Source organism: Bactrocera oleae, chromosome Y (assembly GCF_042242935.1).
Source record: "Bactrocera oleae isolate idBacOlea1 chromosome Y, idBacOlea1, whole genome shotgun sequence".
NCBI lineage: Eukaryota > Metazoa > Arthropoda > Insecta > Diptera > Tephritidae > Bactrocera > Bactrocera oleae.
The window spans coordinates 4751761-4812708 of NC_091542.1; the positions used below are offsets into that span (position 1 = coordinate 4751761).

A 60948-nucleotide genomic window follows, 5' to 3' on the forward strand; every position below is an offset into this window, starting at 1 on the left:
TTACCTGGAAACCTAATACTTGTATGTTGCGTATCTTGATGATATTCTATTTCACCGTTTCCAAGATTCAGTAATTGCTTAGAAAATTCTTGTACTTTTGGATCATTTTAGAGTTGTGCTCGCATGTTTTTTCTCAGTTTTAGTGTTTCAACATTTCTCCATAAAATTAATTGTTTATGACATGCATTAATTTCATCTGCAAAAAAATAGCGAAGAATAATTGGCAACGTTTGGCAAAAATCACCAGATAGTAGTAAAATAGTACCACCGAAAAGAATGCTTATGAACCATAGTCCATTCATTCCAAATTGTGATCGAAGTCTTTCGTAACACTGCTGCCATCCGTTTCTTTTTTTGATGTTACACATTGTATTTCGATTGTTATAAATATCTAATGGTAGCTTGAAAGCAAAATGGGCTGTTCGCCCACCATCCAACAAAGTAGCAGCTATGCCTGATGATGCAACTGAATGCAATTTTTTTTTGTGACTGTAGTTTAACAAGAATAATATATATCAAATATGTTTTACCGGTCCCCCCTGGTGCATCTAAATAGATGAAAAGAAGAATTTGGATTACATGTAAATGTTATAAACAAATCTGGACGACCGTAATGACGTACTTAAGTCATTGCATCCTGTATGTATTCTTGCATATTTCGTGGGCTACCTATGTAGCGGGAAGGTAAAATAACAGCACTGCCGATTTCATTGGTGCTTAACTTGGTTGAACCGAATGAATCGCATATGTTCACTTTCAATCTTAGTAAACATATCCACAACGTATTGATGATACAATTGACGATATCGAATGATATAATTGTCCTGTTTGTGTCTAATCATTAATCGATACGCATAGCAGTTCATAGAACTAACTTTTTATTTAATTCATTACATTTGAATGGATCACACTGTTTAATGTTGATATGATATCCATCTTGTCCTTGCCAGAATATCAATGATACTGGAGTGCATCGTACGAACGATGTAAATCTGAAATTATACTCACTGAATTATCTCGGCGTGTAATTTTCATGGATCTGTTGTCAACTGGATCACCGACCATAATAATAGCAACTTCATCAAGGGTTGGTGCATAGAATCTTCGGGCGTGTTCTCCCGAAGGTACTTTGTCCGTTTGGATGACATTTTGATAATTGTCACTTTTTAATTGTGGTGACACTCTTTTAAACAATTGAACTAAAATAATTCTAATGACAATACAATTGCTCTCTCTTCTGCTTGTTCAATGAAATAACACTGGCATCGAGTTGTTACACGTTCTTCATTATTGCCCATAAAATAGATCTGAAGAAATTTTCTTTCTTCATTTGGCATTGGGAAAAATTAACCATACTTATGGTATTCCTGGCCTTGAATTATGAATGTTGTATCAAAATTACGACCATCAGATGACAAATCACAAGCGATGTCATTTGGAAGCAAGAATTAAATTTTCTTATCTTACGCAAAAATAATTGTAATTCATTTGAAATGCAAGAAAGAAGGGATTTCAAAGGTTCAGGTGGAGTAGGGAGTGGTGACAATACAACTTTTCCTGATGAGCAACATATGCCGGTCTTCTATTGCGAAATTTTAACGCCTGAAAATAATTGCATATTTTGTCCATCGCACCAAAAGTAAGTTTGGAATCAGCCGAGTAATTGATGCCTGGTTCATAATTAAATGTAGGACGAACAAATGATCCACGTGTTACAGCACGGTTGGTCCGATGGTTTTCTCGGTTTTGTTCTCTAAAGGAATCTATGTGTTGTTGTGCTTGTGATTCTCGGGCACGAATTTCAGCTGTGCGAATTCTTTGAGCTGCATTTCTTTCTGCTGGATATTAAGGTTAGATTTTTTGAGTGGCACTTTCCTAAACAGAATAATTGAAGTTTTTATGTAAAGAATAACGTTAAAGGTGCCTTCTATTCCATACTTATGGAACTGACGATTAATAAAAATAATCAACGTTGATTATCAGTTTATTATCAAATATTGAGGCCATTAATTTAAGTAATGAATATCCTATCATTTAGATTGGACCAAGCACATGGATATCCCAACTTTAATAAGTTGACTCGTTTTTGAGCCCATTCGGAACATTCACACAGACACTGAAGTTTTATATATTTAGATTTTTTATAATATATATTTAAATGTGTTTATAATCCTGTAAATTAGAATTAAAAACAAAATATTCGAAGTAACGTACGCAACGAAGACAACATGAATAATGATTTGTAAGAAACGACGTTATAACTTAAATAAAATACGAACGACGCCGTCGGACGAATTTTCGCCGAGTGTTGCCGCCGTGTAAAACACAGTACGAACGATTTTCGTCGCAGCTAATGTATATTCTGTGCTCAAAAATATCACAATAAATGACGAAACAAAACATAAACAATCTTAATATTGCCAACGCAGACATTTTCTTCATTTTTTTTCAAAATCCCTAAGATTTAACATAAAATAATCTTTCTTTGAAATGGTGATGCCGTTTTCGCCCCGTCTCGATAAAATTAGAAATAGCTCTATCTCAAAACCGTCATGGTGGGCAAAATTCGCCGCCGTCGCGTATTGTGTTCATATACAATCGTGTGTTCTTGTCACTACGAGCCTGGCTCCGGGGTAGACCACCCTCACCTTAGCTATTGCGGCCTTATATAGCTGGATCAATCTCTTTTCATCGTACGCTATCATCTTTATCTGACCCTGATACCATCCTGCATCCGCACATGACGGGGGTGGATCTGGATTGCTTACTAGCACCTTCAACGCCCCATTCGTCAGTGCGGCTTGCACCCACTTCCAGCACCCCAATAATAACGCGGTTCCGCGCCACATCAGCAAAAGAGCTTGCAGGCGTCACGCCCTTAGTCTTCGGTCTCTTAGCTGACGGCTTAGCCTCTTCAGCTGACCTTTGTCTCTTAGCTGCCACTGACGGCACTTCCAGCTTTAGGTAAGATAGTTATGGATTCCAGAAGCTCTTTTGTGAGTTCCTCATCGGTAGGTATGCAGCGCGTCGTTCTCTGCATACTTTGCCTTCGCTGGGTCCTCAATCTTAAAAGTAGGTAATTCTCTGGTTGAAGCACTACCCGCAGCATCACCTTTGGGATCTCCCTCTTTCCCCTGTTTAGCAGGGCTACAGGGGTTGGTGTGGACTGCCTCCATTGCTGTTGCTTTCCTGGCGCCAGTTTAGGCTTCTGCTCCTTTAGTGTTTGCGTTTGCTCCAGGACCACACTTCGGCTTGTTTTTAAAATTATTTTCTAACTGGCTCTTATTTTGGACCCACTAGTGTAGGAGAAAGTATGTCCGGTTGCGCATAGCCTCCGCTACGCAAGTAAGACCAACTTATTACGGAAGGCGTAAGGTTGTAGAACGCCAACAACGAAATCGATCTATCGTTGTTCGATTTCGCTCTGGTGTAGTTGTCTTTGTGTTCAAAGCATTAGGCTATAATTAGTGACCGACAAGTCGTCTTCTTATAAGATAGGTCGTATCAACTGATACGGTCAACGGTTTTGCATCGGTTACGACGACAGCATACGTCAATAATGATGGAATACAAGATTACGCCAACCGCCAACTTGTGACGTAATTTTTTGAGTTAAGAAGAAGATACATAGAACAGCATATAGATTGTAAACACTTTTGTTAATTCAAGAAATATACTTAATTTATTAGTTTCTGGTAAAAAAGTTTTAGTGAAAATAATAGAATAATGATGCGGGAAAATATTTGTTAATTTTTTTATAAATACCTATATCTATTGGAACATAATTGCCATTTAAGTGAGTAACTAAATGGCATTAAAAATAGTATCAAAGGATTTTGGATAATTACAACAAATTACGAATTATATTTCTATTATGGTGAATGAATCAGATGAATCCCGAAGACTCTCGTTGAATATCAATATACACCATTAATTTGAGGATATCATGTATTTCATACAGAGTTATGTACACTCATGGTGCCACTACTCCACTTACTTCGTGAAAAATTCGGTACAGATATAAATAACGACCGGAAAATTGTCACTACTAAATCAGGAACAACGGTTTAAGGTTAAATTTTAAATGTGTAATTAAAATAGTTAAAAGATTTTAATATCGGTTATATTCTCGATTATGTCTGAGCTGGGACTTTCAATATTCGTTTATTTGTTCTATAAGCAACTTATACGTTGTAATCGATATAGTTATAGATACAAAAAGGTTCCATTATTCTCTGTACATTGCGGTCATCTAATTTTCACAACCCTGAAAACAGCAACTGCATTATTTTAAATTTTCAGTAAAGGCTAAGCAATTTTGCTTTGTTCGTAATTGATAACTAACGGCTGCTCCCTGTCATGTCCTTCGCCAATAACGACACATGATTTTATACGAATTTGAGATATACACTTTATAACCTCCAATTCTAACATTATATGGAATATATATATTACTAGAAGACCTGTCCACGGCTTGCTGTGGCTCAGATATAAATTAATTATATTTGAGTAAGCTGCTTACGTAGTACGATTACTAAGCCAGGCATTATTTAAATAGCTTTTAGTATGCCTGGGAAGATACTTTATATCAGTTCATTTTTAGTTTGAACGACAGTACAGAAATTACCTGGAAACCTAATACTTGTATGTTGCGTATCTTGATGATATTCTATTTCACCATTTCCAAGAACCAGTAATTTCTTAGAAAATTCTTGTGCTTTTGGATCATTTTAGAGTTGTGCTCGCATGTTTTTTGTCAGTTTTAGTGTTTCAACATTTCTCCATAAAATTAATTGTTTATGACATGCATTAATTTCATCTGCAAAAGAATAGCGAAGAATAATTGGCAACGTTTGGCAAAAATCACCAGATAGTAGTAAAATAGTACCACCGAAAAGAATGCTTATGAACCATAGTACACTCATTCCAAATTATGATCGAAGTCTTTCGTAACACTGCCGCCATTTCGTTTCTTTTTTTGATGTTACACATTGTATTTCGATTGTTATAAATATCTAATGGTAGCTTGAAAGCAAAATGGGCTGTTCGCCCACCATCCAACAAAGTAGCAGCTATGCCTGATGATGCAACTGAATGCAATTTTTTTTTGTGACTGTAGTTTAACAAGAATAATATATATCAAATATGTTTTACCGGTCCCCCCTGGTGCATCTAAATAGATGAAAAGAAGAATTTGGATTACATGTAAATGTTATAAACAAATCTGGACGACCGTAATGACGTACTTAAGTCATTGCATCCTGTATGTATTCTTGCATATTTCGTGGGCTACCTATGTAGCGGGAAGGTAAAATAACAGCACTGCCGATTTCATTGGTGCTTAACTTGGTTGAACCGAATGAATCGCATATGTTCACTTTCAATCTTAGTAAACATATCCACAACGTATTGATGATACAATTGACGATATCGAATGATATAATTGTCCTGTTTGTGTCTAATCATTAATCGATACGCATAGCAGTTCATAGAACTAACTTTTTATTTAATTCATTACATTTGAATGGATCACACTGTTTAATGTTGATATGATATCCATCTTGTCCTTGCCAGAATATCAATGATACTGGAGTGCATCGTACGAACGATGTAAATCTGAAATTATACTCACTGAATTATCTCGGCGTGTAATTTTCATGGATCTGTTGTCAACTGGATCACCGACCATAATAATAGCAACTTCATCAAGGGTTGGTGCATAGAATCTTCGGGCGTGTTCTCCCGAAGGTACTTTGTCCGTTTGGATGACATTTTGATAATTGTCACTTTTTAATTGTGGTGACACTCTTTTAAACAATTGAACTAAAATAATTCTAATGACAATACAATTGCTCTCTCTTCTGCTTGTTCAATGAAATAACACTGGCATCGAGTTGTTACACGTTCTTCATTATTGCCCATAAAATAGATCTGAAGAAATTTTCTTTCTTCATTTGGCATTGGGAAAAATTAACCATACTTATGGTATTCCTGGCCTTGAATTATGAATGTTGTATCAAAATTACGACCATCAGATGACAAATCACAAGCGATGTCATTTGGAAGCAAGAATTAAATTTTCTTATCTTACGCAAAAATAATTGTAATTCATTTGAAATGCAAGAAAGAAGGGATTTCAAAGGTTCAGGTGGAGTAGGGAGTGGTGACAATACAACTTTTCCTGATGAGCAACATATGCCGGTCTTCTATTGCGAAATTTTAACGCCTGAAAATAATTGCATATTTTGTCCATCGCACCAAAAGTAAGTTTGGAATCAGCCGAGTAATTGATGCCTGGTTCATAATTAAATGTAGGACGAACAAATGATCCACGTGTTACAGCACGGTTGGTCCGATGGTTTTCTCGGTTTTGTTCTCTAAAGGAATCTATGTGTTGTTGTGCTTGTGATTCTCGGGCACGAATTTCAGCTGTGCGAATTCTTTGAGCTGCATTTCTTTCTGCTGGATATTAAGGTTAGATTTTTTGAGTGGCACTTTCCTAAACAGAATAATTGAAGTTTTTATGTAAAGAATAACGTTAAAGGTGCCTTCTATTCCATACTTATGGAACTGACGATTAATAAAAATAATCAACGTTGATTATCAGTTTATTATCAAATATTGAGGCCATTAATTTAAGTAATGAATATCCTATCATTTAGATTGCACCAAGCACATGGATATCCCAACTTTAATAAGTTGACTCGTTTTTGAGCCCATTCGGAACATTCACACAGACACTGAAGTTTTATATATTTAGATTTTTTATAATATATATTTAAATGTGTTTATAATCCTGTAAATTAGAATTAAAAACAAAATATTCGAAGTAACGTACGCAACGAAGACAACATGAATAATGATTTGTAAGAAACGACGTTATAACTTAAGTAAAATACGAACGACGCCGTCGGACGAATTTTCGCCGAGTGTTGCCGCCGTGTAAAACACAGTACGAACGATTTTCGTCGCAGCTAATGTATATTCTGTGCTCAAAAATATCACAATAAATGACGAAACAAAACATAAACAATCTTAATATTGCCAACGCAGACATTTTCTTCATTTTTTTTCAAAATCCCTAAGATTTAACATAAAATAATCTTTCTTTGAAATGGTGATGCCGTTTTCGCCCCGTCTCGATAAAATTAGAAATAGCTCTATCTCAAAACCGTCATGGTGGGCAAAATTCGCCGCCGTCGCGTATTGTGTTCATATACAATCGTGTGTTCTTGTCACTACGAGCCTGGCTCCGGGGTAGACCACCCTCACCTTAGCTATTGCGGCCTTATATAGCTGGATCAATCTCTTTTCATCGTACGCTATCATCTTTATCTGACCCTGATACCATCCTGCATCCGCACATGACGGGGGTGGATCTGGATTGCTTACTAGCACCTTCAACGCCCCATTCGTCAGTGCGGCTTGCACCCACTTCCAGCACCCCAATAATAACGCGGTTCCGCGCCACATCAGCAAAAGAGCTTGCAGGCGTCACGCGCTTAGTCTTCGGTCTCTTAGCTGACGGCTTAGCCTCTTCAGCTGACCTTTGTCTCTTAGCTGCCACTGACGGCACTTCCAGCTTTAGGTAAGATAGTTATGGATTCCAGAAGCTCTTTTGTGAGTTCCTCATCGGTAGGTATGCAGCGCGTCGTTCTCTGCATACTTTGCCTTCGTTGGGTCCTCAATCTTAAAAGTAGGTAATTCTCTGGTTGAAGCACTACCCGCAGCATCACCTTTGGGATCTCCCTCTTTCCCCTGTTTAGCAGGGCTACAGGGGTTGGTGTGGACTGCCTCCATTGCTGTTGCTTTCCTGCCGCCAGTTTAGGCTTCTGCTCCTTTAGTGTTTGCGTTTGCTCCAGGACCACACTTCGGCTTGTTTTTAAAATTATTTTCTAACTGGCTCTTATTTTGGACCCACTAGTGTAGGAGAAAGTATGTCCGGTTGCGCATAGCCTCCGCTACGCAAGTAAGACCAACTTATTACGGAAGGCGTAAGGTTGTAGAACGCCAACAACGAAATCGATCTATCGTTGTTCGATTTCGCTCTGGTGTAGTTGTCTTTGTGTTCAAAGCATTAGGCTATAATTAGTGACCGACAAGTCGTCTTCTTATAAGATAGGTCGTATCAACTGATACGGTCAACGGTTTTGCATCGGTTACGACGACAGCATACGTCAATAATGATGGAATACAAGATTACGCCAACCGCCAACTTGTGACGTAATTTTTTGAGTTAAGAAGAAGATACATAGAACAGCATATAGATTGTAAACACTTTTGTTAATTCAAGAAATATACTTAATTTATTAGTTTCTGGTAAAAAAGTTTTAGTGAAAATAATAGAATAATGATGCGGGAAAATATTTGTTAATTTTTTTATAAATACCTATATCTATTGGAACATAATTGCCATTTAAGTGAGTAACTAAATGGCATTAAAAATAGTATCAAAGGATTTTGGATAATTACAACAAATTACGAATTATATTTCTATTATGGTGAATGAATCAGATGAATCCCGAAGACTCTCGTTGAATATCAATATACACCATTAATTTGAGGATATCATGTATTTCATACAGAGTTATGTACACTCATGGTGCCACTACTCCACTTACTTCGTGAAAAATTCGGTACAGATATAAATAACGACCGGAAAATTGTCACTACTAAATCAGGAACAACGGTTTAAGGTTAAATTTTAAATGTGTAATTAAAATAGTTAAAAGATTTTAATATCGGTTATATTCTCGATTATGTCTGAGCTGGGACTTTCAATATTCGTTTATTTGTTCTATAAGCAACTTATACGTTGTAATCGATATAGTTATAGATACAAAAAGGTTCCATTATTCTCTGTACATTGCGGTCATCTAATTTTCACAACCCTGAAAACAGCAACTGCATTATTTTAAATTTTCAGTAAAGGCTAAGCAATTTTGCTTTGTTCGTAATTGATAACTAACGGCTGCTCCCTGTCATGTCCTTCGCCAATAACGACACATGATTTTATACGAATTTGAGATATACACTTTATAACCTCCAATTCTAACATTATATGGAATATATATATTACTAGAAGACCCGTCCACGGCTTGCTGTGGCTCAGATATAAATTAATTATATTTGAGTAAGCTGCTTACGTAGTACGATTACTAAGCCAGGCATTATTTAAATAGCTTTTAGTATGCCTGGGAAGATACTTTATATCAGTTCATTTTTAGTTTGAACGACAGTACAGAAATTACCTGGAAACCTAATACTTGTATGTTGCGTATCTTGATGATATTCTATTTCACCGTTTCCAAGAACCAGTAATTTCTTAGAAAATTCTTGTGCTTTTGGATCATTTTAGAGTTGTGCTCGCATGTTTTTTGTCAGTTTTAGTGTTTCAACATTTCTCCATAAAATTAATTGTTTATGACATGCATTAATTTCATCTGCAAAAGAATAGCGAAGAATAATTGGCAACGTTTGGCAAAAATCACCAGATAGTAGTAAAATAGTACCACCGAAAAGAATGCTTATGAACCATAGTACACTCATTCCAAATTATGATCGAAGTCTTTCGTAACACTGCTGCCATCCGTTTCTTTTTTTGATGTTACACATTGTATTTCGATTGTTATAAATATCTAATGGTAGCTTGAAAGCAAAATGGGCTGTTCGCCCACCATCCAACAAAGTAGCAGCTATGCCTGATGATGCAACTGAATGCAATTTTTTTTTGTGACTGTAGTTTAACAAGAATAATATATATCAAATATGTTTTACCGGTCCCCCCTGGTGCATCTAAATAGATGAAAAGAAGAATTTGGATTACATGTAAATGTTATAAACAAATCTGGACGACCGTAATGACGTACTTAAGTCATTGCATCCTGTATGTATTCTTGCATATTTCGTGGGCTACCTATGTAGCGGGAAGGTAAAATAACAGCACTGCCGATTTCATTGGTGCTTAACTTGGTTGAACCGAATGAATCGCATATGTTCACTTTCAATCTTAGTAAACATATCCACAACGTATTGATGATACAATTGACGATATCGAATGATATAATTGTCCTGTTTGTGTCTAATCATTAATCGATACGCATAGCAGTTCATAGAACTAACTTTTTATTTAATTCATTACATTTGAATGGATCACACTGTTTAATGTTGATATGATATCCATCTTGTCCTTGCCAGAATATCAATGATACTGGAGTGCATCGTACGAACGATGTAAATCTGAAATTATACTCACTGAATTATCTCGGCGTGTAATTTTCATGGATCTGTTGTCAACTGGATCACCGACCATAATAATAGCAACTTCATCAAGGGTTGGTGCATAGAATCTTCGGGCGTGTTCTCCCGAAGGTACTTTGTCCGTTTGGATGACATTTTGATAATTGTCACTTTTTAATTGTGGTGACACTCTTTTAAACAATTGAACTAAAATAATTCTAATGACAATACAATTGCTCTCTCTTCTGCTTGTTCAATGAAATAACACTGGCATCGAGTTGTTAAACGTTCTTCATTATTGCCCATAAAATAGATCTGAAGAAATTTTCTTTCTTCATTTGGCATTGGGAAAAATTAACCATACTTATGGTATTCCTGGCCTTGAATTATGAATGTTGTATCAAAATTACGACCATCAGATGACAAATCACAAGCGATGTCATTTGGAAGCAAGAATTAAATTTTCTTATCTTACGCAAAAATAATTGTAATTCATTTGAAATGCAAGAAAGAAGGGATTTCAAAGGTTCAGGTGGAGTAGGGAGTGGTGACAATACAACTTTTCCTGATGAGCAACATATGCCGGTCTTCTATTGCGAAATTTTAACGCCTGAAAATAATTGCATATTTTGTCCATCGCACCAAAAGTAAGTTTGGAATCAGCCGAGTAATTGATGCCAGGTTCATAATTAAATGTAGGACGAACAAATGATCCACGTGTTACAGCACGGTTGGTCCGATGGTTTTCTCGGTTTTGTTCTCTAAAGGAATCTATGTGTTGTTGTGCTTGTGATTCTCGGGCACGAATTTCAGCTGTGCGAATTCTTTGAGCTGCATTTCTTTCTGCTGGATATTAAGGTTAGATTTTTTGAGTGGCACTTTCCTAAACAGAATAATTGAAGTTTTTATGTAAAGAATAACGTTAAAGGTGCCTTCTATTCCATACTTATGGAACTGACGATTAATAAAAATAATCAACGTTGATTATCAGTTTATTATCAAATATTGAGGCCATTAATTTAAGTAATGAATATCCTATCATTTAGATTGGACCAAGCACATGGATATCCCAACTTTAATAAGTTGACTCGTTTTTGAGCCCATTCGGAACATTCACACAGACACTGAAGTTTTATATATTTAGATTTTTTATAATATATATTTAAATGTGTTTATAATCCTGTAAATTAGAATTAAAAACAAAATATTCGAAGTAACGTACGCAACGAAGACAACATGAATAATGATTTGTAAGAAACGACGTTATAACTTAAGTAAAATACGAACGACGCCGTCGGACGAATTTTCGCCGAGTGTTGCCGCCGTGTAAAACACAGTACGAACGATTTTCGTCGCAGCTAATGTATATTCTGTGCTCAAAAATATCACAATAAATGACGAAACAAAACATAAACAATCTTAATATTGCCAACGCAGACATTTTCTTCATTTTTTTTCAAAATCCCTAAGATTTAACATAAAATAATCTTTCTTTGAAATGGTGATGCCGTTTTCGCCCCGTCTCGATAAAATTAGAAATAGCTCTATCTCAAAACCGTCATGGTGGGCAAAATTCGCCGCCGTCGCGTATTGTGTTCATATACAATCGTGTGTTCTTGTCACTACGAGCCTGGCTCCGGGGTAGACCACCCTCACCTTAGCTATTGCGGCCTTATATAGCTGGATCAATCTCTTTTCATCGTACGCTATCATCTTTATCTGACCCTGATACCATCCTGCATCCGCACATGACGGGGGTGGATCTGGATTGCTTACTAGCACCTTCAACGCCCCATTCGTCAGTGCGGCTTGCACCCACTTCCAGCACCCCAATAATAACGCGGTTCCGCGCCACATCAGCAAAAGAGCTTGCAGGCGTCACGCCCTTAGTCTTCGGTCTCTTAGCTGACGGCTTAGCCTCTTCAGCTGACCTTTGTCTCTTAGCTGCCACTGACGGCACTTCCAGCTTTAGGTAAGATAGTTATGGATTCCAGAAGCTCTTTTGTGAGTTCCTCATCGGTAGGTATGCAGCGCGTCGTTCTCTGCATACTTTGCCTTCGCTGGGTCCTCAATCTTAAAAGTAGGTAATTCTCTGGTTGAAGCACTACCCGCAGCATCACCTTTGGGATCTCCCTCTTTCCCCTGTTTAGCAGGGCTACAGGGGTTGGTGTGGACTGCCTCCATTGCTGTTGCTTTCCTGGCGCCAGTTTAGGCTTCTGCTCCTTTAGTGTTTGCGTTTGCTCCAGGACCACACTTCGGCTTGTTTTTAAAATTATTTTCTAACTGGCTCTTATTTTGGACCCACTAGTGTAGGAGAAAGTATGTCCGGTTGCGCATAGCCTCCGCTACGCAAGTAAGACCAACTTATTACGGAAGGCGTAAGGTTGTAGAACGCCAACAACGAAATCGATCTATCGTTGTTCGATTTCGCTCTGGTGTAGTTGTCTTTGTGTTCAAAGCATTAGGCTATAATTAGTGACCGACAAGTCGTCTTCTTATAAGATAGGTCGTATCAACTGATACGGTCAACGGTTTTGCATCGGTTACGACGACAGCATACGTCAATAATGATGGAATACAAGATTACGCCAACCGCCAACTTGTGACGTAATTTTTTGAGTTAAGAAGAAGATACATAGAACAGCATATAGATTGTAAACACTTTTGTTAATTCAAGAAATATACTTAATTTATTAGTTTCTGGTAAAAAAGTTTTAGTGAAAATAATAGAATAATGATGCGGGAAAATATTTGTTAATTTTTTTATAAATACCTATATCTATTGGAACATAATTGCCATTTAAGTGAGTAACTAAATGGCATTAAAAATAGTATCAAAGGATTTTGGATAATTACAACAAATTACGAATTATATTTCTATTATGGTGAATGAATCAGATGAATCCCGAAGACTCTCGTTGAATATCAATATACACCATTAATTTGAGGATATCATGTATTTCATACAGAGTTATGTACACTCATGGTGCCACTACTCCACTTACTTCGTGAAAAATTCGGTACAGATATAAATAACGACCGGAAAATTGTCACTACTAAATCAGGAACAACGGTTTAAGGTTAAATTTTAAATGTGTAATTAAAATAGTTAAAAGATTTTAATATCGGTTATATTCTCGATTATGTCTGAGCTGGGACTTTCAATATTCGTTTATTTGTTCTATAAGCAACTTATACGTTGTAATCGATATAGTTATAGATACAAAAAGGTTCCATTATTCTCTGTACATTGCGGTCATCTAATTTTCACAACCCTGAAAACAGCAACTGCATTATTTTAAATTTTCAGTAAAGGCTAAGCAATTTTGCTTTGTTCGTAATTGATAACTAACGGCTGCTCCCTGTCATGTCCTTCGCCAATAACGACACATGATTTTATACGAATTTGAGATATACACTTTATAACCTCCAATTCTAACATTATATGGAATATATATATTACTAGAAGACCCGTCCACGGCTTGCTGTGGCTCAGATATAAATTAATTATATTTGAGTAAGCTGCTTACGTAGTACGATTACTAAGCCAGGCATTATTTAAATAGCTTTTAGTATGCCTGGGAAGATACTTTATATCAGTTCATTTTTAGTTTGAACGACAGTACAGAAATTACCTGGAAACCTAATACTTGTATGTTGCGTATCTTGATGATATTCTATTTCACCGTTTCCAAGAACCAGTAATTTCTTAGAAAATTCTTGTGCTTTTGGATCATTTTAGAGTTGTGCTCGCATGTTTTTTGTCAGTTTTAGTGTTTCAACATTTCTCCATAAAATTAATTGTTTATGACATGCATTAATTTCATCTGCAAAAGAATAGCGAAGAATAATTGGCAACGTTTGGCAAAAATCACCAGATAGTAGTAAAATAGTACCACCGAAAAGAATGCTTATGAACCATAGTACACTCATTCCAAATTATGATCGAAGTCTTTCGTAACACTGCCGCCATTTCGTTTCTTTTTTTGATGTTACACATTGTATTTCGATTGTTATAAATATCTAATGGTAGCTTGAAAGCAAAATGGGCTGTTCGCCCACCATCCAACAAAGTAGCAGCTATGCCTGATGATGCAACTGAATGCAATTTTTTTTTGTGACTGTAGTTTAACAAGATTAATATATATCAAATATGTTTTACCGGTCCCCCCTGGTGCATCTAAATAGATGAAAAGAAGAATTTGGATTACATGTAAATGTTATAAACAAATCTGTACGACCGTAATGACGTACTTAAGTCATTGCATCCTGTATGTATTCTTGCATATTTCGTGGGCTACCTATGTAGCGGGAAGGTAAAATAACAGCACTGCCGATTTCATTGGTGCTTAACTTGGTAGAACCGAATGAATCGCAAATGTTTGTTTTCAATCTTAGTAAACATATCCACAACGTATTGATGATACAATTGACGATATCGAAGAATATAATTGTCCTGTTTGTGTCTAATCATTAATCGATACGCATAGCAGTTCATAGAACTAACTTTTTATTTAATTCATTACATTTGAATGGATCACACTGTTTAATGTTGATATGATGTCCATCTTGTCCATGCCAGAATATCAATGGTACTGGAGTGCATCGTACGAACGGTGTAAATCTGAAATTATACTCACTGAATTATCTCGGCGTGTAATTTTCATGGATCTGTTGTCAACTGGATAACCGACCATAATAATAGCAACTTCATCAAGGGTTGGTGCATAGAATCTTCCGGCGTGTTCTCCTGAAGGTACTTCGTCCGTTTGGATGACAATTTGATAATTGTCACTTTATAATTGTGGTGACACTCTTTTAAACAATTGAACTAAAATAATTCTAATGACAATACAATTGCTCTCTCTTCTGCTTGTTAAATGAAATAACACTGGCATCGAGTTGTTACACGTTCTTAATTATTGCCCATAAAATAGATCTGAAGAAATTTTCGTTCTTCATTTGGCATTCGGAAAAATTAACCATACTTATGGTATTCCTGGCCTTGAATTATGAATGTTGTCTCAAAATTACGACCGTCAGATGACAAATCACAAGCGACGTCATTTGGAAGCAAGAATTAAATTTTCTTATCTTACGCAAAAATAATTGTGATTCATTTGAAATGCAATAAGGAAGGGATTTCAAAGATTCAGGTGGAGTAGGGAGTGGTGACAATACAACTTTTCCTGATGAGCAATACATGCCGGTCTTCTATTGCGAAATTTTAACGCCTGACAATAATTGCAACTAATATATATTCTGCGCTCAAAAATATCACAATTAATGACGAAACAAACCATAAACAATCTTAATATTGCCAACGCAGACATTTTCTTCATTTTTTTTTTCAAAATCCTTAAGATTTTACACAAAATAATCTTTCTTTGAAATGGTGATGCCGTTTTTGACGCCGCGGTCGGCGATAAAATAAGAATAGCTCTATCTCAAAATCGTCATGGTGGGCAAAATTCGCCGCCGTATCGTACTGTGTTCATATACAATCGTGTGTTCTTGTCACTACGAGCCTGGCTCCGGGGTAGACCACCCTCACCTTAGCTATTAAGGCCTTATATAGCTGGATCAATCTCTTTTCATCGTACGCTATCATCTTTATCTGACCCTGATACCATCCTGCATCCGTACATGACGAGTGTGGATCTAGATTGCTTAGTAGCACCTTCAACGCTACATTCGTCAGTGCGGCTTGCACCCATTTCCAGCACCCCAATAATAACGCGGTTCCGGGCCACATCAGCAAAAGAGTTTGCAGGCGTCACACCCTTAGTCTTCGGTCTCTTAGCTGACGGCTTAGCCTCTTCAGCTGACCTTTGTCGCTTAGCTGCCACTGACGGCGCTTCTAGCTTTAGATAAGATAGCTCCCGCGCAATCAATGGATTCCTGAAGCTCTTTTGTGAGTTCCTCATCAGTAGATATGCAGCGCGTCGTTCTCTGCATACTTTGCCTTCGCTGGGTCCTCAATCTTAAAAGTAGGTAATTCTCTCATCTCCCTCTTTCCCCTGTTTAGCAGGGATACAGGGGTTGGTATGGACTGCCTCCGTTGCTGTTGCTTTCCTGGCGCCAGTTTAGGCTTCTGCTCCTTTAGTGTTTGCGTTTGCTCCAGGACCACGCCTCGGCTTGTTTTTATAATTATTTTCTAACTGGCTCTTATTTTGGACCCACTAGTGTAGGAGAAAGTATGTAACGCCACCAACGAAATCGATCTATCGTTGTTCGATTTCGCTTTGGTGTAGTTGTCTTTGTGTTCAAAGCATTAGGCTATAATTAGTGACCGACAAGTCGTCTTCTTATAAGATAGGTCGTATCAACTGATACGGTCAACAGTTTTGCATCGGTTACGACGACAGCATACGTCAAGAGTGATGGAATACAAGATTACGCCAACCGCCATCTTGTGGCGTAATTTTTTGAGTTAAGAAGAAGATACATAGAACGGCATATAGATTGTAAACACTTTTGTTGATTCAAGAAATATACTTAATTAATTAGTTTCTAGTAAAAAAGTTTTAGTGAAATTAATAGAATAATGGTGCGGGGATATATTTTGTTAATTTTTTTATAAATACCTATATCTATAGGAACATAATTGCCAATTAAGTGAGTAACTAAAAGGCATTAAAAATAGTATCAAAGGATTTTGGATAATTACAACAAATTACGATTTATGTTTCTATCATGGTGAATGAATCAGATGAATCCCGAAGCTCTCGTTGAATATCAATATACACCACTAATTTGAGGATATCATGTATTTCATACAAAGTTATATACACTCATGGTGCCACTACTTCACTTACTTCGTGAAAAATTCGGTATAGATATGGATAACGACTGGAAAATTGTCACTACTAAATCAGGAACAACAGTTTAACGTTAAATTTTAAATGTGTAATCAAAATAGTTAAAAGATTTTAAATGTCGGTTATGTTCCCGATTATGTCAGAGCTTAGGACTTTCAATATTCGTTTATTTGTTTTATACGCAATTTATACGTTATAATCGATATAGTTATAGATACAAAAAGGTTCCATTTTTCTCTGTACATTGCGTTCCTCTAATTTTCACAACCCTGAATTATTTTAAATTTTCAGTAAAGGCTAAGCAATTGTGCTTTGTTCGTAATTGATAACTAACGGCTGCTCCCTGTCGTGTCCTCCGACAATAACGACACATGATTTTATACGAATTTGAGATACTTTATAACCTCCAATTCTAACATTATATGGAATATATATAATACTAGAAGACCCGGCCACGGCTTGCTGTGGCTAAGATATAAATTAATTATATTTGAGTAAGCTGTTTATGTAGTACGATTACTAAGCCTGTCATTATTTAAATAGCTTTTAGTATGCCTGGGAAGATACTTTATATCAGTTCATTTTTAGTTTGAACGACAGTACAGAAATTACCTGGCAACCTAATACTTGTATGTTGCGTATCTTGATGATATTCTATTTCACCGTTTCCAAGATTCAGTAATTGCTTAGAAAATTCTTGTGCTTTTGGATCATTTTAGAGTTGTACTCGCATGTTTTTTGTCAGTTTTAGTGTTTCAACATTTCTCCATAAAATTGATTGTTTATGACATGCATTAATTTCATCTGCAAGACAATAGCAAGGAATAATTGGCAACGTTTGCCAAAAATCACCAGATAGTAGTAAAATAGTACCACCGAAAAGAATGCTTATGAGCCATAGTACACTCATTCTAAATTATGATCGAAGTCTTTCGTAACACTGCCGCCATTTCGTTTCTTTTTTTGGTGTTACACATTGTATTTCGATTGTTATAAATATCTAATGGTAGCTTGAAAGCAAAATGGGCTGTCCGCCCACGATCCATCAAAGTAGCAGCTATGCCTGATGATGCAACTGAATGCAATTTTTTGTTGTGACCGTAGTTTAACAAGAATAATATATATCAAATATGTTTTACCGATCCCACCTGGTGCATCTAAATAGATGAAAAGAAGAATTTGGATTACATGTAAATGTTATAAACAAATCTGTACGACCGTAATGACGTACTTAAGTCATTGCATCCTGTATGTATTCTTGCATATTTCGTGGGCTACCTATGTAGCGGGAAGGTAAAATAACAGCACTGCCGATTTCATTGGTGCTTAACTTGGTTGAACCGAATGAATCGCAAATGTTCGCTTTCAATCTTAGTAAACATATCCACAACGTATTGATGATACAATTGACGATATCGAAGGATATAATTGTCCTGATTGTGTCTAATCATTAGTCGACACGCATAGCAGTTCATACAACTAACTTTTTATTTAATTCGTTACATTTGACTGGATCACACTGTAATATCAATGGTACTCGAGTGCATCGGACGAACGGTGTAAATCTGAAATTATACTCACTGAATTATCTCGGCGTGTAATTTTCATGGATCTGTTGTCAACTGGATTACCGACCATAATAATAGCAACTTCATCAAGGGTTGGAGCATAGAATCTTCCGGCGTGTTCTCCCGAAGGTACTTTGTCCGTTTGGATTACAATTTGATAATTGTCACTTTTTAATTGTGTTGACACTCTTTTAAACAATTGAACTAAAATAATTCTAATGACAAGACAATTGCTCTCTCTTCTGCTTGTTCAATGAAATAACACTGGCATCGAGTTGTTACACTTCTTCATTATTGCCCATAAAATAGATCTGAAGAAATTTTCGTTCGTCATTTGGCATTGGGTAAAATTAACCATACTTATCATATTCCTGGCCTTGAATTATGAATGTTGTCTTAAAATTACGACCATCAGATGACAAATCACAAACCACGTCTTTTGGAAGCAAGAATTAAATTTTCTTGTCTTGCGCAAAAATAATTGTGATTCATTTGAAATACAAGAAAGAAGGGATTTCTATTGCGAAATTTTAACGCCTGACAATAATTGCATATTTTGTCCATCGCATTAAAAGTAAGTTTTGAATCAGCCGAGTAATTGATGCCTGGTTCATAATTAAATGTAAGACGAACAAATGATCCACGTGTTACAGCACGGTTGGTCCGATGGTTTTCTCGGTTTTTTTCTCTAAGGGAATCTATGTGTTGTTGTGCTTGTGATTCTCGGGCACGAATTTCAGCTGTGGGAATTCTTCGAGCCGCATTTCTTTCTGCTCTGTTCAATTGATTGATGAGCTCTTTCAACACGTGTTCATCGACTATTTCTGCTACGGATGTTAAGGTTAGATTTTTTGAGTGGCACTTTCCTAAACAGTGTAAAAGAAGTTTTCTCTGTAAAGAATAACGTTTAAGGTGCCTTCTGTTCCAAACTTATGGAACTGACGATTAATAAAAATAATCAACGTTGATTATCAGTTTATTATCAAATATTGAGGCCATTAATTTAAGTAATGAATATCCTATCATTTAGGTATGACCAAGCACATGGATATCCCAACTCTAAAAAGTTGACTCGTTTGGGAGCTCATTCGGAACATTCACACAGACACTGAAGATTTATATATATAGATTTTTTATAATATATATTTGAATGTGTTCATAATCCTGTAAATTAAAATTAAAAACAAAATATTCGAAGTAACGTACGCAACGAAGACAACATGAATAATGATTTGAAAGAAACGACGTTATAGCTTAAATACAATACGGACGACGCCGTCGGACGAATTTTCGCCGAATGTTGCCACCGTGTAAAACACAGTACGAACGATTTTCGTCGCAGCTAATGTATATTCTGTGATCAAAAATATCACAATAAATGACGAAACAAAACATAAACAATTTTAATATTGCCAACGCAGACATTTTCTTCATTTTTTTTCAAAATCATTAAGATTTAACATAAAATAATCTTTCTTTGATATGGTGATGCCGTTTTTGACGCCGCGGTCGGCGATGTACGATGAATATTCGTCTTGGCCCGTATTGTGTTTAAGCTTTAAGTGGCATAGGCAAAATAAGACATGTATAGAGTGTGGTCTAAGAAAATATATGAAACTAAAGTGTGGCGCCATCTATGAGTTGCAAATGACATTAATGTACAAGTATAGAGTGTAGTCTAAGAAAATATATGACATTAAAGTGGGGCGCCATCTACAAGTATTAATTGCAAGTGACACAAATTTTACGTTCTTTTTAAAGAAATTCGCTTATGGCGCCATCTGTTACAGACTTATGGAACCAAGATTATGATCAGTTTATTATTAATTTTTAATTATTATGACCATTAATTTAAATAATAACTATCCTATCATTTAAGTTGGATCAAATTACATATATATGCTAACTTTCAAGAATATCAGTTGCCTCGTTTTTGAGTTTATTCGGAACAAACACACGGACACTGAATTTGTATATATTAAGCTATAATATTATATAAAAGAAATTTTTTTCTAAAATATGATAACAAATTTACTAAACCAACTATAATGTGAACTTACTTTCTCTAAAAGTTATTTTGTGTATTTTTGTATTCACATTGGAGTAGTTTTAGTAAGGATCCTATATTACTCAAAGTGAATGAAACTTTCCAGCGGTGGTGGGATTTTTGAAATCCTCACAATAGTTTTTGATTTTGTTCTTTACCAACATACTTACAAATTTTTCCTCTTTATAATAGTAGTGTAGATTCGGTTAACTTGGTGTACACTATCAAATAAGCCGTACTTACCGTCCTCTCAAACCCATTCTATCAAACTATCCTAGAGTTTCTCTAAATTTATTAATTCTTCATTTATATCAATACTTATGGCTCACAATAAAGTTCTTGCAGTTCTTCTGATAATTTTATTTGATTCTCCAGTTTTATGTGCGGGATGTAATTATAACTGAAAGACATTTTTTGTAAATTTTGTTTATATTTTTGAAGCGAAATTGCTTATGGGAGTTGTCTAGACAACGACAAAACAATTTGGCGGGGGGTCATGCCGCTAAGGGAAATGTGCCCTACACAAATTTTTTTGTCATTGTAAATGCTTTATGGTGTTACATTTTACGTTTGCAAACATTTTGTGCATACTTTGTTATCGCGTTAGGTTTATTTCTGGTAGAGAATTTCTTGATTTCGGTGCCGGGCTCAAAGCCCCTGATACAAGCCATGCTATAATAGTTGATTTCGAAAAAAGTGAAATTTGATTAGTTGAATTGAATTAGTATTATTAAATACTTACATCAAAATGAAATATTGCCGTCAAAGTCGGTACATTTAAATGTGGTGAGTAATTTTAAAAATTAGTAAATTAGTGCGATAGAATTTAATTAAGTAACCACATTTCCGAACACACGATGCTGTTTCAATATAGTCTATGGCTGTGAATGACGATGACATTAAAATATGCAAAATTAAATGTGTTTTTTTAATCTTTCTGAGACATTTTCTTAATATTTCCGTGAGAACCTTCTACAGAGTATAAGAAAACTACAAAAAAAAAATATAGCCGAACGGTCTAGCCGTTCTTAAGTTATGGCGTGACAACGGGAAACGGGTTTATTTTTTATATATATAGATTATGAACAAATCATACTACATACCAAGCGTCTATCCCAGGAGCGTTAAACAAATTTTCAAGCTTCATGGACCTCATTATTAGTCACTTACTCTGACCGCCTGACCAACTACCGTTCATCTCAGCGCATACCACGACGAGACGCTCACGTATAGGTGCTATAACTTCGACAATATTTCGATTTTCGTTCTAAAATTTTTACAGTGTATTCTTAATATATTGTACATATAGAACTTTCGAAACAAAGTCGATTTTTCCAAACGAAGTTACTAGACTACTATCTTAAAGGACAATAAGGAATTATGATATCAAATTGCAGCTGTACTTGCGTGTTTCAATAATTGGTGTTCCAATAAGAATTATACGATTTTTTTCAAACAAAAAAATATACTAAATGTTAAGGAAATTCAAACGTTGTTAAGCTAGTGCATAGCTATTATCGCGGACTTTGAGCGCGGCCACCAAATCATGAAATTCCGTAACGCCAATAAGGCCAACACTGCTCTAAACATATGAACATACATATTGTACATATGTGCGTATGACATTGCCGAACAAATAATGTATCAGTCTTTCGACATATTGACTCTTTAACATGAAAGCAAAAAACGTAAGTTTGGGGCATTGGTTGTTCGTATCCACGAAGACTTCGCATGAAGCAATTAGTGTATATATTTACATACATATGTTGCATGTAGACAAATATACCAACATTTTGACTTTTTTCATATTTGTTTACATACACGAATAATTATATACTTATATCCCGGATGGAGTGGTCTATTCTGTCAAATTTTGGCACTCTAGCTGGGCTCTAAGCTACCGGAGGGTCGGCCTGTAGTAGCAGGTCAGTTGCGAAATAAGTTAAAACGAATAAGCAATTCCCGACGATGAGCGGCAGGAGTGGAGGATGCGGCATAAAGCTAGCAGATCCGCTGAAGCTCCTGTGACTGTGGCGAATAGACACAGCCTCATAGAAAGATGCCCATGCATGATGAGTAATACGAAAATCCAGGCGCGACGGACTCACAATTGGGCAGCTTCCTGGTCAGCGTGTGTTCACCAAGTGAGGTGCGACTGTTAACATCATGCAACGCGACGCGCTAGGATCAAGTCCTAAACCGCGACACAAATGGCAAATGCCTGTTTAAACGGACCCCAGAGTCTGAGCCCAGTAAGACCCTGGTGTGACCCTACTGGAAATGTTTATTTGGAAATGGATGATTTGGCGCTGACAGACGTCGTATTCGGCAACCTCAGTAAGCGGAGTGACATCTTGCTGAAATGGCTTGCCGGTTAATGCTACCTATGCCCTCCGTCCCGTTCAATGCTTGCCACCATTGAGTTGGTGCTGCAATTTTCGGTTGAGCATGCTCCCAATTAACGCTGATCTGGCACTGAACGTAGGCACCCATAAGGGCCTATGTCAACCCTTGCGTGACCTCCCTGCATTGCAAAGATAATCACGGGATCAACACAGCGATTTCACATAGCGAGCGGAGATAGCGGCCCTGAGGGGGGACCCAATCACATGAACATGAACAATTTAATAGTACCAAAACGCATCAATACCACAACGGAACTACAAAACGAACATGAAAACGGAAACGAGCACACGGCTTTTAGGAGAAGCTGAACAATAATGAGGACGCCTCCACTACAGGCTAGACGCGAAAACAGTATACCTGTAAGCGTCGAACAAGATACATTAGAAAATACGACACCTTTAGTAAGAATGGCTGATATTGGAGGAAATATATCAGCTTTCTACCAACTTGGCGAACAAATCGGAAACCTCGTAGCCATGCTTGAGGATGGGAAAAGACGATCTATCCACCAAGCCATGAGAGACACCATCGGACGGATAACCGTATTATACGAAGTAGTTGCCTCTGAACGAGCCAAACCTAAGGAATGTGAACTGAGAGAAAACATGTCACAAACTTCGCCATGGTTCATGATTGTGATGCAGGCCAAGAGAAAACTCGAGAATAACAAGGAAACCTCGAACAGCAAGAGACGACCCAATGTTGTCAAAAAGCCAATAGCACAAAGGCCTAACAACCGAACAACCTGCGAAAGTAAAGATATCGCTCCGCCACAAGTTCAAGAGCCTGAATGGGTACTGGTCAGTAACAAAAGTAAGACCAAGAAAAGTAAGGCTGAAGCTAAGAATACTGAACCAAAGGCCTCAAAACGGAAGGCCAAGCGCTCTGAAGCTTTTTTAATTGCAAAGACTAGCGACACATCTTATTCAGATATGCTAAAAAAAATGAAGTCGGATTACAAGACTTCGGTGACAGCCTGAGAAAGCAAGAAGAACAGTGAAGGGTGAACTGTTGCTTAAACTAAAAGCTAATCCGAAAGAGTTATCCAGTAAACTTAGAGAGCGCACTTTAGAGGTGCTAAAAGATATGGCAGTAGTCAGAGTCCTAGGGCACGCGGCTACACTAGAGATCAGAGATTTGGATGAGGCAACGTCAGTCGAAGAAGTCTGCAAAGGAATAAATGAGAAACTGCCCGATGATGACAGTATAGAAAGCAGTGCCATTAAATCCATCCGTCGCCCCAAAGACGAAACGCAAGTAGCACTTATCAGTCTTTCCGTAACAGTCTCGAATAATCTCCTTAGCGCAAATAAAATAAGGATAGGCTGGGTCAATTGTAGAAGCCGAGAAGTCGCCAGACCAGTCCGCTGCTTCAAATGTCTCGAGTTTGGACATACACTACGTAACTGTAAAAGCACTAGAGATCTTACTGGCTCGTGTTTCCGATGCGGAAAAAAGGTCACACCGTAAAAGGTTGTAGTAAAGACCCTGTGTGCGTGCTATGCCCACAAGGTGGAAATAAGCATCAAGACAAACGTACTACTACTCAGCGTACAGTACAAAACCCCAGGTAGGGACAGTAATTGGACTGAAGACAAAAGCTCAAAATCCGCGATATGGACTTTTAGCAATATACCGTTTAAAGAAGCACCCAAAAGCCAAGATAATTGCTTTGTATATGCAAGGATAAAAGGCATACACTTTTATAGCTGCTACGCTGCTCCCAGCCTATCACTTACGCAATTTCAGGACATGCTCTTCAAGCTCACAACGCACGCAAGGGGTAAGGTACCGCTAGTGGTAGCCGACGATTTTAATGCAAAGTCTCCGAAATATATACTCATAGTGACCACCAAGCCATAACGTTCGATATAAATTCGCGACAAAGGCAAAGTCCTAGTAGTACGATGCCCAAAAATATGACTAAACGTTGGAAGATAAAAGCTTGCGATCTGGAAATGCTTGAATATGCCATTGGGCAAATCAATGAAGACACACGAGGTAATGCACAGAGCCAAACACAGAACATAACGAAATCCCTAACAATGGTCTGCAATGCCTCAATGTCACGAAAGAAAAACAGGGTAAACAAAGCACCCTCGTACTGGTGATCCGAAGAAATCGTTCATCTGAGAACTGAATTCTTCAGGTTGCGACGTAGGCAACAAGGGGCTAGAGGAAGACATGACTTTGAGGAACTCCTTGTCAATTTCCGGAAAAAGCGGAAAGAACTTCATAAAGCAATAGTGAAGAGTAAGAAAAACGCTTTCAACCTGCTCCTGTCACAAGTAGAAAATGACCCTTGGAGAAAAGCTTACCAGATAGTAATGAGGAAACTGGGAAGATCAAGAAGACCCCCTATATCTCCCATCATCCTGCGCGAGATAGTTAGTGCCCTGTTTCCAAAATGTGAACCCATGCGAGTGCCAGTCTTTCGTATAAACATGGATGAAATCCCGGAAGTGTCCCATGAAGAACAGAAACATGCTGTGACAAGAATAAAGGTAGGAAAAGCACCTGGCCTGGACGGAATACACAATTTCGTCATCAAGCACGTCACAAAAGGAAAACCCCGATTGTTTCGTCAAGCTTATACAAGTTGTTTGAGGGAAGGGATTTTTCCCCACGACTGGAATCGGCAATCTCCGGAGGAACCCTCATCATATCGCCCTCTCTGCATGCTCAATACGGCAGGAAAGGTCCTGGAAACCATAATATTTAAACGGCTTGAGAAATACACCGAAGGCGACTATAGATTGGACCCAATGCAGTTTGGTTTCCGGAAAGGACGAAACACCGTGGATGCCATAGACACCGTCACAAAATTAGCAAAAAAGCACTGGAAGGGAGTAGATGGCGATGGGGTAATAAGCAATACTGCGTTGTCATTACCCTCGACATAAAGAACGCCTTCAACTCGGACCTTTGTCGAATTGTTACGAGCTATTTCGAAAACAGAGTTCTGGTTTACGATACCGAACACGGTCCCGAAACATACAAAGTTACTGGCGGTGTCCCACAGGGGTCAGTTCTTTGTCCTGTCTTGAGGAACATAATGTATGACGGAGTCGTAGCGAAAACTCTAAGTGAAGCGAAAAACAATTGCATTGAAGCCATAAGCCATGTTAAAAACTGGCTAGATAACGCCGGTTTAGAACTAGCAACACACAAAACTGAGGTGGTGCTAATGAGTAGTCGAAAGAAAGTTGAAAGATGGGCACGCGATAAAATCGAGCCCTCACCTCAAATATTTGGGAGTGGTCCTGGACCACTTCTCATTCAAACAGCTCCTAATCGCCACACATAACAAAGCGGCGGCAATCGCTAGGATAATGCCCAATACGCGGGGCCCCAGACAGCAGGTGAGAAAGCTCCTGACATCTGTCAGTAATTCAATAATTTTGTATGCGGCACCAATTTGGCTACCAGCAACCAAATATAGTTCTTATATGAGAGGATTGGTCTCAACACACAGACTAGCATCACTAAGAACGTGCTGTGCGTTTAGAACGGTATCAGATGATGCAATTAGTGTTATCTCAGGTAGACTACCAACAGACATTGCAGCTTTGCGTTGTTCATTAGTGCGGGACATTCGACACGTCAAAACATCCAACCAGTATGCTCAAGAACTTAGAAAAATTGACGAGAAGTGCCCCGCTCAATGGCAGAAAAGGTGGAATACGTCAAGTAAGAGAAAGTGGACCCACTCCTTGATACCCAATATCCAAGAGTGGATTATGCGCGAACACGGCGAGGTGAATTATTACCTTACACAGTTTTTATCTGGCCACGGCTGCTTCAGAAAAGAAAGACGAATACTATCTGAGAAACTAGGGAAACCTCTACCAATACGTTCCACTTATATATGAGCATATGTGTGACCGCTTGGTCTTTTCAAATGTTATCAAAACTTTTAGTGACCACAGCAAATAAATATATTATTTATAAAACATGTGTATATAATTTAAATTTTTAGGGAATAATAAAGTCCTTACATTGTATATTTATAATATATTTCAAGAGATTTAATAGAATTCATCATGAAATAAATAAATTTGAACATAGATATGTAATATATACTTACATATGTCCTGTGATACCAAATACTTATATACAGATTATCTTTAAATTATATGCAAATTCGTTTGTGCATTATAAATATCTGTTAGCGTACATTTTTTAACATCGGAATTAGCATTATTTTTCTCATTTAACAGTGAAAATTCTCAATTCTACCAGTTTTTAGTTTTAGTTAGAAGATGTAATTGAAAAATGGATCAAAATGAGTCAACAATTATTAAATAGCTGACCCGGCGAGCTTCGTACCGCCTAATAGTCAATTATTGTCGTGTTACCTTTTAGCTGAACTAATTTACGTTTTGATGAACGCAAGAAAATGATACAAATAAATATGAACAAAGATAGATATATAAAAGTATTTTATTATGATAAACAATACATAAAGAACGAGAATACAAATAAAAATTATGTACTTAAAACACGTGTCAGAAAAAAAAAGATTAAATTAAAGTATGTTGTGTAGCATGTGATGCACTCGGATTAACTCTGTTCATTCAAGCACCTTGTGGTACACGACATTCTATATTTTTTTGTCAGGCGCAAGAACAAATTAGGCGGATGGTTTATCGACACGTGAACATGCCACGCAAAATAGACCATGAGAAAAACATGCATTTTCTAGATTGAGGCTACAAATAGTCAATGGTTGGCCCTGTGATTTGTAAATCGTCATGGCGAAGGTAAAGACGAATCGGGAATTGAATTCGTTTAAATTCAAAGGGCATATCCGTTGGGATCATCGGAATCCGTGGAGTAAGAACTTCCTCATCTTTAAATTTTACATTGAGTATCAATGAATGAATCACATTGCTCATTAGTTTTCTTATCACCTAACGTGTTCCATTGCACAGTTTTGATTGGTCTAAGCATGATGACTACCGAACCAACCTTCAATTGGAAATTGTGAGCTGGTAAACCAGGCACATCCAACGAGTTTCAAAATTAGTTGGATAATTAGTGGCTTCATCTCCGTTCGTTACACAGTCGAAAGATTTGAAAGAATACAGAGTACCTACAATTTCATTCTGAATTATAATATTTAAGTCAGCTACATCTTTATTTTTAGCCGCCAAAATTGCTCGCTCACCTAACCATTTAGTGTTTTTGTGGTTAGCAATGATATCCGGGAATACTTTGTTGATAAGCTCGTCTTTCGATGAGACGAAATTGCAAAAATTTGGAAGAAACGATGTCAATTCGCTCAATTATTCAACGAAACACGGCCATTACAAACAGTCAGCAATTGCTTGGAGAAATCATTAGCAGATAGATCATTCAACAATGCAACTCTCAGGGGCATCCAAAAAAAATAAGCCACCATTTCCAGCATCAATTGCATTAATCAATGCATCATAGACTTCTCTCTGTTTAGGATTCAACAGTGGTACATTCGCTCGAACTGATCGTACTAATTCATGTGAATCATATTCACGTTCACGTTCCAATTCTCTATTAAATGCGTTATTCATTCCGCGATCGGGCGCTGGCATTCCTAACCTGACTAACAAACTGCCGCAAATGAGGTAACACATATCTTCGATCAATGGCAAAGCGTAGTTATGCATCTCCTCATAATGCCTTCTGACATGTTATCTTTGTATTTGTTCCACAGGTCACGTCTGTTCGATGGGAAGCATGTCGAAATGATGATAGCAAATAATGTGCGTATCTGATTTGGAGATGCAGAAACAATTGATTCAGCGTTTGTTGTGTTCCAATGATCATCGTTTTCAAGCAAATTGAGCTTTTGACATACTGGATGAAATGTGGGGCACACTACACCATTAACAGTTCGTATTTCAAATGATGGTGGCCCTCGAACATGTACATGCAAAAACCGCAAATAGAAACATGCATCATTCTTCGGATAAATAGAACGAAGAGCATCAGTAGAATCGCATATCTGGAGAACTGCATGGCCTTGCTTCCGACTTTGAAATTTTTTTCGATGTAGCATTCCAAGTGTAAAAACGTGGCACCTCTGAGTACAGCAATGTTCGTGCGAACGGATCGCTTTCAAACGTGTTGCAGCACGTTGAGCAGATAGTAGATGCACCCCCCAAATGTGTAGCAGCGGGATGACGTTTGGGGATAGCAAATGAGAATATACGCCAAATTTCTTCATTGCAGTTCACATATCTACCGACTTGATAGCGCATAATTTCATCGTTGGATACCAATGTTTGGATACCAAAAACCGCCATGTCGCTGTCTTTCGTGACATATTTGCAAATGTATTAAATTGACTTCACCGAATTGTAATACTCAACATTACAAGGTGCCTTGAATGTTTTGGAAAGAAGTGGCGAATATGGAACAATCCAACTGTTATCGACCACAAAATTATTTCCTTTTACTTTAGTTGTGATAGTTCTACCATTAGCATCGGGCGATCGATGCTTATACAGTGGATAACCATCGTTGCCTGTGAAGGTCCCTGCCGTCATTTTTCGTGGATACCGTTTGGAGCACTTGCCGTTGACCATGCACAGTGATTTGCGGTTAATCATATTATTGATTACCACATAATGTAGGTCTGGGTCAGTTTCAGGATCAGGAGTCTCCGCACATATGATGCCATCTATTTGATCTGGCATAATTCTTTCGACTAACCAAATTAGAATGTGTGCATGCGGCAAGGCTCGTTTTTGAAATGCAATTGAATACATCCAGTATTGAGTAATCCCAAAGACTTGTTGTTTAACAATGTAATTAATCAGTGACTGGATTTTTTGCTTGAAAACACGTGCGGTGATGTCGAATCGATCACTTGATGTTTATACGTTCTGAGCTAATTGCATCGCATAAATGGATATACTCTTCCGAACGGCATTTAGCATGGTTCTACCGAATGAAATTCAGGCACTCCGTTTCGATTTTAACGTACATGTCCACGCAACATTGTTGAAGTTGAAAATAGTTGTCATAATTTTAACGAGTCATCAAACAATATGCATAATAAATCATCGAACTAACCTTGTTAGTTTCCTCACCTGAAACATATAAAAAATTTGTATTTTAGAAAAAAAATCTTTGTCTGTTTCCTTGAACGGGTAAACAGAATGTGATCACTAATTTTTGTTCAATATTTTCTAAACCAGACAGAATAAAATGTATATATTAAGTTAAAATGAAAACTATGATATAGATGCTTACCATTCAATGGATTAATCATTTTGATATTGAAGTGATATCCATCATCTCCTTGCCAAAACATCAGCGGGTATTGTAATGCGTCATATGAACAATGTGTTTCATATATTTTTTGTAGTTGCCCTGTATTACGTCGTGTAAGTACAATATCACTTGTTTCCAAGTTTTCACCAACAATCACGACTGCTACTTCATCGATTGTTGGAGCATTAAATGTGCGTTCGTCTGTTCCAGCTGGTCGTTTATCTGCTCTGATAACAACTTTATAATTCTCACTTGGCATGCGCTCTAATGCAGTCTTGAACAGCATGATGTTCATGGAACAGATCTTGGAAAATTGCTCTTTTCATAGTTGTGTTGATCGCTTGACGCCGGTCAAGTTGTTCTTCCATATTGCCTATGAAGTATATTTGCAGGAATTTATGCTGTGCATCTTCAAAAGGTTGCAATGATCCAATGCGATGGTAAATTTGGCCTTGAATCTGTAAAGTCAAAGGCATAATTAGATTTACAATCACTTTTGTTTTCAACATGAAATTTTTGTTTTAGAGACAAATACAGAAATCTAACAAAATACATTCCAAAAATTTTTTACCATCACAAAAAATATAGTCTTAAACGTATTGTAAATTACCTTCAATGTCAGATTATATACGTGTTCTTTGACAATTTCTGACCCAAATGATGTCATTTAAATAAATGTCGTGATTCTGATGTTTCGCCTTAAAGTAAAGTCCGCAATGGCTCTGGTAGCGGAGCCAATAATGGCAATTTCACTTTGTCACTAAAGCAGCACAACACACAACTTCCATTGGACCAATGCTAACTAAACGACGCAAGCTGTATTCGATGGTGCAATCATATAGAAGCGCTGCTCGATTCAAGTCAATACTTGAAGCATTTCTTCTTGCACTTCGAAGATTATCCCTCTGTTGATCTGTACGATTAGCTCGACGATTTCTCGTTTCTAACCTAGCCGTTTCACGGGTGTCTTCTCTTTCCTCTTGTGTTTGAGAAGCACGCATCTTCTTCGCTCCGTACTAACGGGGCGCTCTGCTCGTGCAATTTCTCGTTCTTGCTCAGATAATTGACTTGCGATGTTCCGTTGCCTAATTGCATTACGTCTTTGCTGGGAAAGATTAGATCTTCTAGGACGCGGCATTGATATGAATAGTAATACTGAATATGTACTCGCACAAAACCACACAAAACAAACAAATTGCAAACAATTTTAAAGAGTACCTGAACTTTCGAGACAGAGACAATAGTTTAGATAATAGACTGCTACTTTGGATAGCCTTGGTAATTATTGATCTTAGAAAAATCACAGACAACATAAAAAGACATTTACTTTTTCGTTAACGTATAAGATACTTCTTAAAAATTGTTTTCGAAAATATAAACTTTAATTTACACAAAATTAATTTATGAACGCATGCGTAAACGTTAATCGTTAGTAATTATTTCTAAACGCATGTCAACCATTACATTTAATATTTGACAGGATGGACAACAAATGTTTGGCAATTACAAAACAAAGTAACATTTAGGGAAAATGATTCATCTTTTATAATAATGTTTTCGTCAAGTTTTCATTATTGTTAAGATGAATTTCTGTTCGGGACGGGGAGAAATCCAACGAACCAAAAACCATCAAAATTGGTCTAGCCAATCTCGAGTTATAAATGTTGTAACAAACCCGATTTTGTTTTGTATATATAGATTGTTTTTATTTTTTAAAGTAAAACCTTTATTATGTGTATATCATCTAAATAATTGTTAAGTATTATATATGTCGTATTTTAAAACACGTATAGGGTATTTCTTTTTATGACTGTCATATCATCAGTGTTATTATTTCCCATTCAAAATTTATATGCGAAAAATATAACACTGTGATGTATGTTTTTTAGTGTGCTTTTCTATCAGCTGTATCTAAAATGAATAAATTAAATTAATTTCATTAGTTTCTTTAGTAATATGGAAGGAAGACACGATATTCATGTAAATAAAGTTGAAGAAAAGTGAAATATAAAAATATTTTGTTCTTTCTGTGGTTGCAAATTATTTTACTGCAGTGCTATACAAACCGCGGCCATGTAAACATAAAGTTTTCACATAAAAGCTAGCTAAATATTATTTTTGCCACTTTCTCTTGGCATTTCTATATTCTTAATTTTTCATTATCAGCTGGTGAAGTGTAGAAATATAACACAATATGACATACAAATATTACTTGCTCACAAGTGTCGTATTATGTAAGACTTTTGAAATACTACATAAGACAGCGCGTGTAACTGTAAGGGTTGTTGTCCATCAACTAGCATTTAATATTAGGTCAAGTAAAAAGTTCATTCGGTTTTTATCTAAGAGATGGCGTTATTGTCCATAGTACTAGTGTTACGTGTCGCATCATGTCATACTATACGGCGTTAAAAACGTCTTTATTCGCGCTAAAAGTTTTTCTGTGACAGTTTTTCGATTGATTTACTCAGTTCGTTGTGAGCGCTCGTCAAAGATGGACACCAACAAAGAGAAAATTCGCTATATTTTGCAATTTTTCTTCGATCAAAGCGAAAAAGCGGCTGAAAACATTAATTTAGTTTATGGGCCCGATACTGTAAACGAACGTGTAGCACAAAAGTGATTTGCTAAGTTCCGTTCCGGTAATTTCGATGTCAAAGATGCACCACACGTCGAGAGGCCTGTCGTCGAAAATTGCGATATAATCATGGAAATAGTGGAAACAGACCGTCACGTGAGAACTTATTTAATTGCTGAGGAACTAAAGATAAGCCAGAAAACCGTTTGGAACCATTTGCATAACCTTGGATTCAAAAAGGAGCTCGATGTTTGGGTGTCACACGAACTAACTCGCAACTAAATCGACCCGTTTCTGAAGCGAATTGTGACTGGCGATGAAAAATGGGTCACTTATGATAACATCGAGCGCAAACGGTCGTGGTCAAAGCCCAGGAAAGCGGCCCAGAGATAATATATCAAAAGTAATAGCAAAAGGTGCATATAGTAGCCCAAAATGGTTTATTATATTAGGTGTTTGAAAGAATCAGGTAAAGAAAATACAAAAATTAATAACCAATACTTTGTTTTTAATACTTAGTTTGAAAGCAAGGTAAGTGTTGGGATGGTTATCAAACAATTATCTTTAATATACCAAAAGTGAAAGGAATAAGAATCAAAAGCTTAGTTTGAAAGCAAGGTAAGTGTTGGGATGGTTATCAAACAATTATCTTTAATATACCAAAAGTGAAAGGAATAAGAATCAAAAGCAGATATACAAAATGATATATTATGTTGTGTGTTTGAGAAAATCAGTAATCATCAAATAATATGTCAAAAGCAAAAGAATAGATATAGCAGCATATAGTAATACAAAATGGTTATATTAGCTATATGAGAGAATCATAACATGATAATTGAAAGTAAGGTAAGTGTGCAGTGTGTTGAGGTAAATATTGCGATTGTTATCAAACAACAATCATTTAATATACCAATAATTAAAGAAATGATAATCAAAAGCGTATAATACAAAAAAGTATCTTATATTAGGTGTTTGAGAGAGATCATAACAAGAAAGTGCAAATTTGAAGCAAAATACTTGGTTTTTAATAACTATCGAGAGCAAGGTAATTGTTGGGATTATTTCAGACAACTCTCATTTAACATACAAAAAGTAAAATTAATAGAAATAAAGTTATACAAAATGGTAAATTATATAGGTGACTATGAGAATCATAACAAGAAAATAAAATTCTGAACGCAAAACCCTTTGTTTTCAATATTTATTAAAAGTAAGGTAAATGTTGGGATTGTTATCAAGCAACAGTCATTTAATACACAAATATTAAAAGAAATGAGAACCAAAAGCGTATACTTGTAGTACAAAATGGTATCTTATATTAGGTGCTTTAGAAAATCCTAACAAAAAAATAAAAGTTAGAAGCAATATACTTCGTTTTCAATATTTATTGAGAACAGAGTAAGTATTGGGACTGTTTCAAACAACTATCAGTCAAAATACTTGGTTTTCAATATTTATTGAGAGCAAGGTAAGTGTTCGGGTTATTATTAAGCAGCAGTCATTTAATATACCAATATTAAAGTAGTGAGAATCAAAAGCGTATAATACACAATTAATTATTAAAGGTGAGGTAGGTCTTGGGATTGTTTCAAATCATTTAATATAACAAAACGAAAATTTAAGGAAATTTAGGTATTTAAAATGATATTGTATATTATTAAGTGTGTGAGAATAACATGAAAATAAACATTTTAAAGCAAAATACATGGTTTTCAATAGTAATTGAGGTCAGGTAAGTAAATCGGAAGGTAAGTAATTATTGGGACTTTGTCAACCAACTACTATTCAATATACCAAAAGTTAAATTAATAGAAATATAGTTATAAAAAGTGTTATATCACACAGGATGTTTGAGAATATCATAACAAATAAAATTTTTTTGAACGCAAAATGCTTTGTTTTTAATATTTATTAAAAGTAAGGCAAGTTTTGGGATTGCCTCAAACAACTACCATTTAATATACCAAATGTAAAATTGATTGAAATATAGTTACACAAAAGGGTATATTATAATAGGCGTTTGAGAATATCATAACAGGAAAATGAAAATTTGAACGCAAAATAGTTTGTTTTAAATATTTATTGAGAGTAAGGTAAGTATTGCTTTTTGAACAGTCATGTAATTTGCCAGTATTAACAGTAATGAGAATCGAGAGCATATAATACAAAATGGTATCTTACTATATTAGGGGTTTGAGAGAATCATAACAAGAAAATAAAAATTTTAACGGAAGAGCAAGCTAAGTGTTGAGATTGTTTCAAACAAATATAAGTTAATATACCAAAAGTAAAATTACTTGAGAGACAGGATAGTTTAAATCTCAAATTATAGTCGCCATTTTAATTTATTGCTAATTACACTGGTCTGCAAAAAAAAAATTTTTTTTCTCCTTCTGGTTTTCATGCATGAATTCTTTATATTTTGTGCTCTAAACACGGAATTTGACATACAAATAAGTACCACACGTAGATTTTCCATAAATTATTTATTTAATTAAAAAACAGAATTATTAAGGTATCAATTATTATTATAAGAAAATTAAAAAATATTACGGTCCAAGTTTTACAGTGAAAAATCTTAAAGTATGATTTTATGATGATAAGATGATGTTATTTTGTAGTTTTTTTCCTTTTCATTGCAAGCATTGCTGCTGACCATTTCCCATTGTAGCGTTTTTCAATCTGCATTATATCTTGATGAAACCTTTCACCATGGTCATCTGATACGGCTCCAAGATTTTCAGGAAAGAAATCCAAATGTGAGTCCAAAAAATGAATCTTGAGTGACATATTGCATCCTAAAGATTTATAAGCAGAAAGAAGCTCCCGAATGATTTGTCGGTAGTTGTCAACTTTGGTATTCCCAAGAAAATTATGACACACTTTCACAAACGCCACCCAAGCTCTTTTTTCTGTTTTGATCAACTTCGATTCAAAAGCTTCATCTTTCATTAGCTCACGTATCTGCGGACCTACAAAAATCCCTTCCTTCAATTTTACGTCACTGATTCGAGGAAATTTGGTTTTTAAATATTGAAAACCTGCACCATCTTTATTCATCGCTTTCACAAAGTTTTTCATAAGTCCCAACTTTATGTGAAGTGGTGGCAGAAAAATTTTCTCACTTGGGACTAAAGGTTTCTGAGATACATTTTTAAGCCCAGGAGTTAAACTTTTTCTCAGAGGCCAAGATTTTTGTTTGTAATGTTTTTCTCTTGCGCGACTGTCCCATTCACAAAGAAAACAGCAAAACTTTGTGTATCCTCCTTGTAATCCAGTAAGTATGGCGACGACTTTTAAATCAGCACAAATATTCCATAGGTATTGAGAATATTGAATTTTTTCAAGTAATACCTCTAGGTTTGCATAATTTTCCTTCATGTTTGTAGCATGTGCAACGGGTACAGATGGGTATTTGTTACCATTATGGAGTAGAACGGCTTTTAAGCTTATAAAAAGTCTCCATTCACTTGAATCTCCTGGAAAACTCAGTTCTTCAAGAAGTCCTGCAGCATCATTACAATATATCAAATCATCTTCTTTGGAGAAGTAACTTGTTAAGTCTTCTTGCCTCGTACGAAAATATGAAACTCTGGTACTTTTGTCCAACAGGTTCCACTGTTTTAATCTTGATCCAAGTAATTGCGCCTTAGATTTTGAAAGTCCCAAGTCTCTAACAAGGTCATTTAAGTCACCTTGTTTAAGGAAATGGGGTTCCTTAGATGGACTGGAATTTCCAGATAAGGTGTATGAAGGAGAAGATGTGACAGCAGAGAGAAAACTCGATTCAGATTGAAGACCAGAGATTTGTTTATTTTCCACCTTGTCGCGAGGAATTGGACTCTTTGCAGATGGGATGTTTGGGTATACAATCTTATTTTAATTTTTTTTCGAGAACCCTCGTGTTGATGTCATGCAGAAATAACAATCATTTTCATGATTCTGAGGTTCACTCCAAATCATTGGCATTGTAAACGGCATGGATTTGTGACTTCCTTCAAGCCAACCTCTCAACGTTCTTGAGCAGCTATTGCAGCATACTTTTGGTAGCCAACTTTTATCTCGCTCATCGATAGAAAATCCAAAATATAGGTTATATGCTATTTTAACAAGATCTGTCATGACATTTCGATGTGTTTTTAATACAAATTCCCCACAAACGTAGCAAAAACAGTCTGTTGAATTCTTACAACTTCGTGGCATTTTATAACCGAAAATTACATAAAATTTATTTTAAAACAATTTTCAAAGGAGGCCACATATACACGGCTTGTAACGTAGACACACAAAAAAGTGGAAAAAACCCAAATTTTTGAAATATAAAAAAAAAATTCATATAAAAAAATCTAGACGTGATGGAGAAAATCGGCCAACGGGGATCGATTCAGGACATTTGAATCGTCATATTTATGACCAAATTTTTTAAAGGAGGATTTCATTGCAGACCAGTGTTATTTGTCTGTTATTATTTGACAGTCGCAATTATCTGTTAACTCCAAATGATTCTAACAGATGTCGATACCTTTCGACTGGGTTGAGTAAGTAATCAATAGATGGCGCTGCTATGGTAAATCTACGAACGTGTCATATAAGCTACATTTTAACAGCATAATTACCACGTGTTGTTGACGCTATAAAATTAATTAAATTTATTTTGTAGTGAACGAAATACCGTATAATTCAACTATTTCCACTTTTTAAATTTTTAGTGTTATTGGCCGGCCACTTGTTACTTAGACTAAAGTGTAAATTGAATTCATATTATAATGAAGATAATACAGTGAAATTAATCCTGTTTTTTACTTATTTGTGCTTCATTGATCAAAACTTCGATATCGTCAGCTGTTCCATCAATACATTGTTGATATGTATGCTAAGGTCGAAAGCGAACGCTTGCGATTCCTTCGATTCAACCAGGCAAAACTACGATCGGAAGAATATATTCACTAACGAGATGCTGTTGCTGGAAACATCGATGGAAATTTAAATCCCAATGACATCGGTAATGCTTTTTTTACCTTCAAGCTACATCGGCAGTCCACGGAACATGCAGGAATACATACAAGATGCGATGACTTACGTACGTCATTACGGCCGACCGGATTTATTTATCACATGTAATCCGAATTGGAAAGAGATACAAACTTTACTATTGCCAGAACAACAAGCCATTCATCGTCATGATTTAACTGCACGTGTGTTTAAACAAAAATTGAAATCCTTAATTGATTTTATTGTTATATTCAATTTTTGGTATTACACGTTGTTGGCTGTATACGATAGAGTGGCAAAAGCGAGGTTTGCCTCATGCCCACATTTCGGTTTGGCTTAAAGATAGAATCCGTCCTGAAAAAATCGATCAAATAATTTCAGCCGAAATTCCAGACCCATTAATTGATCAAGAATTATTTGATATTGTCACCAAACACATGATCCAGGGGCCATGCGGTGCTTTCAACATGACGTCACCGTGCATGGAAAATGTAAAAAAAACTTCCAAAGCCGCATACGAATGACACGATCACGAATATTGATCGCCGCAGAAGAGATCCTGCTGTCCAACATCTGGCACTACATCTTGAAAACGGTCAACGTGTATACTTCACTGAAGAAAATGTTCTCCAAAGAGCGTTCGAAGCTCCGAAAACGACTCTAACTGAATTTTTTACATTGTATCAAAAATCTGATGTTTTTGGCCAATTCGCGAAGACATTGGTGTATGGTGATGTTCCACGTTATTTCACATGGAACAAATCCAGTAAAAAATGGGAGCCACGGAAACAAGGAAAACCACATCCTTCCATTACAGGCATAATCAAAGCTAAGACATTGGGGAGACTTTACACGGTACATCCAAAGCAACGTGAGTGCTTCTATTTACGTTTGTTATTGGTGAATGTTCCCGGACCAACGTCTTTTAAATTTTTACGAACAGTTAATGGTCGAGTATTCAATACATACCAGGATGCATGTCGTGAACTGCAATTGCTAGAAGACGATAACCATTGGGACTTAATGCTTGCTGATGCTGCGTTGACATCAACACCGAATAACATTCGTCAGTTGTTTGCAATTATTTTGACGACATGTTATCCCTCGCAAGCACAAACTTTGTGGGAAAAATATAAAAATTGTATGACAGAAGACATCTTGCACCGAATTAGACAAACAAATCAATGCCAAAACATAGATTATACACCAGATATGTACAATGAAGCATTGGCCTTGATCGAGGATTTATGTGTTCTTATTTCAAATTTACCACTTAATCATTATGGTATGCCATCACCTAATCGTCCAGCCACCGACTTAGTCAATACCGATTTACAACGAGAAATGCTATATGACCATGGAAGTTTAGCAACAATTATCATGAACAGTGAACTATTACTGACAGCAGAACAAAAAATTATTTATGATCGGCTTATGCTGGCTGTTGCTGAACAAGGCGGTTTTTTTTTCTTGGATGCACCCGGTGGAACCGGTAAGACATTTTTAATATCGTTGATTCTTGCCAAAATATGGTCGCAACAAAAAATCGCATTAGTAGTAGCATCGTCAGGCATTGCGGCTACTTTACTGGATGGTGGGCGAACAGCACATTCAACATTCAAGCTGCCATTGGACGTTCATAATAAACCAGATGCAATGTGTAACATCAAAAAGAATAGTGGAATAGCTGCAGTGTTGCGGAAGAGTTCTATAATAATTTGGGATGAGTGCACAATGGTATACAAATATTCACTTGAAGCATTAAACAGAACTATGCAAGATTTAAACAGCAATAATAAACTTTTCGGTGGTGCTATCTTACTTTTGTCTGGTGACTTCCGGCAGACCTTACCGGTTATACCTCGCTCTACTTTCGCGGATGAAATTAATGCATGTTTGAAACAATCATTCTTATGGCGAAGTGTTGAAACACTTCGATTGACCATAAATATGCGAGTACAATTGCAAAATGATCCATCAGCACAAATATTTTCCGAACAACTACTAGATATTGGGAACGGTAAAATAGAACTGCAACCAAATACGCAATGTATTAAACCACCAGACAATTTTTGCACTGTTGTTCAGGATAAAAATGAATTGATTCAGAGTATTTTCCCGGATATACAGAATAATTATTTGAATCATGAATGGCTTAGTCAACGGGCGATTTTGGCAGCCAAAAACGTTGATGTTGACGAAATTAACTTCCAGATACAACAGTTGTTACCAGGCGATCTGATGTCTTTTAAATCAATCGATACTGTTGTTGATGAAAATGAAAGTGTAAATTTTCCGATTGAATTTTTAAATTCATTAGATATCCCTGGAATGCCACCACATAATCTTCGATTAAAGATTGGTTCCCCTATTATTCTCCTCCGAAATTTGAATCCACCTCAATTATGTAACGGTACGCGTTTTGTCATCAAAAAGATCACCGGAAACATTCTTGAAGCAACCATTTTGGCTGGGAAGTTTAAAGGAAAAGTGGTCCTGCTGCCACGTATTCCGATGATACCATCAGATTCTACCATACCCTTCAAAAGGCTACTGTTTCCAATTCGTTTAGCTTTCGCCATGTCTATAAATAAATCTCAAGGTCAAACAATGTCCATTTGGGGTTTAGATTTGGAAAATCCATGCTTTTCTCATGGGCAACTATATGTTGCGTGTTCACATGTTGGGAAACCGTCGAATCTATTTGTGTTAGCTAAAGACAGGTTAACCAAAAACATTGTGCACCGATTGGTGTTAAATTAAATTGAAATTGAAAGTATTTATAATTCAAAAAAATAGATATTAATGTTTAAAAGTTTAAGACTGTCTGCCTTGCCTACCTCATTCATGAGTTTAAGTGTCACATGTTATTTATTGTATTATACTGTAATATATTTATTTGTTATAAAATTAAATGGAAATAATAAATCTGATAAATTTTTACTTTGTATGGATTTCTGCTTAATATCAAGTGTAAGAACATTTTAATTAATTGTGTTCAACGTACTTCCCCTTCAAATCTCAATCCAGTGAATTTGTATACCAACATCAACATTTTCGTCTTTGTTCGTAAATAATTTCATTGTACTAAAGGGTTATAGTAGTAGAAAGTCAAATAAGGAGATCACCATATATTTTTACAAATACCATCTGTGTGAAAAAGCATAGTGGACTCCGTGACTGATGTTCTCTTATTGTTCCTCTTAGATTATATACTATAATGTAATATAACAAAAACTTTAGCCACAGCAACGCGTGGCCGGGTCAGCTAGTTATTTTATTAAAGTAATATGCAGGTTGTGATAGGAACTAAATATGTCATAATGATAAAATAAAATATAACGATTTTTCCAGATAACGATGACTATTTATTGAATGAATATATATTTTAATAAATTTAATTTGTTTAATCAGTGACTTCAGTAATAGTTATATACGATGTTGCCTCTGAGAACGGTATTCTGGGACAATTGGTCGATGGTAACAGAAGTATATTACAAAAGTATTGGGCAAAATATTATCAAGATATCTAAAAAATACAGCATCTATTGTTGTTCCGTATCTGGTGGAAGGTTCTCTTGGATTGTTATTAATTTGCAATTGAAATTCTTCTTGGAGAAACGTAATTAATGGCGCCGATTCATCTTTTGCAAAATTTACATTGAAATCTCCAGCTAAAATCAATGGTAGTTTGTCTTTATTGGTTTTGAAAATTGTTGAACCTCTGTGACTGTACGGAAATAATCTCTCGTGTAAAAATGAAATGATATCATTTATTTCTTTATTAGGAGGATCATCATCAATTCACTTCCATCTTCTAGTTTAGCGTGTGAAGCACTTATATCGCCAATAGATGTTTGGGAGACATGAACTTCTGTAGCATTTTGAATTACTAAATCTTTCTTGAATGTAGTAATATGTGAAGTATTGTTGTTTTTATAAATTTAGCTACACAGTGAAAATTAGGTCGGTAACAGGAAGCCATGTTTCAGTTAGTAATAAAAAGTTATAAATTCAATATCAGTCCTTTCAATGAAGTAAGTTTGCTTAGAGATAGTCTTTTGAATTCTTGCTGTAAACTTGAAACTGAAGGATCTACTCTTCTTCCATGATAAAATCTTAAGTTATGATAACAAACATATAAACAACCCTCCAAGACTTTTTACTCGTGTTAAAGCTACGTAAAGTGTGGCTTTTACTATACTCATAGACCACCTCGTCATATGTACCTCCTTGAGACTTATGAATAGTCATAGCCGTTAGCTAAACCGTCTACCACGTCTATGTTAGTTGTAATAATATAAGGTTTTCCAATAACAAACATGATTTGGTATGGCAAGCCTCCAGGATCAATCACTGACAACTTGTGTAATTTTTGTCTTTTTCTTGCTCATGATTAGTACAACCAGAAATAATGTCCATTGCAATGGAATCTATTTTATTTTAAGTTTGTAAAGCTAGTACGTTATATGCGTTAACTGATTCATTATCATGAAATAATCGTACACCACTGGGACACAAGCGCAATTCTTCTGTCCACTGTCAATTTTTGTGTGAATGGAAGCAAACATTTCGTTATCTTGACGCATTATTTGAGTTAACTCGTAGAATTTTAATCCTCGCCAAAGTAAGGGTCAAAAGCTCGACACCAATCGTACTGATTTCGTCAATTATTAAAATGTTGACATACTTAAATAAGCATCGATATTGTTGTGCTGTTTCTATTGACAACGGAATTAGTTTTGACAATGATATTTTCAATGCAGTATGAACAGTAGTTCCGTTAATAGCTACTGCAGCTGTACCAGTCGAAGAACACGTAATGTATGAATTGCAGAACCCATCATTATCAGAAAATCTGTTATATACTTCCATCATCAATTTTATTACAAAGGTTTTTCCACATCCAGCTGGCACAGTAAAAAATAATTGTAAAGGTGATCTCTCTGCAAATAAATTGTGATGAATGGCATATAGCAGCAAATATTTCTGTTTTCATTAGTGTTTTTCATGAGTTCACAAAAACGATCATTAGTCATGATATTTTCTCTTTATTTGGCTATGGCTCCCAAGTTGTTAAGCGTAGCTTTATGTAAATCTTCATTAACCGCAGCATTGGGTTTACAATACTGTACAATTCTTCAAAAGGCTTTGGCTCTGGAAATCTTGTAGCAATGTTTTGAGCGTCTGATTCGTCATCTATAGGCTCACCTTCATGACATAATTGTCGGCATATATCAATTGTCTTTTGAATATCAATATTTGACTAAAATTCTTTTCTTTTTTCTAAAATTTCATATATAGTTGTGAATTTCATATTTCTGTGTCTTCATTTCTAAATGGTATACGTAGGTCACCATTTCTTTTCTGTACTCGTTGTAATCCTGAGTCATGTCATAATTTCTATAACGAATAACTTGAGGCTGCTTCTTTCTGATGTACTCTCCCTTTCCGTTTTTAGTATAGTTCAAAACAAATTGGGCTAAAGAAATTCCTTCCAATTCATCTGGCCGCCATGTTTCAGTTAGTAACTTACGCATATAGACTGCATATACTTGTATCCCATTATATAGTGTGGCGACGCGTTTACATTACTGCATGTAGACTGTATACACTTGTATACTTGTACACCATTATAAAGCGTGGCGACGACGCAAAGCCAGCAGCAGCCAGCAGCGTCGCTTGCTGAAGGAAGTAGGTTACAGTTTCGAAGATCCTATTTTATTGAAAGGCTATAACATGAGCGCTATACAAATTTCGAAAAATCCTGTATTTCATAAGAGAACTAAGCATAAAGAGATAATATATCATTATATTTAAGATGTAGTAGAAAGTAAACAAATAGAGTAAACATATGCAAAAACAAAAACATGTAAAGTTTGTAGATATGCTTGGTCTTAAATATTAATGTTTAGAAATATTTAACTTGAGAAATAGTGTTGAAATTATAAAGTAAAAGTACAAGTTAAAATATTTCCTAGAAGGGCTTTCTTCGATATGTAGATAATATGAATAAGACTACTTTATTATATGAATACAATATACCTATATGTCTGTACATATAGAATTTAATATGCATTTGAGTTACTCTTGACTAAACCATTGAAGTAAAAGCACGTCGTGTTCTTTAATAAATTGATCCATTCGCGTATATATAACCAAATTATACCAACATCTTATAATTGTACTATATAAAGTGTTTGAAAGTTTCGTAACATTAAAATTAAAATTTGAACGCAAAATCATTTGTTTCAATATTTATTAGGAGTAAAGTATGTATTGGGGCTGTTTCAAACAACTATCATTTAATATACTAAAAGCTATATTGATAGAAATATAGTTCTGCAAAATGGAATATTATATTAACTGGTTGAGAATATCATAACATGAAAATAAAAATGTTAACGCAAAATACTTTGATTTCAATATTTATTGCAAGTAAAGTAAGTATTGGGATTGTTTCAAACCACTTTAATATAGTAAAAGTAATATTGATAGAAATATAGTTATGCAAAATGGAATATTATATTAAGTGGTTGAGAATATCATAACATGGAAATAAAAATTTTAACACAAAATTCTTTGTTTAAAATATTTAGTGAGGGAAGGTAAGTGTTGGGTTTGTTTCAAACAACTATTATTAAATATCCCAAAAATAAAAAATTAATAGAAATATGGTTATGCAAAATGGTAAATTCTATAAGGTGTTTACGAGAATCACAACATAAAAAAATGTTGCATGCAAAATACCTTGTGTCAAAATTTTTTGAGAGTAATGTAAGTATTTGTTTGTTTTAAATAACTATCATTTAATATACCAAAAAAAAAATAATAGAAATATGGTTATACAAAATGGTAAGTTTTATAGGTGATTGGGAGAATCATATTTTAAAACTAAATTTTGAACGCAACATTCAATATCCAATTAAAAATCTTTCAAACAACTATCATTTATTATATCAAAAGTAAAATGAAATAGAACAATATAGTAATAGGAAATGTTATACTAATGTAAGTGTTTGAAAATATCATAACACGAAAATTTTGAACGCAAAACTCTCTGTCTTCAATATTTATTGAGCGTTAGGTAAGTAAGTATTCGGATTGTTTCAAACAACTCTTATATAATATACCAAAATTTAAATTAATAGTTATATAGTTATACAAAAGGTTATATCATATTAGCTGAATGAAATGAATTATTAGTTGATCAGAAAATCATATTATACAAAAAAAAATGTTGAACGCAAAATCGTTTGTTCTCAATATTTATTGAAAGTAAGGTAACTGTTAGGATTGTTATCAAGTCAGTCATTTAATTTACCAATGTTAAAATTCATGAGAATGAGAGCATATAATAGAAAATGGTATCGTATATTTTGTATTTGAGAATATCATGACATGAAAATAAAAATTTGAACGCAAAATTCTTTGTTTTAAATATTTAGGGAAAGGAAGGTAAGTGTTGGGATCCTTTCAAACAACTATTATTTAATATACCAAAAGTTAAATTTGTGGAAATATAGTTATAAAAAATGGTAAATTATATAGGTCATTAAGAGAATCGTAACAAGAAAATTTAATTTTGAACGAAAAATACTTTGTTTTCAATATATTTTGAGACTAATGTAAGGATTGTTTCATCCATCTATCATTTAATATAACAAAAGTAAAATTAATAGAAATATATTTATACAAAATTTTATATGGGATATTATATTAAGTGTTTGAAAATACCACAACATAAAAATAAAATGTTAACTCAAAATACTAGGTTTTAAATATTTTTAGATAAGATTTTGGGTTGAAGAGCAGGTTCGTCTCCACGCAGAGCATCCTGGGTAACGCTAAATAACCTGCGGCCTTTACGGCCTTTTCTAGAACTCCTATGGACTTGACCTTCGCTCGGCACGGACGTAGCTTGGACTCTTAGATGGATCCGTTTGAACCCTAAAAATTTGAACGCACAATTCTTTGTTTTCAATATTTATTGAGCGTAAGGAAAGTAAGTATTGGGATTGTTTCAAACAGCGCTTATGTAATATAACAAAAGTTAAATTAATATAGTTATACAAAATGTTATTTCATATTAGGTCTTTGAGAATATCATACCATTAAAAAAAATTTTGAACGCAAAATATTTTGTTTTCAATATTTATTAAGAGTAAAGTAAGTATTGGCATTGTTTTAAACAACTATTATTTAATATAATAAAAGGAAAATTTATAGAAGTTTAGGTATATAAAATGTCATATCATATTAGGTGCTTGAGAATATCATAACATAAAAATTCTATAAATACAAATACTTTGTTTTCAATATTTATTAAGAGTAAGGTAAGTGGGTAAGTAAGTATTGGGTTTGTTTCATACAACTATCACATAATCTACTAAAAGTAAAATTGATAGAAATATTATATTAAATAATTTAGAATACAATATCATACCATGAGAATAAAATTTTTAACGCAAAATACTTAGTTTTTTATATTTTGTGAGAGTAAGTTAAGTATTGGGATTGTTTCATACAACTATTATTTCTATATATATATAACACAAAGTCAGGTTTGTTACAACACTTATAACTCGAGATCGGCTAGACCAATTTTCATGGTTTTTGGTTCGTTGGATTTATCCCCGCCCCGAATAGCAGAATATATCTTAAAAATAATGAAAACTCAACGAAAACATAATTATAGAAAATTAATAATTTTCCCTAAAAGTGACTTTGTTTCGTACCTGCCAAACGTTTGTTGTTTATCATGTCAAATACTATAAGTAGTGATTGACATGCGTTCAGAGATAATGACAAATGATTAACGTTTAGGCGTGTGTTCATAAATTAATTTTGTGTAAATTAAAGTATCTCTTCTCGAAAACAATTTCTAAGATTTATTTTCCACGTTAACGAAAAAGTAAAAGTCTTTTTATGTTGTCTGTGATTTTTCTAAGATTAGTAATTACTAAGGTTAAAAAGTGCACTATCCAAAGTAGTAACCTACGATCTAAACTATTGTATTCCGAAATAATTTCTAAAATTTATTTTATAAGTTAACGAAAACGGAAATGTCTTTTTATGTGGTCTATGATTTTTTAAATATTTATTACCAAGGTTAAAAAATGCACTATCCAAAGTAGTAGTCTATTATCTAAACTATTGTCTCTGTCTCGAAAATTCAAGTACTCCTTAAATTTGTTTGCAAAAAGGAGACGGGGTTCCATATTCGCCACTTCCTTCTAAAATATTCAAGCTCATTGTAATGTTGAGTATTGCAATTCGTCAAATCAATTAATACAATTGCAAATATTTCAAGAAAGGCAGCGACATGGCAGTTTTTGGTATCCAAACATCCAATACCAACGATGAAATTACTTGCTATCAAGTCGGTAGATATGTGAACTGCAATGGCGTCTCATTCGCTATTCACGAACGTCATCCCACTGTTACACATTTAGCGAGTGCATCTACATCTAAGTGCAAAACGGTCACAGAGTTTATTTCACAAAGTCGAATGCTGCTCAACGTGCCGCAGCACCTCCAGCGACATCACTGACCAGTTTTTTTGCGATTTGTCAAAGCGATCCGTTCACACGAACATTGCTGTACTCAAAGAGGCAAGGCCATGCAGTTTCTGGTCATCCAGATATACGTTCTACTGACGCTCTTTGTCGTATTTACACAGCTCATGTTACTATTTGCGGTTGTTGTTGGTTCATGTTCGAGGGCCACCATCATTTGAATCACTACGAACTGTTAATGGTATAGTGTGCGCCACATTTCATGCAGTATGCCAGGAACTCCATTTCCTTCAAAACGATGTTCATTGGAACACAACAAACGCTGGCAATTGTTTCTGAATCTCCAAATCAAATATGCCCATTATTTGCTATCATCATTTCGACTTGCTTCCCATCGAACCCACGTGACCTGTGGAACAAATACAAAGATAACATGTCAGAAGACATTTCACATCGAATTCGTGTCAGCATAAGAAATCCTGATATTGAGGCGAATAAGGGGATGCTTAACCAGGCTTTGCTCTTGATCGAAGATATATGTTACCTCATTTGCGGCAGTTTGTTAGTCAGGTTAGGAATGCCAGCGCCCGATCGCGGAATGTATAACGCATTTAATAGAGAAATGGAACGAGAACGTGAATATGATTCACATGAATTAGTACGATCAGTTCGAACGAATGTACCACTGTTGAATCCTAAACAGAGAGAAGTCTATGATACATTGATTTACGTGCGAGATCAGAAATTGTGGTAGCAAGTGCTTCTCCTGGAATTGTGACCACATTGTTAGACGGATGCCTTACGGCAAACTCAGCGTTAAAATTGCCATTAAACCTTCAAACTACTGAATAACCGACATGTACCATCTCGAAGCACTCCGCAATAGCCAAAGTTTTTTAGCATCAAAAATCATTATACTGGACGAATGCACAATGGCGCGCAAACGCTCATTGGAAGGTCTTGACCGAACATTAAAAGATCTACGCAATAACTCGAGATGTTTTGGCGGTGCAATGATTTTACTATCTGGCTATTTCCGACAAACACTACGAGCGATTTCCGACAAACACTACCAGTCATTCCAAGATCTTCTGCTGCCGACTAAATCAACGTTTGTCTTAAAGCATTAAATCTGTGGCGATATGCAAAGAAACTTCAACGGTCAGTAATTATGAGAGTTGCGTTGTTGAATGATCTATCTGCTAATGATTTCTCCAAGCAATTGCTGACTGTTTGTAATGGCCGTGTTTCTGTTGACGAATCGAGCGAATTGACATCGTTGACGCGATTTTTTTGGTTTCAGCTCATTTCTCATTTATATTCTCACGACCACTCTAAAACGTTGAAACCACTTGTGTACTCTGCTTGAAACGTTTCGGTAAAAGTTTTACCAATTTTAACACAAAATTTAATTTTGGCTCTTTGTTCGAAGCTCATTTTCGCACCGATGACAATAACATACTGACATGAAATTTATACTGGAAGTCGATAAGGGATAGCAGATTCTAACATATAGATGACGCCACTAGAGTTTACTTTGTTACTTTTTTACTGTTTACTTTGGAACGCACCTTGTATTGTACTTTAATTTAATAATTTCTGCAATGTTTTTGAAGTACAATACTTAATTTTTATTTGTATTCTCTTCCTGTATGTATTGTTAATCATACATAATAAAATACTTATATATATATTTATCCATGTTCCTATTTATTTTGTATCATTGTATTACGTTCATCAAAGCCTCAATAAGTTCACCTAGTTAAATCATATTTTTAAATTCAAATCATCTAAGTAACAATTTAAAGAATTATAATTTTTTATTGCAGGTGCTGAAACCGACAAAAAAGTTAGTCCTGTGAATTTCTATTCATACAGACTCATGATCCGTCAAGGTGACTTCACCTAAACCATATTTGATGTGTCAACGACTTTTTCATCAGTTTGCAGGTGACATGTATGTCAAAATTGAGACTGAACGATTGACGTACATCCGCTTAAACCAACGACGGCTACGATCAGAGGAATACATTCATCTTCGCGATGCTATAAACGGCGATAGCAATGTGAATAATGTAGGAAGTAGGAGCCACTTATATAGGAAGCCCACGCCACATGCATGAATATGCTCAGGATGCTATGTCTTATGTTAGGCATTATGGCCGCCCAGACTTATTTGTTACATTCACATGTAACCCAAAATGGTCCGAAATCAAGAGGGAATTAATACATAGCCAAGCACCAGTTGGTAAACATGACATAACTGCCAGAGTTTTTAAACAAAAATTAAAATCTGCCGAGTCCGTTGTTGGATGTGCTCTGTAGAATGGCAAAAGTGTGGATTGCTACATGCCCAATTTAGGCTGGTGGTTTTAGTGGACAAATCAGGCCAGATGAGATTGATTCCATAATTTCAACTGATATTCCAGATGAAATAGTTGACCCAAAATTACAGTAGTTACCAAACACATGATACATGGACCTTGCGGACTTTTCAACTAGAATTCACCATGTATGGTCGGCGGCAAGTGTTCCAAGCCATATCCAAGAAATCTGCTTTCTGAAACCATAACGGGAAGTGATGGATACCCATTGTATCGTCGGCGATCAGTACGGACAGTAGTTGTGAAGGTAAGAGGACAAAATTATGATGTAGACAATCGTTGGATTGTGCCATACTCGTCAATATTGTCCAAAGCGTTTGAGACTCACATCAATGTCGAATACTGTAACTCTGTGAAGTCGATAAAGTACATAGTAAATATAATATGTTAACAAAGTTAGTGATATGGCTGTCTTCGGTGTAACCAATACTAATGATGAAATATCACAATACCAGATGGGTCGCTAAGTAAGTACACGAAAGACACCCTACGGTAGTCCATTTAGAAAATGGCCAACGAGTTTATTTTAAAGAATCTAACGCGGCACCCACCGTCGACAACATTAACAAGTATCTTCACAGTCTGTCAAACTGATAATTTTGGTAAATGTTCGTGGTCCGATATCGTTTAAACATCTGACAACAGTTAATGGGCTACTGTGTGCGATGACTACATTTACTTGAGAACGATTCGCACTGGGATGATACGCTCAAGGGTTTTGTAATATCTTCATCGCGGCATCAAATTCGTACATTGTTTGCGATTATCATATCAACATGTTTCCCTCGAATCCAAAAGATTTGTGGGTTAAGTATAGAGATGACATGTCTGAGTATGTTTTGCATTTTGTACGCCGTCACGCTTTGAATCCTTCACTACAACTGACTACGAAATTTACAATGAGACATTGCTAATGGTAGAATATATGTGTTTATTGACGGCAAATAAAGTATTATCGTATTTGGGAATGACAGCACCCAATCGTCATAAGCGCGATGCTTTAAACCACGAGTTGCAAAGACAACAACAGAAAATTGCGTACTACACTTTAATTAAAGCTGTAAACAGTGGATCTGGTGGAATTTATTTCCTCGATGCTTCAATTTGCAACATCGCTAAAAATAGCGCGAGACTCTCCCAGTTATTCCCCGATCAACTGTTGCTGATGAATTAAATGCTTGCCTAAAATCATCAAATTTGCGGCAATACGTAAAGACACTCCACTTAACAACTAACTTGCGGGTATTTTTGCAACAAGATGGAACTGCAAATGTATTTGCAAAGCAGTTGTTAGACATTGGAAGTAGTAAAATTGCAGTGGACTACACAAGTAGGCTTAGTTGTCATCATGCTGCGTAACATTAATCCATCTCGACTATGCAATGGAACAAGACTGGCTGTGAAAAGCTGATGAATAACGTCATTGAGGCAACAATCATAAAAGGAAAATACAAAGGAGAGGATGTCTTGATCCCGCGAATACCGATGATTCCAACGGACTAGCCATTCGATTTTAAATGCTTACAATTTCCAGTACGTGTGGCCTTTGCGATAACCATAAATAAATCGCAAGGGCAGTCGTTAGAAGTTTGTGGAATCAACTTAGAGTTTCCCTGTTAATTAATTTTTCTCTTTTGAATGAGGAACCTACTCTCTCCCTAAGCTCTTCCGATTCCTTAAAACGGAAGTTGCTCGAAATAATTGGGCAAGGGCCTGTAATCTACAGTGGCCAATAGAAAAAATTTATATACATATATGAGAAAGACACTTTCACAGAAAAAACGTTTCATCAAAGCGAATATTAAATTAAGCTCCTCCAGTTTTGCATATAAAAACCGAAGATTACGGAGATAGTGTATCATTGCAGTGAAGTTTGCGCCGATTGAAAAAACATATGGTGGTCAGATGCGGCACTTAACCATATCTCAATGGAAGAATTTGAAGATTTTTCACGAGCTCATAAGATAAAAATAAAGTGCGAAAACAGTGAATAGATCACTGCTAAGGTCATGGTCACTGCACTCGGGTAGCTAAAGGGTACCTAAGGAATGTTTTGAAGCAATCAAAAACCATAAAAAAACGAATAAGAAAAATTGTCATAATATCAGGCGATGCAAGCGCACATACGATAACACTCGCAAGAATGATATTAAAAAACAAAAACTCCTAGACTAAAAGGAGAAAGTAATAGCTGTAAACATAAGTTATGTGTCCACTAAAACACTCTTTTGCATTGGCGTCCGTTTCGGTATGTCTCCCCGGTACCGACAAGAAAGGTGAACATGAAAAGTGAAGAACGCATATGCATATTTAGCACTGGCTAGATGAGTTACGCCTCCCCCTACACACACGCCACTGCGCGAACACGAACTGCAACAAGACATCATACCACGCAGACATCACACCACTCAGACCACCCACACATACACATCATACCATAACTCTACACAACCTTACACTCAAAAGGGACTAACAGAGGACCAGATGGGCTCTTTTTCGTTAGCGAATCGAATCGACGAGACGTACGCAAGTTTCCGCCCGAGTTTTTTTCAAAAAGCCGTATCCGTTTTTTGAATTTTTTAATTAAACTGGTGTAAATAAGTGCAAAAAGTAAGTGTGCAAGCGAAGTAATTATTTATTGGTCCCTCGAGCATAGAGGGGGAAAAAAAACTATAAAATCAAAAAAAAAAAGAATAAATTATTATATATTTGATGACTTATGTGAGAAACAAAAAAAGTGGCTAAACGTTTATATACACACGATGAAAAAAACAAAAAGAAACAAACACTTATAGTGCTGTGCAGTGCAGTGACAAAAACATATATATTATACATATCCAAAAATAAAAAAGAGTAACAAAACAAAAAAAAAATATATATATATGTCTATAGATATATATATATATATATATATATATATATACAAAAGATCAAACGATAGAAGTGCGGGGAAGTGACACAAACATATATGCATACCAAAAAAAAAAAGAAGAAAAACCAACAACGTGCGCGAAATAATAAGAAATTACGTACGGGCGCGAATTTCAACAAAAATACATACATAAAAAGACAGAACGGGCGCTAACTAAATAAATAAAAAACCATACCAGCTAACAACAACAACCACACCAGCTCACCAAAGTCACCCACCGTAGCTAAGCAGCAAAGGACTGGGCAACAGAACGAAAGGCACACGCACAGACACACATAGAACATTGTCCCTAAAACCCCTTGGCGGAAACCCCAAAGTGAGTCGTATCGATTCCATTTAGTATATGTATATATCCTCTTATTATATGTATGTTAAAATTTATGCCTTTGCGGTTTATTTTTTACAAAAATCCGTCTTAATAAAGGCAATAACAAAAAAAAGCGGTTACCAAACTGTTTCTATATTTCGGTTTATTTTCCGGTAAAACCCGAAATACCGCTAACAGATCAAACAGTTTGGTAAAACATACAAAAAAAAAAAAATATATATATATATCTAACGAACTCTTGATTGCCTAACTGCTTACCGTTGTGTTCAAATACACAAAAATATCTCTAAAACTAAAGAATTCCAGGTTTACAGCCGTTTACATAAACCACCCCAAATTAACAAATGCGCAAAAATTGTATCCCCTCCGATACAAAACAAAAGCTGAAGCAGGCGTCATAGTCAAACAGTTCGCACTAAATGACGATAATTTCAATCTAGCTTGGGAAGCCCTAAAAGCAAGATACGAAATTGAAAGAATATTGGTCGATATGCAAGTAACGATACTAATGAACTTGCTTAAAATTCTGAAAGAAACAAGTGATGAATTTATTAGACCACAATCCGCTGTTTCTAATTGTTTGTCGGTTTTATCGACTCAAAATATTCCAATAGACAGCTGGGACCCTATTCTAGTAAATATATCAATCCAAGACCAAGGATCACAACGATCATTCATAGCGTCTAGGGCTCAAAATAGGCTACAACTGCCAACAAAACTAGCCAATTTTGAAATCACAGGAATGAGCGGAAGAGTAGTCCAAAACTCAAATAAAATCTGCCCCATTACCCTAATTTCCCCCAAGCGGATAAGCACATACAAGCAGAAGCTATAGTCTTACATAGTCATTGGCAAAAGGTTTCACACCTAAAGCTAGCAGATCCCAACTGCAACACTCCCGCTCAAATAGACCTTCTATTAGGCAGAGAGCTCATACCACAGATAATACTCGAAGGAATTGAGAAAATTTCAAATACACTTCTGGCACAAAATACTATTTTTGGGTGGATCCTAAGTGGACTAGTTTCGGAACCAGTTACCACCATGACCACTCAGGTTGAGGAAATTTCAAACGTATACCTCAATTCACAATTGAAAAAATTTTGGGAGTTAGAAGAACTCCCCCCCATATCAATCACAACCCCTGAAGATCAGTATTGTGAAGACAAAGCCACAACTACTAGATCAGATAATGGTCGGTACGTACAGGTAGATTTATACACAGTGGTTTTTGAGAAAATTTTTGTAAATTTCGTAGCAGGCAATTACAACGCCTGCTTGTGGGTGCGTGTAGTGTTAGTTGAGTGTTTAGTACTTAAAAATAATTTTTTTTTTTTTTCTCAATAGATTTAGGTACAGCAGTTTTTGTAGTTGGACCCTTCCGTAGTCTTAGTGACTGTGCCATGGTTGTGGTGTTTTTGCTTGGGTTGCCTATTCAGGAGGGCTGTGTTGAGTGTCTGGTTTTCAGTTGCTGCTGTTTTCTGGGGGATTTCGGCAGTTTTGCTTATAGGGTGTTGGTGGTTGTCCTAGTAGCGGAGGCGCTGACTCCAGTGTAAATTAAGGTTATAGTGGTTGAGTTTTAGCCCACGGTGCGATTTGATACAACGTTACATCGGTCGATTCGCAACCGTTACGGGGACATTGTTCTGTCCGGCGGTTAACTGAGTGACCTTTTCCACGCCCTTGGCTGAAGTTGTGAGTTGTATCCTTGCGATAACGCTTTAATCGACTGTTTGGGTGCTAACTGCTATTAAGCGGGTTTACGCGCGAGTTAGTCACTTCGGTGCGTTCAGTCACACGTGCCTGGTGAGCGGCTGTTGGATCTTGTCGGAACAGGAACTCCTGTGCCAGTGTTTTTTTGCCGGCGGATCAGCCTACCTGGTAGGGGATCTTGGTTGGAAATGCCTCCCCCACGGAGGAGGAAGGTTAAGTCCCTTGCTGAGAGCGATGGGTCTGTGCCTGCAATAATGGTTGTAGAGGTGTCGTCCGGTGAGGATAGTGCAGAACCTATTGATGGGTCACCGCTGCGCAGAAAAGTTAGGTTGAGGTCACCACCTTTGGTGAAATCGGAGGGCTTTGTGCGCTTCACTGACTCTTGTGAGTGCAGTAGTTCTAGTAGTGAGACAGGGGATACTACTGTTACAATTAAGAAGGGGGGTGACGCTAAGTTGAGTGTTGCTAAAAGTGGTGATGTTAAGGCTGGAAAAAGTGTTGCGCGTGTTAATGAGGGTGGGAAGAAAATAAGTGTTAGTTCCAACATGGAGAAGAAGAAGGATAATAAGGGTGGCAACCGTGAATTTGCTAATAATACCTTCTCATTAGTACTATAATTTTGCTCCGTTTTATTTAATGTGCGTGAAATAAATGCAATTGGTTGACGATTTTGTGCTAAAACTGCACCAATGGCAACATTGCTTGCATCCGTTGTTAAACTAAAAGGTTTAGAGAAATCTGGTTGGAAAAGTTCAACCTGTTCTTGTAATGCATTTTTTATTTTTTCTAAAGCTTCTACAGCTGCTGTGTCTAAATGCACAAGTATCTTATTACTTTGGTTCTTTTTTATCATACTTAATTCTCCTCTTAAATGAATAGTTAATAGTTTAGTGATTTTTGAGAAGTCTTAAATAAATTTTCTGTAATAACTAGCAAGTCCTAGAAAAGATCTCAATTCTTTTAAATTTGTTGGTTGTGGGTAATTTTTTATTGTTTCAATTTTTTTTTAAGGTTAGGCGTTGGGATAATAGCCCTAACGGTCGGGTGACATATGAGTACATCCGGGATGTTACGTTTGTTGAAGATAACCCAGACTTCAGATTTTGTTTAAGTCTGGGATTTTTGCTTACGGGGCATGGGCCTCTGAATGCATTTTTGTATCGGAGGCACCTTTCTGATAGTCCGGCGTGTTTGTGTGGGGCGCGTGTAGAGGATTGGGTGCTTGTTATTGCAGAATACCCGATGTATTGAGACATTAGGAATATTGGGGGTGTGGGGATTAGTTGGACAGATGGACGTTGTGTAGGTAATGTAGTTTTTAGCAATGAGTATACTGAACAGTTAGGTATGTTTGCTCGTGAGTTATTTTAGCAGCAAAGGCGTTTAACTGAAGGTTAGGGTTAGCTTGCAGTGCGTAAGGTGAGTGATTGTATGGAGTGAATGTAGTCTAGCCCCTGGTCACCAGTCCACAGCAGTATGGATGCTCAACTGATAGTAGTTTCGGCTAAGAGGTCTGACCGGAGACTCAATTCTAGAACCACGGGGAGCAGGGGCCCTTGGAGTTCGCTCTATGTGTTTGTGGAGAGAGGTGATTTTTTGGAAACGTACGTAAAATTGCCGTGGTAGGCTTTGGCATATATATATGTGAGTATATGTATGTATTTACAAGTTTTTGTGAATTTTATCGAGTAGGTATTGCAGTTAAAACAAGTGTTATTGGTGTTTGTTTGATTGTATGTGCGAGCACTCTAGCTTGTATTAGCGAGAAGGAGGGTGAAAGTGGGTGTTGTGCGTGTTAATGCGGGCGTGAAGAAAACGAGCGCTATTTCCAACACGGGTAAGACCAATGTGAGCAAGGTTGGCAATCGGGAACTTGTCAAAGGCGCTGTTGCTGTTGGGGGTGGTGCGGTGAGCCATGTTGCGGCTGTAAAGATCATCACCGCAGAGCTAAGCGGGTTGGGTCTTGGAGACAAAATGTTTGAAGTGGGAACTGCGAGTGGGCTGATGGAACTTGCTTCCAAATATAAAGCACTCCTAATGTGCAAGTGTTTGGTTTTAGGTGACGCTGAAACCTGTTGAGACGTAATCGGTTGTGGTCTGGAGTGAAGGGCCTGCGACTTTCTCTAAGTTTATAAATGGATGAGAAAATATCAGCTGTCGCTTTCATAAACCTAACACCCTTAAAAATTCCAGAATAATGAATAGTGGCATCTGTTATCGGAGACATATTTATATCTCATAAAACTTGCAGTATAGGGTCGCCCAGCTTTCTAACCTGTATGGTTTCACTTCAAAAACTTGTATAAAATTGTGCCAAATAGCCCCACATTAGGGTTATTCATTCAAAAATGTGAACAAAAATAACGATATTAAGAGTTTGATCATCGAATTTCGCCTGCATTTGTGATAATAATAAAAAGTATGTATGTATGTACATACACTAGGTAGAAAAAGTCTCTAATCCAATCCGTGGTATGTGATTCAATAAAAAATATTAATAAAATATATGCGTTTTTGAAGTTCTTTTCAGAATATCAGATGCGCATGTTAATAGCACTATAAGTTAATTGTTTTTAAAATGAAAATGAACTCTGTGGTTTTAGTTTATTGAATAATTTAAAAAAAAGTAAATTTTTTTAAGCGAAAATATATGATTTAATAACACAAAAAAAATTTCTCTAATGGTCAATTGGTCAAATTTTTATTTTAGTTCAAAAGATATTGTACCCAATGTGCGGAGACTTTTTTTACCTGGTATGCATACTTATGTATATATGTACATTCATAGACATTTCGCCTGAATCAATTCATGTACATATTTACATACATATCTTGCATGTAGACTGATATGCAAACATTATGCGTGTTCGGTTTATTTGCGTTACTGAATTTCTTGATTCAGTCGCCGCGCTCAAAGCCCGCGATAAAAACTATGCACTTATTAATTATGTTACTAATAATATGACTACGAATACTGATTAGTTTATTTTTTACTAATTAAATTTTTATTAAATTCCATATCTCTATTTGCCATTAAAAAAATTCAATTGATTTCTTCTGAACATATGCCTAAAAGTTTGCAAACATTTTCAACATACTTTGTGAATACTTCATATGTGAACAAAATTTTATAGTGAGTGACAACCTTAGTATTTCTTTAAAAAAAAAAAAAAAAACAGCATACGTGTGGCACTCTGAGACTGACGCGGTCACATATTGCATACGATTTTTTTTATGAACTTTTATTAAAAATTAAAAGTGAATTGTGTTTAAAATATGTTTATAATCTTACAATGCATGTAGGTTATTCAGGCATTTTTATCATTGAGATTATAGGTTTATGGTAACTGAAATAAGAAACATAAGTTTAAGACTTGATATCCACTAAATATCTAGAAAATACAGCGTCAATGTTGATCCGATATTTTGTTGTAGATTCTGGTGGATCATTATTCATTTTTTCCAAAAAAAAAGTTGTCAACCGCTCTAATTTTATCACCCAATTTTTCAATACTGGGGAGCAAATTTTCTTTTAAAATGGTTAGATAATCTATTTAGTTCATTGTGCTATCAATAAACACCAGCCTTTACACTCCACTTGCCGCCATGTACCCCCAAACCACCCCCGTGCTACACAGTGGATGTAATATTTTTCTGTTCAAACTCTTGATTTTTGTTTCTCCAAACTTTAGTACTTTTTTTCCTTCCTGAAAACTTCGAACTTGCTTTCGGTAGAAAAAAGTACGTTATTCCAGAACGATTTGTCCTTATTTTTATATTTTTCAGCAAATTGCAATCATAGCTTTTGGTTCTGTGTAGAGATGTGTGGTTTTTTCCCCGGTACCCGGCCATAGAATCTTCGTTATTCTTTTCCAGAGTGACTCTTGTAATTAATCAATACCAAAGGAAAATTTATGTTTTCTCTAGAAGTCAAAACTCTCATACCCCCTGCCTTTTAAAATATTACAAGGCACAGGTGTTGAAAATCAGCACTATGTGGCTTGAGTGAGTCAGTTTACCTCTCACTAGATCTTCATCAGTTGATTTTTGTACAAATTAAATGATTCCATTTAAACTCTTAAGGGATTGAAATCGTAGCCTGTAGTCTGGTTCTTATTGAACAAGTCTGTGTTTAAATTGACTGAGTAAAGATTACCTAGAAATTATTTAGTATAAATGAGTTATCATTAATTATTGATTGTTATAAAAGTAGAGTGAAAGTATTACCTGTAGGATAAGGAGCAAACCTGGTACACACTTATGGCTTGTGCTGTGTACATACATACATACTTACATATATCCTCCATCACGTGGGTATCAACTTTTTAGCTTTCATTTAATTTATGAATACATATTCATAATTGATCTAAATGGTAAGAACCATTTACCTGCAATAAAAAAATAGAATTAGATAAGAAAAAAAAAATTAAAAATTAATAATTCTATTTTTAAATTTTAAATTATTTATATAAAAATTTTTCATTTTTTATTTATAATAAATTGACAATTTATAACAAGGTGTCACTAAAAATCAAAAATGTCATTGAAAATTTTAAATTTAATATTATTTTAAAATGGGTAATTATTTATTAACTTTAATTTCTTTCAAAATTATATTTGAACAAAATGATTTAAGTTTTATTATAAATATAAAATGTTTAAAAGCACGCAATGAAAATAATACAAATAATTCTTTCACGGATGAAGAAACAAGCGAAGAAGAAGAGGAAGATAATCAAACAGACGGAGAACAACAGAATGAAGATGCGATTGGATTGGATAAGGAAGAAGATGAAGCCTCTAATGAAAATTCCTTGATATAAGGTGACACAAAAATTTCAACGTTTCCAAGAAAACGAATACTCGGTTTTTTACCATCGAGATGCGATGACGATCAAACGTTGTCGTAAAAAAGGTATTAAAAAGTATTTCAATTGCCCATCGAAATCTTATCGATGTTTAATTTCTATCGTCTAAGTTTCTAGGCTGTTTGGTTTTTTTTTTATCTAGAATATTTTCTTCTTATATGGCAAATCCTTTTTAATTGTTTATTTATTACCTCACCTTTTGGAACAGTATCTCGTTTGAATTTAACAATCCAACTGAAATTATGTAAGTATTTCATTCGTATTAACAATGGTGATAAATTTCCACTTATCTTGGTTGGTGATTTCAACATTAACTTCGCTGATAAAATCAGAGCGGTTGACACCTTTTTTTTTTGGAAAAAATGAATTTGTAAATTAATAATGATCCACAAGAATCCTCAACAAAATATCGGACCAACATTGACGCTGCATTTTCTAGATATTTAGTGGATATCAAGTCTTAAACTTATGTTTCTTATTTCAGTTACCATAAACCTATAATCTCAATGATAAAAATGCCTGAATAACCTACATGCATTGTAAGATTATAAACATATTTTAAACACAATTCACTTTTAATTTTTAATAAAAGTTCATAAAAAAATCGTATGCAATATGTGCAAAAGTATCTTATTACTTTGGTTCTTTTTTATCATACCTAATTCTCCTCTTAAATGAATAGTTAATAGTTTAGTGATTTTTGAGAAGTCTTAAATAAATTTTCTGTAATAACTAGCAAGTCCTAGAAAAGATCTCAATTCTTTTAAATTTGTTGGTTGTGGGTAATTTTTAATTGTTTTAATTTTTTTTAAGGTTAGGCGTAGGTGGCAAGATTGTTGGGATAATAGCCCTAACGGTCGGGTGACATATGAGTACATCCGGGATGTTACGTTTGTTGAAGATAACCCAGACTTCAGATTTTGTTTGAGTCTGGGATTTTTGCTTACGGGGCATGGGCCTCTGAATGCATTTTTGTATCGGAGGCACCTTTCTGATAGGTCGGCGTGTTTGTGTGGGGCGCGTGTAGAGGTTTGGGTGCATGTTGTTGCAGAATACCCGATGTATTGAGACATTAGGAATATTGGGGGTGTGGGGATTAGTTGGAAAGATGGACGTTGTGTAGGTAATGTAGTTTTTAGCAATGAGTATACTGAACAGTTAGGTATGTTTGTTACTGTGAGTTATTTTAGCAGCAAAGGCGTTTAACTGAAGGTTAGGGTTAGCTTGCAGTGCGTAAGGTGAGTGATTGTATGGAGTGAATGTAGTCTAGCCCCTGGTCACCAGTCCACAGCAG

General features: G+C 35.7%; 2 protein-coding genes across 2 annotated transcripts; both read left to right on the forward strand.

Moving 5' to 3' along the window:
- Nucleotides 1–25000: 25000 nt before the first annotated feature.
- Nucleotides 25001–54426, forward strand: LOC138858288 (uncharacterized). Its single transcript, XM_070112785.1, has 3 exons — nucleotides 25001–25165; nucleotides 38629–40197; nucleotides 54421–54426. Exons 1-3 carry the CDS (start codon nucleotides 25001–25003, stop codon nucleotides 54424–54426), a joined length of 1740 nt encoding a protein of 579 aa, XP_069968886.1.
- A 614-nt stretch (nucleotides 54427–55040) lies between these two features.
- Nucleotides 55041–59609, forward strand: LOC138858289 (mitotic apparatus protein p62-like). Its single transcript, XM_070112786.1, has 2 exons — nucleotides 55041–55365; nucleotides 59452–59609. Exons 1-2 carry the CDS (start codon nucleotides 55041–55043, stop codon nucleotides 59607–59609), a joined length of 483 nt encoding a protein of 160 aa, XP_069968887.1.
- Nucleotides 59610–60948: the final 1339 nt, after the last annotated feature.

Excerpts from the sequence above, each read along its gene's own strand:
- LOC138858288 (XM_070112785.1), top strand. The coding sequence starts at position 25,001 with ATGACTAAACGTTGGAAGATAAAAGCTTGCGATCTGGAAATGCTTGAA. Across the intron at positions 25,166-38,628 it reads TGTCACGAAAGAAAAACAGG|ACATTGGTGTATGGTGATGT; the intron begins GTAAACAAAGCA and ends CAATTCGCGAAG.
- LOC138858289 (XM_070112786.1), top strand. The coding sequence starts at position 55,041 with ATGGTTGTAGAGGTGTCGTCCGGTGAGGATAGTGCAGAACCTATTGAT. Across the intron at positions 55,366-59,451 it reads GGATAATAAGGGTGGCAACC|CACGCAATGAAAATAATACA; the intron begins GTGAATTTGCTA and ends AATGTTTAAAAG.